Source organism: Diadema antillarum, unplaced genomic scaffold, assembly GCF_040938485.1.
Source record: "Diadema antillarum isolate AM-2024a unplaced genomic scaffold, OU_Dant_1.0 scf00000164, whole genome shotgun sequence".
NCBI lineage: Eukaryota > Metazoa > Echinodermata > Echinoidea > Diadematoida > Diadematidae > Diadema > Diadema antillarum.
This window is the reverse complement of record NW_027271053.1, coordinates 665,321-737,409: the sequence shown is the minus strand read 5'-3', so window position 1 is coordinate 737,409 and position 72,089 is coordinate 665,321. Positions and strand designations below refer to the sequence as shown.

General features: G+C 38.8%; 5 protein-coding genes across 5 annotated transcripts in view; 3 read left to right on the top strand and 2 right to left on the bottom strand.

Annotated features, from left to right (window-relative positions):
• Positions 1 to 4,848, top strand: part of LOC139722389 (RAB7A-interacting MON1-CCZ1 complex subunit 1-like) — a 17,884-nt gene extending 13,036 nt beyond the window's left edge. Inside the window, exons 4-6 of the mRNA XM_071633696.1 lie at positions 2,078 to 2,265; positions 3,388 to 3,505; positions 4,230 to 4,848. Coding sequence (XP_071489797.1) covers positions 2,078 to 2,265; positions 3,388 to 3,505; positions 4,230 to 4,708 — 785 coding nt within the window. The 3' untranslated portion in view covers positions 4,709 to 4,848. The remainder of the gene's footprint in view (positions 1 to 2,077; positions 2,266 to 3,387; positions 3,506 to 4,229) is intronic.
• A 15,940-nt stretch (positions 4,849 to 20,788) lies between these two features.
• On the bottom strand, positions 20,789 to 36,261 carry LOC139722368 (calcium homeostasis endoplasmic reticulum protein-like). Its single transcript, XM_071633675.1, has 16 exons — positions 36,150 to 36,261; positions 34,142 to 34,312; positions 33,326 to 33,510; positions 32,371 to 32,508; positions 31,023 to 31,174; positions 30,005 to 30,116; positions 29,387 to 29,476; positions 28,024 to 28,450; positions 27,658 to 27,714; positions 27,000 to 27,101; positions 25,024 to 25,223; positions 24,408 to 24,541; positions 23,424 to 23,636; positions 22,150 to 22,431; positions 21,707 to 21,783; positions 20,789 to 20,958 (listed from the first exon to the last, which is right to left on the bottom strand). Exons 1-16 carry the CDS (start codon positions 36,175 to 36,177, stop codon positions 20,789 to 20,791), a joined length of 2,538 nt encoding a protein of 845 aa, XP_071489776.1. The 5' UTR covers positions 36,178 to 36,261.
• A 210-nt stretch (positions 36,262 to 36,471) lies between these two features.
• LOC139722387 (mitochondrial import inner membrane translocase subunit Tim29-like) lies at positions 36,472 to 39,845 on the top strand. Its single transcript, XM_071633695.1, has 2 exons — positions 36,472 to 36,571; positions 39,334 to 39,845. The coding sequence occupies exons 1-2, from the start codon at positions 36,472 to 36,474 to the stop codon at positions 39,831 to 39,833; spliced, it is 600 nt and encodes a 199-aa protein (XP_071489796.1). The 3' UTR covers positions 39,834 to 39,845.
• Positions 39,846 to 44,177: 4,332 nt separating this feature from the next.
• Positions 44,178 to 56,980, top strand: LOC139722386 (serine/threonine-protein kinase Nek8-like). The gene is made up of 15 exons (XM_071633694.1): positions 44,178 to 44,224; positions 45,407 to 45,612; positions 46,498 to 46,553; positions 47,184 to 47,410; positions 48,678 to 48,759; positions 49,201 to 49,412; positions 50,003 to 50,094; positions 51,013 to 51,212; positions 52,011 to 52,155; positions 52,918 to 53,112; positions 53,789 to 53,939; positions 54,548 to 54,687; positions 55,234 to 55,395; positions 55,882 to 56,040; positions 56,879 to 56,980. The coding sequence occupies exons 1-15, from the start codon at positions 44,178 to 44,180 to the stop codon at positions 56,896 to 56,898; spliced, it is 2,094 nt and encodes a 697-aa protein (XP_071489795.1). The 3' UTR covers positions 56,899 to 56,980.
• A 4,330-nt stretch (positions 56,981 to 61,310) lies between these two features.
• LOC139722367 (U2 small nuclear ribonucleoprotein A'-like) lies at positions 61,311 to 71,292 on the bottom strand. The gene is made up of 10 exons (XM_071633674.1): positions 71,211 to 71,292; positions 67,849 to 67,889; positions 67,019 to 67,125; positions 66,168 to 66,246; positions 65,447 to 65,493; positions 64,715 to 64,817; positions 64,199 to 64,278; positions 63,343 to 63,415; positions 62,016 to 62,127; positions 61,311 to 61,426 (listed from the first exon to the last, which is right to left on the bottom strand). The coding sequence occupies exons 1-10, from the start codon at positions 71,290 to 71,292 to the stop codon at positions 61,311 to 61,313; spliced, it is 840 nt and encodes a 279-aa protein (XP_071489775.1).
• Positions 71,293 to 72,089: the final 797 nt, after the last annotated feature.

The window sequence follows — 72,089 nt, the reverse complement described above, 5'->3', positions numbered from 1 at the left end:
GGTGGTCATTGCTTAATACATGTACCTTGCATGCCACTGTCATCATGCATTTCTTGAGATGAAGAGATGTCACAAACAGCATTTGTAAAGAAAACTACACTATCTAAAGGAGAAACATTGCTTGGTGGATAGAAGTTTATATGCTTTGACACAGATGTTATATCTTATTTCTGCTTGTAAGAGAAGAATATTTGGTGGCCCATTTTAGAGAAAAAGCAGGAAATTATTGAACCATGACATCATGGACACAGTATTTTTTTGCAAGATCGTGAAGATCTGAATAAAGCTTTATAATTTGTTCTAAATCTGACTAATTAGTCATAAGTCATTACTAGAAACTGTTTCTTAGATAATATCACAACATCACAATTGCTTATGATAATGTAAACTTTATAGTGAGCGATCTATCATGATCAGTGATTACCTCACAAAGTGTCACACATGTTTAACCCAACACCAGATGTGCATCAGTTTATTGGCGAATGTGTCCGTCACAAAATTTGATTTGCATCCATGACTTGTTGTTATCCTGCCATGTAGCATACAACATGAACTGTTCGATCGCACTGATGCAAACACTAATGATGTTCTGAAAGGTTTGCTTTTCGGTTGAAAAATGCTCATCTAATAGGGAGCCAGTGAAGTAAGATTGAAGCAAAAGGGGCCTTAGCTTTTGATCATAGCAGATTCCTTGTCAGAGGATTGTATGTGAAAACTAAGCATATACTTTGATGTATGGATTACAGGTCAAATTAATATAACATGCACTATATGGGACTGGGATATTAGGGGCACAGAGCAATGAAACCAGAAAGGTTAGGTAGGGTGTCATTTTGTAAACATGTGTAGCCAATCTGGTATGGAAGGGGGTTAAAGCAACAGAGTAAGCAAACACAAAGGAGAGGTAAATTATTTTTCATTGCCTTTACACGGAACTCGTCAGGGTGAATGTAAAGGTCAAATGGAGTTCTTGTATTAATGTAGTGTGTTACTGGACTTCTCGTTCATGAAGTTCTCACATGGTTAACGGGGCTCACCTCAACAGAAAGTACCATGTGCCTTCCTCACAATCGTGGTGAATTTGAGTTCACCAGACTGTCAGTACAAATCATGGGAAGTTATTATCAATGCAATTCTAATTCTTGTGCACCCTGCTCTCTGTACATGTACTTTATGTTGCTATACAAGCCTTGCAGTCCTGAAGCCTTCATTTGCATGAGGGAATGAGAGAGAATTTTGAGAGAGAGCTTTGAATAGTATACTGTTGTGTATGGTTGCATTATACAGATTTAATCAAATTCCAACACCATCAGAATTGTGCAGGCAAGCACAACTTTGACAAAGAGGCAATGTAATCAGGAATGCTCAATATCGTGGGTGCAGAAATGGGTACGAGGAACAGAAGGGGTACTTTTGCCTCCCCTTTTGTGTGATTGTCGTGAAATAATGATGTATCGGTCATCAACGCCGCATTCTATCTTGAAATTGTGCGTATCTATTTCAACCTCTAGTGCACGTGTGTTGTTTGATATCCCCTTTGTTTTTCTACATTGAAAGACAAAGATGTGCAACGATTTTTAATAGGACATATCCCCAACTGAAAACTAGATGTGAGCCACTTTGTACAGAGTCCATTCTAATTTTTAAGTGTAGATAATAATAACAATACTGGTATCAATTTATAAAGTGCAGAACCTATTCTTCTGCAGTGAAAGATCTCCTAATATGCATAACAGTAATGCACACTTGAATGAAAAGTGTTTTGAGTCTTGATTTAAAGGCTGCTTTATGTACAAATTTTCTGGTTTTAATGGGAAGTTATTCCACAGTTTGAAAGCTGCACAGACTAATGCTTGGTCTCCTAAAGTTATTTTTGTTTTACATGTTGAGATTTGTAGAAGAGTACATCATGTATTCTTTGGAACTGTGTAGATTATGGGTGTGTTGTGGCATTTAAGTATGAAGGGTTAATTTATGTAACTAGGGGCTTGACCAGTGAGTGATACTGGTACTATACCCAGCTTGTCATATATTTGCATAGATGGGAAGAATTATGTCCTTTTTGTTCTTCCGTCAGATCTCTATGCCAGGCCGGTGGATCTGGTCAAGAGCGTGTACGGAGACTTCTCACTACCCATGGACGTCCTGGGCAAAGACTACGTAGAGTGTCTCCATTGGAGGAAGGGCGCCCTCATGTACATGTATTGCAATACGCTGTACGAGCAGACCGAGCGCTGTGAGCAGGAGCTGACCCACTTTCTAGAGGTGAGGCTTTAACCAAGAGATGTGCAGAGCTGGCAACCACTTTATGTTTTATCATATCAGTTTGTTGTTGATGTGCACGTCTTCTGCGAGCATTAAAGGGATTGTATAGTTTTGGTTCAGACTTAACTTCAGGCTTTTATCATTCTTTGGTAAGATTAGTGAGAAACCTCTAATGAAATATGAAAGAGCATGCCATTCCAAGAGGGATTCAATGTTTATTTGATGAAAGTTGGTTTTGAAATGGCCGAGATATCCAAAACAGAGTGATCCTAATAAAGTGTGGGACCCACATTTTATTACGATTGCTTTGTTTGACTTTGTTTTTGGATGTATCAGCTATTCCAAACCCGATTTTTATCAGATAAACTTTGAATTCCTCTTTAAAATAGTATGCTCTGTACTTTTTCATGAGTGTTTTCTTGGTACAATGTATCTCGCAAAAAAGTAAAAGCCCAGTTTTCATCTCCACCAATACTGTACTATCCCTTTAAATATGTCTAAGAATTAAAAAAAATATGTTAACTTCAGAAACTTGATTCACCATGTTTGATATTCACAATTTTCCACTTGTTTCATCTAAATATGATATTTGTCCTTAAAACTATTACATTTGCTGTGCATCAGTACTTTTGTTGATCTATGGGGTTGGCAGCCCTTGAAAATTGTGAAAATATTAAATTTTTGTGTACCAATCCAATCATGATATTATGTACAGTGAATGTTATATGCCATTTCAAGGATTGAACTGTCAAGCATTTTAGAAATTGCAGCGTGTTTCAGATTCAGAATGTCAGAGAATCAAGGTGTTAGCCACACAGTGTACCTCTGATTATGGTGCCAACTAATACTTAAGGACAAATTGAGTGTAAAAGTGCATTCCATTTCTCCCATGCCAGCTGAAGAAGGTGTTTATGCAGTTCCCACTTTTGACTGCTGTACTAAGGCTGATGTGTGCAGAGTAAATCTGTAACATTTGATATACTGACTATTTGTGTATATCAAGCTAGCTATTTTAAGTAGCGAGTATTAAAACAGATAGTGTATGGATCGTGACTTTTGTCATCACATCTCTGGAGAGACGGAGCAAAATGGTCGTAAAATGTGTTTTCTGACTTGTTGCAGTGTCTAGAGGAAGGTGTGAGGCATCTAGAATCCATGCTGGCTGTCAGATTGCCGACAAACAGAGTGCAGAACGATTCCCCGTCTCTCAGCAGCGACACATTGTCTCTGATTAAACAAGGTGAGTGATCGGCAAAGTAAATGTCAATCATGAAAACAATGTTCCACTCAAATATTCTGGTTTCTGGCTAACCAAGCTCACCCCTCAGCCCCAAATAGATTTATCCACTTGAGATGCAGCATTTCTAACCAATTTAGACACACTTTTACGTGAACACTCTTTATGAGTCTAAGATAAGATGTGGTTAGCACCATGTATCGTACATCAAGTTTTATTAATGTGTGGGACTACGTGTGAAATGTCTTCAGCAGTATTTGCCAAATCTCATTGGTAATTGCATTTCTCTCACCGTGGTTCCTGTGGCAAGATATCAGAGCCACCGTGCTTTTTATCCATGGGGAAAGGGTTGATGAATGTACTTGATATTCAGTAATTATTTTCTTGGCTGAATGACTGAACACAAATGCATCCAGCTATCAATATATCCACCTTTGTGTTGATCACATTGAGTATACATGCTCTGACCGTACAAGGTATTTTATTGTGATCAAATATGCAGCACATCTTGGAAGATTTTAATGTCATGTTATGCTCTTGGAAGAAGAAAAAAGGAGAAAGCCTGAACATTTCCTACTTGTATGTCAGAATTCTTTATTGTTTGATATATATATTGTATTAGTTCTCTCGACTGATATGGATCTGTCAGCAGATCCTGTGTTAAATTGTTGGAAATTAATTGTGGCAAATTTAATGACGCAATGTATTTCTTCTTGCATTTTGCAAGGTCTTTTCTCGGACACGCATGTACTCGCCCTGATGTATGCTGGGGAGATGTGTTACTGGCATTACACCATGCTCACACGGAAGAGACAACAGGGCAACTCCAGCGGTCAACTTTCACCAGCAGAGAGTGCCGTCCCAAACCCGGCCCCAAGGAGTGCATCTGACGCCCTGCGGTCCAGCTCACCGGGCGGGCACGACGTTACGGGGGAGGCAGACCACCGGGCCTTGACAAAGTCGGCGTCAAACATGGAGATCGCCGACGTCGTCCGGCGAGGCATGGACGATGTCTGGCAGGCGAGGCATCCCGGCAACAGGCACTCTATCCACGTCTGTGAGGGCGCCCTTCTTTTTGATGGCAAGAGCGTAGGAAGGAAGATGCTTCAAAGATACGTGGAGGTGGTCAAAGGTCCGCTGAGGTTTGTTGGATGGGATTGCTCACGGGCGGAGCAGCTACTTCAGTTACTAGGCACGCAGGGCTGAGGGTGCTAGGACAACTACCCCCTGGACAATTACCCCAGACCTTTACCCTGACCCTAACTCTAACCCTAATCGTGATCCTAATTCTAACCCTTACCCAAATTCTTATCTTAACCCTAACCCTAATCTTTACTCTAACCCTATCACTGACCCGTATTTTAATAGCTGAGAGGGGAAGGGAGGGGGGTAATTGTCCTCAAGTGGGTTAGGTGTAGGAATCAGAATTCTTTCATTTTCCTCAGTAAAGTAGTAACCCTCGTTGTCTAGACATGCAGCCGGAAATGTCCAGGGAATGTTTCCTCAGTGCAGCTCAAAGTGGGAGTTCTTTCATAGTAATGAGGCGACCTTGTTTGCAGGATGTTATTACTGTCCAGTGTTATCTCAAGGCGACTTGAAGTTGCCCCAAAAGGCATTTCCGGGGATTGATTCATTTCCCACCGCTTAGTGTGTTTGCAGCTATTATTAAAGTGTGCTGCATGCCATGTTGATACCAATAATCATTCTCCAACAAAACTTTGGTAAATTTGGGGGGGGGGGGGGGGGGGGGGTAGGGGTGGAGTTTGCACATGTCTTTGAAAATTATCAAAGCATCCAATATGGTGGGTTAGTATATTGAGAACATTTCTTTATTTATGTGGTTGGAAAGGGTAGTCCATTCATGGGTTGCCTATATATTGAAACTTGTAAGTTTTAAGTGATTATCATCACTTGAAACCTTGGGAGACAAAAAATGGCTTTGTGAAAAGTCCATAATTACATCAACAACTGTGACTGTGGAGTTAGTTTGAACACTTGTCTATTTCATGTCACATTCCCAGTACCATACTTACTCGATTGCAGCTAAACATATGACCTCTTAAAAGTATGCCTTATATACTTTTTGCTTTAAAACTTTGACGACGTCCATGATGAAAGTATGGGTGAGAGAAAATATGCAAAATGCTAATTTGGCAAACCTCTAAAATCTCCATACATTTGTACCTTGTAAGAAAGCTGCCCTCCAAATACTGTAAACGTCAATATTTTCGCGCGATTAATTTTTCGCGCTGAGCGGCTCGAAAACGTATTCGCGGGTTCTTAAATTCGCGCTCCGCAGCAGGTTACTTTACTGTAGTACACATTCACTGCTTTCATCCAAAGCCTCTGCTACATAGCTTGCTATGCCAGCGTACGACAAGCGACGTAGCGAGCGGCTCGACTGCGAGTACAAGCACTCAAATACGTAGTACAGCTGTGACTGTAGTACCGTAGGTGTCACGGTGGAATGTAGCATCGGTGCGTGCGGTGCACACATGCATGCTACAGTACACAGCAATCTATCGTCTCTTCGCACAGTACTAGTAGCGTAAACATGCCTGTACATTGTACTACGTAGCAGTATCATCGATGAAGCGCACACAATTCATCCCGTTCAAAATGTGCATAGAAAATTGTGAAGATATATTCGCGCGTTTTTGAATTCGCGCTAGCCGAACGTAGCGCAAAATCCGCGAAAATTAATGTACCGCGAAAATTTCCACGTTTACAGTATCTATCATAAAAGAAATTTGTGCACATGTATTTTGGACTAGATTTTTCGATAATTTATCAGTAGATTTGGGAATGACGATAAAATCATATTGCAATCAATTTCAGCTGACTCAATAAGCTGTGGATGCGCCCCCCCCCCCCACACACACACACAGAAATAAGTATTGGTAATGTCACAGAAATTTTATGAATTTGTATGTGAAAGAGTGTGAATTGACATTTGAGTCTTTTTACTATTCAGAAACCTTATTATCTGTCAGACAACATGTGAAACGATTAGTGAAAAAATATAACTATGAAATTAGTAATTTCTGTCCATCTTCTACTAGTAGTGTACGTGATAGAAGAAATCCTTATTCCAAATCAGAACTGCCATAAACCTGGAATACTTTTCAATGTGGTCATTTTTGCTCTATGATTCCAGCACGAGTGTGCAAATGCTTTGGTTTTTCACTGAATTTCACCTCACAAGGATATAAACAGTTAGCTGTTAGGAATCAAATACTCATAAAATCTATCATAATCTCTAGAGAGCAAAGACCTTACGGCAGCAATATATCTCACTTTTTACAAGTAAACCCACCCTGCCCTTGAAGATATTCACCTTGCTCAACTTGTTTTGTAAAGAGACTGACATTATGCTCTGATCCAGCCATGTACTGAGAAAACTCAGTACTATATATCTGACTTTGCTTGTAGTGTTGCCATGGGCATGAATGGTTATGCATATCAAACTGCCTCGTGTGCCATTACATTGTTAATCATGATGAGTTTTTACACAATGGCTGGCTTGAAGGTCAATCTTTACTTTACCTGTTTGGCGCTTTTGTAGAATATAGGAGCAAAATGGGAAAAAAAGGAAAGCTTTAAGAGTAAGCTAACTCACCATGGTATTAAAAGCTGTAGCATCGCTTAAGTAATGTGTGCTGTCCTCCTGCTTAAAGCTGCACCTTAAATTCTATGGCGTGTTAATACCTCATTAGTAATTTGCTTTGCCAACCTCAATGCTGATTCTCAAAGAGAAAAGTATTTTCTGTTTTATTTTTTATTGAGGTCTTATGCTCCATTTTGGGGACCCAACTTTCTACAAGTATTTGGTGAAACAACTACTACTAATACATGTTGTAGGAGTAATCCAAGTTTCGTTTACATTCCTAGGGACACTACTGTAGGATACTATCGGCATTCTATGCAATGAAGGTGATAGAGGTAGGACGAAGAGTGTTTTTATAAGCAAATTAACCTTTGATCTTATATGGGTTAGTCTGATAAGGATTAGTGATCGGAAATACATGATCATTTGATTACAGAACATTCTTTGAAATATTCTCCAGTTGGAAAAAAAAAGTGTTGTTGGTAATGACAAGTGACAAACAAGGTAAGCAGGTATGGTATAATTAGGGCATGCAATTTTGGTAATTATGTGCTGCTCACATGAGCTGCAAACAAAAATTGCATGTAAATTATGTAATTAATACCCATGCACAGTCAGCCTGCCATAGGCTTGTTAGCAATACCACCAAAAATGGCTACCATAGAAAATTCCAATTGAAAGTATGCATAACTTGCAAAAAAAAAAAAAAGAGTTGCTACTATTAACCCTGTGTAATATGCTAGATGATAACTTTTGTTGCCGGGAATATACAGTATGATCTGTTAGCCTCAAGGTTTAGAATGTGGGTTTCAGGGGTCTTTTAAAGACCCTAAACTTCTTCTTGAGAGTGTTTAAACTCGTTGAAAGATTCAGTCTGTATGTTCCCTACCATGTCATTAATAATTTGTATAGTGTACTATGCACTGACTTTAAAAGTCGTTTTTTTATTTCCTATTGGGAAGGGGGAATTTGTTGTTGTGATTGCTTTGTGTGTAAAAGGTGCAATAAGAATTATTTACTGAGAGTAATGTTGCTGCCAATATCTTTTGTGCCAGTGTGTTGTGGGAAGTTGAAATCATGTATGCTACTGAACGGGAAAAGCGTTTCTGACTTCTGATTGGTGCACAATACTTGCCAAGTATTTATCTCTCACTTTCAAATACCTGACATTCCTCCCAACGTAGCAGATGAGATGACCATAGAACATCTCTAATGACACACTCTTATATGATATGAAATTCACTGTAACCATACTTCGCACAATGTACTACAAAGCTTTTTTCTTTAATCAACTTGTACAGTGGACTCCCGTTATAACGAAGTAGTCAGGATCGGCAGTTTTCTTTCGTTATATCGAAATTTCTTTATAACCAAACAAATAAACAATAAAAAAAAACAAAGAGCTGATGATGTTACGGCCTTAATTTTTATTTCATTGTGACAGGAATTTCGTTATAACCATGTTCGTTATAATGGGAGCGCACTGTATACATTTATGTTACATTGCATTGTGAACGTAATGAAACATTATACATGGCAGTGATGGTATTCTACATTCAACTTTTTATTTACATCTGTTGTACAGTCACAAAATTTCCTGATCATCAACTGTTTTTCATCGCCAAAACTTGTGTTTGAATGAAAATACTGACATGTAATGATAGAATGGAAAGACTTGGATATGCAAAAACAAAACAGGGCGTAGGATTTGGTTTCTGGTAAGAGGATTGTGTAGAGTTTTTTTTTTTTTCTTCTTCTTCTTCAAGGGTGACAGCATGCATCTATGCAAATTCAGACTCGATACCTGATGGACAGTGTCAGTCTCATTGAACAAGGGAATATTGCATTTGATTGGTTACCATCTGGAATTTGAAGATGGTCTGTGGAATATTTGAAATTTGTCAAAGCATTGGCCAGTGCATTTCATTTGAGTGTCTACCATATCACGATGAGTGTTTCAGAATCAATCAATCAATTTCCGTACTTTGTGTGGCACTATTAATTCATCATTTCTGAAAATATTCTTGTGGCAATTGACGTCCTATGTTAATTACCCTTTGTTTCACATACTCTCATGATATAAACAGATTTGGTTTCATATCCCTTCCAAAAAAAAAAAACACCCCAAAAAACGATATGCCCCAGCATATACTTAGTATGTGAATTGCCATAGGTAGCTTTATTGCATACACTACTGTGAACTTTTGATGGAAATGAATATGTTGTGGGATATTTTGCAATGTGTTGGCATATCTACTGAAACGATGTGCAATGGTTCTTTTAATTTACTCAATAATCTGCATTTATTCCTTAGAATGACTACACAACCCTCCCTTGGCTTTGACAAAGGACGACCCGGTTTATCCGCATTATCTTCATTGACAGAAAAACATATTATCTTTCCACTCCTGTAGTCATATTTAATTTTCAGTGGATGTGGTATGGATGTGAGATTGTAACATTTAAAGGGAAACTGTGAATGTGTGCATCATACATTATGCTATCCTATCTCCTGTGGCAAGATATACAAATTATTTAAAGTCTGGTTTGTAACCCTTGTCTCCCAGTCCATCGTCAGTGTCCGTTTGGTTAGCTCATCATTATAAGGGAGATATGCTTCCTTTATACTCATGCAAACATTCGAGAAGAAGATAAGCAATAGTCCCATTTGGTGTCTGGCAAATTTATTATCATCTATATCCTGTGAGTGTGTGTTACAGTGCAAATCTGCTGCTGTGTTGTGATATGATAAATTTGTGAATATTATTTGTTTCTGTCGTAGATTCACCATTAAAGATGGATGGTGTCTGAATTAAAACTCAGGAGTCAAGAGTCTTTTGTGTGTTATTGATGACCATGAGCTCACACAGTGTGAAATCTATGCACCTTTTTGGTTCTGTTGCTGTGGATGTGGAATATTTTGCAGGGTGGACATTTTTATGAACTTAGCACTGTACTGAACCAGCATGAATATCAAGTAAGAACAGAATATTTTCAGGAGATAGCAAATGAAGCACAAAAATACTCTCCTCTGCGAAATCATAATCGAGTGAAAATCACTGAAATTGACCCAGAGTAAAAAACTGATCACATACTGGTCCACTTTACATCTCAATGTGATCAGGAAATGTCCGCAGTATAGTCAATCCTTCAGCCCAGTACATACTTGCCAACTCTACCGCTTTTTGCAGTAGACTACCGCTTTTGAGAGAGTTTTCATTCATCCATCAATTTTTAGAGAAATCTACTGTTCGTTTGTTGTTGTTTTTTTTTTTGTAATCTGTCACCAGACCGAATGATTACCCAAATTAAGATGAAAATACAAGTCAAAATATACTCCACCCATGCCACTCTCATTCCATGAAAGCAACCTAGCTATAGTGTATATGGCAGCAGCAGCACAAATATTGGCAAGTTTTGAGTTGTTTCAGCAATCAGATGCTTCATACTTCTCCAGATAAACCATATATGCACTGTATCATCAATATGACTGATAAGTAGCAGTCACTTTGAAACTTATCACTCGTGGAAGACAAATCAATTATTAATGGGGTCAAATAATTACTAAGCATTATATTCACTACCACATGTCTACAAGTAGCTATGGACATTTCTACTTGTTCACACAATCATATCTGTGGTGCAAACACTGAAACTCCTAATGTAAATGATCTGTACCACCCCGTCTTCATATCGTCGGTTGAGAACCAGAAGGGCTTTACTATAATTTTTTGGGTATGGAGTTACTAGTATCATGTTGTAGAGCGTGATCTCCTCTACATTGCGGTGTCAATTTTACATTAGTTTCATTTTCAGTAAACTGCTAAGAATTAAAACCACAAGGGCACTCATTCACCTTATATTTGGAAGAATGCTTATAAATCTACCCACTTTTGATTAAATACACTTTATATCTCATGGACATTGATTGTTTCCTTCTTATTTACATCGATGTAGATTTTGATTCATCCAGGTATAGTATGCTAAAAGCATGTAAATTAAATCTGTTCGCCTGGACTTACTTGTGAAAATCACAGAAAGAACAGTTTCGTGACTTCTCCGAGTCACTTCTTCAGCTCTGTCTGGCTGGCGAGCATTCACCCGTGGAGGGTGAATGGGCGATGTTACTTCTTATTTACGCTCAAATCTTTAACATGATAGTGCCCTTCTGCTTCTCAGCTGATGATATACCACTACAGTGTATGTATAGAATTTAGCGACCCTTTGTCATGTGAGCTCTGAAAATCTGTGTGGTGACCTTTGCCCTCTGCAGTATGAGCCGACTGCAGACCATGACGACTTTCACAGACTTGAAGGGTGGTTTTCATGTTAGCACTCCTCCGGAAGAGAAGGGGTTATCTCCCAGGGGTTTTGTGTGTGACTCTTCAAGTGGTAGAAATAAGAGCATGGTCTTTGTACGTGCTTTTAATGTAGTATGTGCATCAGTTGAGGTGAATGACACGTGCTCGTCTGTAAAGTTGGCATAGACAATGCTTCAGCTTCAACAGGTCTGAAATTTGACCCCCCCCCCTAAAAAAAAAAAAAGATTTAAAAAAAGTATAGATCGTGTGTGTGTGTGTGTGTCTGTCTGTCTGTCTGTATTTGCATTATATGTTATAAAACCAAAAATTTTTAGCATACATGAAACTTTCATGAGTCACAATATACATAACACTCGGCAAAAGCAAAAAAATAAAGTACAAATGTAAGCATTTTTTCAAGCTCATATTTCTCATAGGCTAAATACTGATGTTTTATATACCATGTTTAAGGCAATTTGATTGGCTATCAACCTGGAAGGTCAATAAAACGGGAAACTTTACGCTTGAGTGAGCACACTTGTTTTTCTCTTCCAAGGCACAAAAGTAAAAACTGCAGAAATAGACAGTTTCTCATTCATGTGTATGTGCTATTCCATATGACATTGAGAACAAAAGACAAATTCAACACTATAAGAAACACAAGTTAATTTGGAAAAATTACCCATTGATCTCTATAATGCCTTTGTAGTCTGTAATGATAAAGAAAGGCAAAAAAAAAAAATGGAACTAAAACTGAAGAATCTTCTATCAAATCCATATTCAAATGACTTTACAGAAGAGGCAATTACAATATTAACAAGTACGGTAGAAATTTGAAATGTTGTTTCCATTGCAGTTATCCAAATTGAAAATAATGACTCATTCTTGAATTTGTGTCATGAATTCTCAAATTCCTAGGTCAAAAGTGTGAAATAAAAACAAATCTGTTGCATCTTACTCCCTATGACATTTGTATTTGAGTGGATAGAAAATTCTTATTTTCCCCCTTTAGTTTTCCATTTTGTTCTTGTTGTAGGATATAAAGAGGTATGCATACAAGGGAAAGAAAACTTATTTTTGCTATCCATTCATTCATTGTGGTAAATTTGTCTTTTGTGATCATTACTATCTTGAAGGTCATTTGCAAATGAATCACTACATGTTGAATTCTGAAATTTTTATATACTTTTGTCCATAGAAAGACAAAAACAAATATGTTCACTCCTGTGTGAAATTTCCCTTTGTATTAAGCTACCAGGTTGATAACCAATTGAATATCCTTTAATATGGTGTATGACACAAAGATTTTGATCAAAATCTTCTATGAAAAATATGCATGGCAATAAGCGTTTGCTTTCTTTTCTTTTCTTTTATGTTTTGTTGAGTGAATATTTATATCCTGATGTCCTTGTCGTGCCATTCATTGAAAATTTAATGAATACTATAACAGAAATACAGTAAAATCAAGCAAAAAGAATGGCAAATGTTTCATCAGAATTGGACAAGAAAATTGTGAGGTTATACAGTTTAAATGTTTAAATGAAAATGAGATATTAATCAAAACTAGACAGTTGTGGGGTTTTTCAATTTAAATGTTGACATGAGAACACAACAATAGTCACAGCAAGAAAGTTTCAGGTGTTTTTACAATTCAAATGCTTAGGGAAAATGTCAGTTTAGTTTTAATCACAAACACATATTAGATGAGATGGAAATCAACCTCAGAATGACAACTTGAGGTGAGGTAGGGGATGTGGTTACAAGATTATTGACTAACATATGATTTTTATTCATATTTCTGCATACAAACGGATGGGAGTGTTGCGAGCCGATGATGCGATCACTCACTGCATCTAATTTGCATGACATGTGGTCACAACCAATACCAGTTGGCTATCGGTTACACTCTAGAAATATGATTCTATGAATTTCTGAGTAGCACTTTCACTTGTTCTCTGGTGCGAACTAGGTTTATGTTAATCGTCTCCAACAACAAGAAAAGAGTGAAGTATACTGGTAGAAGAGACTTGGATGAGTTTAACTCTTCCACAACCGTAATCTCGAAATGACACTGAAAATATATCAATAAATTGTCATCCTTGGCAGTTGCAGAGTTAAAGGAGACGGAAACCCAAATTTACATACATGTACGTGGATTGAGTGAATGCAGAAATATTAATCGAACACATCGTACAGTGAAGTTTGAGGAAAACTGGATTGGACTATCCATTCGAAAGTTATGCATTATTTCAAAGGTTTTATTAAATCCATATGTGCTCTCATTTCTGGATATAAGAAGACTACAACAACTTGTGAAGTCACCACAATAAGGAAAATATAAAGAGAATTCAATATGTGTGCATTTCTCTAGCATAATGAAAGATCACTTGGCTTATCTCTCTCAGAAGGCAGGAGAAATCACTATTGTCATCAACATCTTGTCGGCTGAGAACCAAAAGGGCGTTATCACAATTTTTTTTTTTTTTTTTTATTGAATTATTGATATAACCAGATGGAGCTTGATCTCCTTTGCATTATGGTGTCAATTCTAAATTATTTTCATTTTCAGTAAAATGCTAACAATCTTAACCACAAGGGTGCTATTTTACCCAATATTTAGAACAATGCTAATAAATCTACCCACTTTTGATTAAATAGGCATATATTTCATGAAAATAGATTGTTTCATTTACACTCACATCTTACAACGCGATAGCACCCATTCTGGGTCTCAGCTGACAAATATGTCAGTAACGTGGAAGGAATGTATGTTTTCATAAGACATACATTTTTTTTTTCATACAAACATATATTTGGGTTTCATTCCCTTATTCTTTGCTCTTGAGGGACCATGGGAGCCCATTTTGACAGGTCTTGTTATTGAGAGTGATGGATGACATGCATCCATGACCAGTCGTTCCACTGGGTCATAAATTCGTCCCCCAGATTGCACCGAATAATTCATCAGCTCGGGTTCCGCAGAGACTGTGAGTGGCCCGGCTCGTGGAGGGTGAGCAGGGCACGTCGATGATTTTTGAATTAGTCATAAGGTGCTGGTAAGAGGAATGAATTTACAATACGCAAAGTCATGTATGTGGGTCTTGGCACTCCCGGGCTTGGCCAAGCGCACACTCTTAGGATAAAGCTGCAGTCTGCATAAATATTTTAAATGAACAATATCTCCAGAGATAAAATGTTTGACACCTAAAAGTTCACCGACACGACTGCCTGTTTGCTGCATTTGCTTTACGCTTGAAGTGTTGCCCATGGCTTGGAACCAATTTTTGGGTGAATAGGCTGTACAAGAGGGATTATAAGCCATGCATAAAAAACAATGTATTTTGTGCTCCATATCTCCTCTATGTATTATATATTTTTGGCCTACCTAAATAGCGAACTACACAAATGGCACTCTCAGGGCAAATCCACCTCCCTCCCCTCCCTCCCCCCCCCCCCCCCGCCACACACACGCAAACACACATCCTTTTTCTCCCTATATGTATATGTATATATTGTACATATACATATACATGGTATATGCTTGTGTGTGTTTGCATTGATATAAAAATATATACATAATTATACATTGTACAAACATACAAATTTGTATGAGATATACTCACCTACATAGATCAGCATCATTAGCATAAATCATCACAATGAATAAGTGTATTAAGAATTCTTTGTACATACAAGGTGTATTGTCATATTTATTGTGCAAGGTATACACATATTGTATTTCCAGGGAGGTAGGCCCATCTCTAATACATATTTCTGTCTCATACATGTATTTTCTTGTTTTATGTACACATACATTGTATTCATTCATTAAAAACAAAGCCTTTATGTAAACATACAATGTATGTCCAGGGAGATGGACCCATCTCCACTATTTCTGCCTCTCATTTATTCATGTTTCAAGGACACGTATAGAAAAAAAAAAGTTGCTGCTCCCCTCCCCACCCTCTCCTTCACCCCCATCTTCCCACAATCATTGGTTTCCTATGGCTCTACTCTCCCTTTCAATCATGGCATCCATTTCTAGACACTCCATTACTGCACTCAAGCATGGAAACAAACTATGGCCATTCCATTACTCCTCATGTAAGGAGGCCATTTCATAAAAGTAGTCAATGGGTCATCTTCCCTGGTAAACTCACTACCACCACACACACACACACACACACACACACTCAAATTCTCGTAAGATGCTTCAACCGGGGATACGATAGTAATTGCTCAAGGTAACTGGGCATATTCCATTATTTGTTTCTGAAAAAATAATTCTCTTTTCTCCAATAAAGTGACTAACTCAAGTTCAAACCATAAAAAAATAATACTTACATTCAGTTTAGTAAGTAAAACACCAGGCTTCATGTAGTTTACAGGTGCATACCGGTACACAACAATTTGAGGATATGTGAAAAAATTTTCATATTTCCATATTTGAATATTGTATTGTGAAAACTTTTTGCCTACATACAGGTCCTAAATACAGTATGAAGAACAGGCAGGTACATTGTACCTCTGGGGTTAAAATAGTGTTCTTTTTCATTTGTTCTAAATACTCTGAATTAACAGGCATATGCCCGGTGTGAAATGTATCCCCAGTTGCCTGGAGTTACAAACTATAATATCCCCGATTGAAGCCATTTGCGAGAACACACACACACACGCGCACGCACGCACGCAAGCACACACACGCACACACACACACACACACACACATATATATACAAAGGCACACATCATTTCACACACAGTGCACATGTTATAAGCAAACACCTTCATGAGCTCAATGTCATTACAGTTCATGTGTTTATTTACACAGATTTCTCTATTCCAAAGTACAATATTACACTTTATGTACACATTCCAGCCATCAATAATAAAAACAAGAGAAGAAAGAGGAAATGACAATTAGGGTGATCGGTCAGAGGAATGAAAATAGGAAATAATCTTCCAGATCACTTCTATAAACCACTAATTATCCACAGAGAAGGGGAACACACCACTGTATTAAAGTACCAATTCAGTTTTTCAAAAATCTGCTGCTGCATACACTGAGTCAGCGATTGCATCTGAAAAATCTCATCTGCAATATCGCGTTCCCCTTTTCAAATGCTTGCGTCTAGGTATTTCCAGACATTCAAGTCAAATATCACATGGTTTCTTATCACATAGGTTACAGGGTTTGAGTTTTTCAAGTGTGTACAATTTCTCACAGAAGTAACACTGCATATGCTGTAATGATAGCCATTAGAATGATCACAACCTCCTGCTTGGGCATCCCATTTCTAAATCAATGCATAACAAGTCATTGTGAATGTCATAAACCCACAATCGAACATTTACACTGCATACAGCCAGCAACAACATTCTCTGTGAATTTCCAACATGAAAGTAAAAATCAGACATTTTCAGTCTTTTAACCATGCCTTATAGTTTGAAGAATCTTTTCAGTGGGAAAAAAAATGCAACATTATGCTGGGCTGTACAGCATAACAACATATTATGACAACATTATGTGAAGTCTCAAATTCAATGAAAGTTGCAAATTGAAATGCAATATTCCAGCATGATCTATGAATGGCAATGTTTGAGTTTACAAAGGAAAAAGAAATTTATGTTATCCTTGATTGGCTCCATGGTATAAACATCTCTGATATTAAATGCAGATTATGGTAAACATACACACATTAACCCTCTCCTTGCCACATCGGTTACTGGTCTATAGGTTTGTGTCTGAAATTTATGCACAATTAAGTCACTGGCACAGAAGGGAATAATAAAACGATACCAACAACAACAAAATCACAGATGAATTGTCTCTGCTGCATTTAATCAGAGAAAGCTGAGCTTCATATTGAGGAATCATCAGTCATCAAGATAGTCATCTCTTGATTAAGTTGGCACAACACGACACATCGCCTTTGTGTTTTCTGCAAACCTTGCTTTGATTTGTTTCTCATTTCAAACCAGGATCCAGTCATCAAATGGTCACTACCCCTCTAAATTTTTGCATACCACAAGTCGCATGGAATAAACGTGGTGTTGGTGAATTTTGTGCCTGAACAAACTGCTGTAAGACAGCAAAGCTGATTTTAATAGTAGAGTTTCCTATTGGCTATCTCCTTCTTTGTAGCGTCAGTTTGTTATGAAGGTCAGTTTGTTTAGGTTCTCAGGCTGTCCCACATTCTCATGGACCTGTACTCGATTTCTTTCTCACCACTCTCATTCCTTTCCCATCCATGTTTACAGTTCTCACCCAAGCTTCTTGTCACATCTGATCCTATTGTTTAACATTCCATGCCTACAGTTCTCATCCCAGCTACTTGTCACATCTGATCCTTTTGTTTAACATTCCATGTTCACAGTTCTCACCCCAGCTTGTTGCCACCTTCATCCGGTTTATTTTCATTGGTAGTCTAAGTGAATTGGGTTCTAACTTTTTAGTTGGTCTCTTCCATTTCACTAGTCCTCTTAGTTCATTTAAATATGTAAATATGTAAATACAGTTTATGCAAAGTATGTTCATTATGTTGAGTTTTGCCAAAGGCAAGTTAGGCTGCAAATAAACCAGGTTGCTCTTCAGGACTTGAAGCATGCAGGACTCATGTTTGTAGCTATCCTACACTGCCATTCACCATCCATATCTCGTAAATATAATTGACCACCTTTTCATGCAGCATTAAGATTCTGCTACACCGGCATGACATGACTCGGTCCATCCCTGTTCGGTTTTGCTTTGTATTTGAATTTGATTTTTTTTTTTTATGATTGGTTTTAAATGGCTGCTCATGAAATGATGAATGCTTGTCGGCAAGCACACATTGGGCAGACAGCTCTACGCCACCTCCAAAGGACTAGGCAATGAGGACAGAGGAATAATTTTGCAAAGGGGCACATAACCACCACAGCCAGGGGACTTGAACCACAGACCTCATGTTTTTTTATCCACTGCACCATGACAGCTCCTCAGCTTTGCCACCTGTAGTTGCTTGGCTTGCTACCATATCCAAGTGACATTTTTGCAATTTTTTTTCTATCTCTTTCTCTTTTTCCTTTCAGTGTTCACCTTGATTCTCCATTATCATTTGATTTCTCTGCAACAGGATACTCTTGAATTGTCATCTTTCAAATATTTTTCCAAAGTCTTATTTACTATTGAAAACTTCCAGATGTTTGGTCTTGATGCTCAACTATCTGGCAGAATGAGTAAAACACATCTTGTTTAAATGAGAGAATTAGAATTGCAAAGACTTCATTCAAACCACAGTGAAGGGTAAATCTCTTATTTCCTTGAATGAAACAAGTGACAAGAGAACAAAATCTTTGCCACTGTTCATAACAACCAATATCAGTTGGCAAGTGCAGTATACATGGATTATTTCCCTGTGTCTTGGAGTCGATGTTGTGGGGTATATGAAACAGAATCTGGATGTATTTGGGTATACTTGGAAACAGCTCTGAGACCAGATATCCAGACAGGCGTGAATTACACATTGAAGGATTATGTACAGCACACCAACCTGGAAAGATAAAAAGGATGGAAGGCATAGGTTGATATACACACCACCCAAATGGCAAAAATAGCACACAACATTGCAGCTCTCAGAATTTCTACCTAAACAAACATTACATAGATGCAATTTTTGTTCTTGTGTCACACAGCAACGCCAAAATGGAATGAAATTAGAGTGCGCTGCAAAGACAAATACCAATCTAAGAAAAAAAAATCAAAACCTCTTCCATTTCACACAAGCGTCAGTAGAACAATCGGAGGTATAGAATATGATGTATCCCATGGTTTCATGGTCTTCGAATGTGTGCCACACATAAGAAGTAGTGCTCTCATCCTTTCATAATATGAAAATTTGAATCATTGCTCAGAGGAGGCAGCAGATTAGTTTCTCTGACACACCAACAGATCTCCCTCTCTGCACAGTACAAAAAGTTGGTCGTGACAAGAATTTAAACTAAAATTACGTAAAAAAAAAAACAATTAAGTAAAAACAATCAACTTCAAGAAAGAACTTTACATAGAAATACAAAGTCCATGTCATTACTGCATTAACAATAATATATTCTTTCACTTCTAAATTGTTACTATTTTATCCACAATGTTGCCAACTTGTATCACTGTATTGTTGGTTGTTTCTTTTTAACCCTAACCAGGCCGGGCTTTTTTTGGGTGTTCTGTGGCTGGGGAAGGGTTGATTCAAACCCCCCCCCCCCCCCCCCCCCCCCCCCCCCCCCCCCCCCCGAGATCTCGGCCATCAATCATGCAATCGCCCTGAAAATTGGCACATACATTACCTGTCCGTAATCTACCAAACTATGAAAGAAAAAATTGAATTTTTCATTTTTTATATTTCATATTAATTAATATGCGTGAAATCATAAATTTTGCTCTAATTCAGAAAGTAAAGCTAAAGGCATCCTAATTTTTGGTGACATTATTCCTTGTAGCATTTCTTACAATGTAATTGGAAAAAAAATCTGGTGTCAAAACTAATTTCTTATGTATTTGAACGTTTTATGAACTTCTGTATTTCGTTGTTTTTCGACCTTTTGTTTCATCATTTTTTTCGCAAAATTTATGACAGAACCTATTTCAAGCATAATCATGCTGAAAATAATTGATTTCAGCCTTTGAAAGTGAAAATAATCAATATCTTTATGAATAAGGTGAGAAAACTCCATTTGCATAGACTTTATACACAAAATCACATTTTTGAGACATTTTTGAGCCATTTTCGGTCTGACAGGCATGTATAAAAGGTCATGCAGCGTTTTTTCACGAAAATGGTGCCAAAAGATGTGCGAGACTTGAAAGTAAAAAGTCAGTGAACGGCGCGGTCAAAAAATTTTGTGCAGCGGAATAGTCGCGAAAAATGTCAAGGGGGGGGGGGGTTGATTCAACCCGCCCCCGGCCCTTTTAGGGTTAATAAAGAGCAAAACAGATAACAAGAAACCTATCACTTTACAGCTGTACACAGAAAAATGCTATACAACAGAGAAAGAATGCCACATGAGGACTCTTAGAAAATGATCTAACAATGACTCAACAGTCATGAAAAGGCGTATCTGAGAGGATCCTGAGAGGTGTGAATTGCATCAGTTGTTGACTGTGTATTACTTTAATATGTGAGTATGCACAGGTATACAATATATATATTTTTTCTTTTTTTTTGTCTCTCTCTCTCTCGCTCTCTTTATATGTTTTTGTGTATTGATTCATATACTCGTATGTTTTGTAACATCGTATCACTCACAGGCCTTCTTAGGTCAGCCGTCTTATGATGGATGTGATTTTAATTAAGTAACTAAAACTAAGTTAAACTATTAACTAAAAGTTTTAATAGAGAACCCACCTCATTTCCTCCTGTTGTAGGTGTAGCTCTTGCTCTTCCTAAAGCTCTCGAAGGGGTCATTGATGTCTACGCCCACCCCCTTGTACTTGTCCATGTTCTGCCTGACGTCGCCGCTCTCGATGGGGTTGACGATGCCCTGCTCCTTGGCACCGAGACCTTGGCCGGACCATCCTGGGGAGAAGGGGGAGGTAATGATGGTCATGTGATGAGGGTGAAAGGTCATATGATGAGATATTGTTGCAATGTCACGGCTACCAAACAGTCACCCATCAAAATCAGGGAGATTTTGCAGAGCAATCAAGAAGATACTTGAGCTACATGGAGCTCAATGGGCAAAACAATGTCCAACTCATTTACGTCGATGTAGGGCAATTTGTCAATCAGTTGCAAACTCAGGGAGCATTTTCTATTCTCTTCTCCAGACATGAGAAATTATTGATGTTTACAGGAAGTCTCCTGCTGGATCAGGGAGATTTGGCAGCTCTATAATCCTTCTCTTCATTTCTCGTTGACATGAAGGAGGATTTGAGATAGCGGTTATGGCAGAGTATCTCTAACCCCTCCCAACAAATACAAATTGCTAGACCCTAACAGCTCACAAGATTGAATGATGACAGATAACCACCTGGAATCATCATACCCATGAGAATGATTTCTCTCTCTTCTGGAACCACGAGGCATGAGGGTCACACTGAAAGCAAGTGGGAACTATAAATTCTTTGACACATAAGATTAATCGAAGACATGCTGTATTTTCTCCACATTTCATGGAATACCTTATGTTACTGCAACTTACGATTCAGCAACAAATCAGCTATAACCGTGCTGCGTGTCAAAGTAGCAGCATTGTAAGTCCTTCCTGAAATGGAGGTGACATATCACTGGAACTTTAGGTCCTCAGTTCAAACCTCTCACTCACCCATTTTCTTCATGAGCTGGTGACCCTTGTTGTCTTCTCCCAGCTTGGTTTCCACATTCATCTGGTAGAAAGGTTGACTGCATGCAGGAAGAAAAAATGCAATGTGGTCAATGTCTATCAAAAGAGAGACACTGCAGTGGTCAAAACAACTATCTTTGTTCCCTCAATTCACAAGGAACTCACAAAATGTGTCACAAAGTAATGATGTGACTAGTTCTGGTTTTCATGCACAAATCTTAGAAACAAGGATTTTAGGGGTGTCTGTCAACTTCTCTAGAATAACAATGTGTTTTTTGAGACTTTTAAACCAATCTAAACCACAAACGGTTGATATACTAAGATTGTGGATGACCTATTATTGCATATCACAATCTTTGGGATGGAATACTTTATACTATGTTTGATCTAATACTGCATATAATGTTCAAAGGTATATAACTCACATTCCATAATCTGGCGTGGGGCTTCGCTTGGGAGACTTCTCCCTCCTGTCTCGGCGGTACGCAGGAGGGCTACGACTACGACTGCGACTGCGACTACGGCTTCGGCTACGGCTACGTGACTTCGATCTGGATCTCGACGACCGGCGGAAGAATCGGCCAGGCGGGGATCTCGACCGCGACCGGGACCTCGACCTTGACCTCGACCGGCGTAACCTCCTTGGTGGTGATCTGGATCGTGACCTCGACCTGGAGCGAGATCTTGACCTTGAGCGTGACCTCGACCTAATGGCACAAGGAGATTATGCACGGCAGCCTTAAAGGGGTGTACCTCATCATTCTGAGCAGCCTCCACAGCAGCGCCATATAAATATTATTACTGTGGCCCCCTCCTAGTCACGACAGGTTGGGGGACAGCCTTTTCTCCCATGCTGCAATGCCATACTATTGCATCCTGCTGATTACTGTCCAATGTTATGACTGCGCAATCAGCAGTCTGTGACCTGGCTTGTCAGGGATGAACCATAAATGGCTGGAAAATTGAAAACCTTGAGATTACCAGTCAGGATTTCGTCACCACTTTTGAGACATTGATGGGGACAGTGCTTTTAGTATTTCAGTCAAAATATGCCTCAATCATGCACATTGCAGTTGCAATTATGAGGTGAAAATCAAAATTTGTTTCACAGGATTTTGTTGTACCTTAGCAGAGTTCACACTGAGGTGATTCCCAGTTACTGAGTGTGCACTGTACCAGAAGGCAGTCTGGCAAGATCACAGAGCCTGTGTTCACATTTACTGGTGGCATCATTACCCCGTTGAGGACAAGCTAATTTTGCTTCAGCACGCATTTCCCATAGACAACTTGCCTGAGTATACTTGGGACTCACTCTCAACGGGTTATGTTGTGAGAATAGTGATGAGCACGTTTGAGTTCTTATTGACCCACTTCTTAATGAAATCAAGAATTTGTAGCTAAATTACATATAGAGGCCAGTGGAAGACATGCTCTCCTGAATGACCTACAAATCATTACAAGCTCCACGGCCAGCACACAGATTGTGCCTGTGGTTTCATTTATCATCCAACTTTACTTAGCTTCTCAACAAAGAAAATGGAATAGAATCCCCCTTATTAGGCTGTAATGTAACCTGCCCTTCAAAACAAGAAAAACAAAACAGTGACAAAAACCAAAGAAACAAAAGTTTCAGTCACAGAGCATGCTCTTCTCTCTTGGAATGTAGTGGAATCTAATCATCAAGTTGCCCCCTACTAACCTGTATCTCCTCCTGGACTCTTGCTTGGGGGGTGGAGTGACTGGTTTGACGGGAGGCGGGGTGAGCTCCTTTTCCACCCTGGATGGCATCCGGAGGGGCGAGAGGGGCTTCTTGGGTTTCTCCCTCCCCTCCTTCTCCCGCTCCTTCTTCTGTTTGGAATACTTCTGCTTGGCCTTGAAGAACTCAAAGAGCCCGTTCTGTTCCCACCCTTCACTGCAAGATAATTCATCAATCAATTAATCAATCCATCCATTCATCAACCAATCAATTAATAAATCCATCCATCCATCTATCAATAAATCCATCAATAAATTAATTAATCAACCAATCAATCACTCAATCTATCCATCCATCCATCTATCCATCCATTCATCCATCCATCCATCCATCCATCCATCCATCCATCCATCCATCCATCCATCCATCCATCCATCCATCCATCCATCTATCTATCTATCTATCTATCCATAATCTATGGGTGCTTGAAATGTCTAAGTCACATTTCTTTTTTGTCACTAGTGTTGAATTGATATAATAGCAAAGGGGTGTTTCATATCTAAATACAAGTGTCAGATCTACACAGCTTTTGCTTCTGATACAGATATCCTTCATAACACTTGCACTAGGAATTTCTCTCTTTGTGACCAAATTTTTCAGGATAAATCAATGCTGCACACTGGCACTGGTCCAACGGTTCCTGACCACTGTCGGTGCAGTAACTTTTTCAAAAATGGACAGGTAAAAAATGGAAAAACTGGGTACCTACTGGTCCGACAGAAAGGTCAGACCCATAAAAATATGGGTTAGTGTGTAGCCCTGGATACATGCAGGATGTCATATGCAAATGCTACATTACAGACCATAAAAGAAACATTCACAAGTGTATTTTGCACTTGACAAAACTAGCAAAAACAATGGAGCCAAAGATTTGAACACAACTCTTTTGTTTGAATTTGTTCTACCACCCCTATGGTTACCACCCACCTATTTCTTGGTGCATCCCTAGAGGGTGGAGCATAGAAAGCCTCCACTGCAGCCAGAAGGCGTTCACTGGGGGCCTGGGGAGGGGGTAACCGGATGTCCTCCGGGTCCAGGGGGTTGTAGTCTGTGTCCTCCAGCTGTGTGTGACATACAAACATTATCAGCAAAACATGTCAGCAATAGCAACGATACCTCTCAAATGCACTAATTTAACACAGTTTGTCATGTTCCTCAACTCTCATTAGCTCTACCACTGGTCGTCCTTCTAAGGAAACTTAAGCATCTAAAACAGCAAGAATACAAAACATGCTGGGCAATTTGGACAAATTCATATCATCAGTGTGGCAAGCCATTAATAATCACACAGCCCTAATGTTTAATCATAGTGCAGTTTGAATAAGGGTGCAAGAGTACAGTGCTTCAAATCTATAACTGACTGAAACTGAAGTCTATCAAACCATGAACATTTCAATGTATTTGAAGTGTCCAAAAGTTCAAGAAGTGAGTTTTGGGCAGAGTAAATGTGAAATCAGATTAAACTCTGAACTTTCGCTGGAGGGGGGGGGGGGGGCATAGGAGGGGGCAAGACCAGTAACAAGTGCCATGTGACCCCACCCACCTTCACAAGGGGTGCCATGAGCCCAGCTGGGAGGTCGTAGTAGGGCACCTTGGGCAGGAGGGAGACTTCGTTGTTGATCTCAGCCGAGGCTATGGGGGGTTGGCTCATGGGAGGGAGCGGCGGGGGAGGGAGTTCGGGGAAGAATCCCGGTGGGGGCTTGGAGAAATCGATGCCCGGTGGGAGCTGGAATGGCGGTATACCTACAGAGAAGAATACAAGATATATAAACATGGTATACAAAAACATGAAAGGATGGTATAGTTTTGGTTGAGATATGGATTCAGCTTTGAACTTTTTGCGAAATAATTATAAATTCCTTTATGAAATATTAAAGAGCATACAACTCTAAGAGGAGTTAAAAGTTTATATGATGAAAATCAATCTTGAAATGGCTGAGATATCCAGAAATAAAGCAAAACAAAGTGCTCCAAATAAAATGTGGGTCCCACCTTTTACTAGGACCATAAGTAGTTTTTAATCATCTCACAAAAAGTTCAAAATCTGAATCTCCATGTCAACCAAAAAGCATCCCATCCCTTTAAAGAATGTATATCACAGACAGCATGGTTTTGATATTTGAGAATCAACAAAGGGTAGAATCTTGTGTGTATCGAAACAAGTGTTTGTTTTCTTTCACAAATATTTCATCTTTAGTTCAGTAAAATGCCGACAGGGTCTCTGGCTGGAAGTCGACCCATTTAATCACCTGTGAAATGGTCATTGGTGAAGGGTTCTCCTGAGAGAGTGGATATGGTGCTTCTGTGATGTTGTCTTGATCGTTATTCATGGAGAGTGTGACATAAAAATCACACATGGTAATAATCCAAGTCACAATACATTACACTCAGAATCATCTGGGCATGCTGTGCCATCATCTCTTGAGAAAACCCAGCATATGTGATTTAAAGGTCCTGTCTACCTTTGGGAACAGTGATTACAAAATTTTCAAGATATCACATTTGATGCATATCTGTAGGTCTGTTGTATCACAAAACATCCTACCATATAAAATTTTCGCAATAAAACCTAAAATATATGGAGATATCAGTATTTTTCTCAATAAACCATAATTGTAGACGGTTTAGTCTGCAAACATTTTAATAGTAACTACTGTTCTCATTTCGTGTATTTAACAATACTTAACATCAATTATACGTACTCAAATTTTTACAGCGATTGTTTCTATCCCTAACTCACATTTTAGAACTATTAATGTTGGGTGTTTGTTTCATCTACAAATGGTAAATTGTGCCTTTAAGGTAGTTTGTGCTGATTCTTCATTATAAAGAGTAATTTGGCACCGAATGGTTTGTTTATTTCACAGTATGCAGGCAGATATTTTGTGCATAGTTCAAGGCTTATTCAGAGAAAATATCAAAATGTGAACAATCGAGACTCAGAAAAACATAAAAACTCATGCATTGTAATCCTCTATATGTACCATGCTCACACACTGGACTCAAAAAGATGTGTGTAAAGTTTTATTTTCTCATTCGTACACAATGGTTCTCACAAGAATAGATTTAGAACGGTGGAGGCTGAAGACTTCTACTTCTTAGCTGAAAGGCTATCCATATTTACAGTGCTTGTAATATAACGTGTTTGCACTTAAGATGTACACAGTGCAGGTACACCTAAAGAAATATCATAAAATTAATGACTTCCACCATCAATTTGTTGCACTTATGTAACAATGAGGGACTGCCACGTCTTTATAACAATAATAATGGCTCTTTCTTCTATAACACTAATCCTCTACACAGCAGTGCTCAATTAAAGCCCTTCATAGCATATTATTACCCCATTCACTGGAATCACACCTATACCTACAGTTCGATACCCTCCCCCACTCCCAGCGGATGGGGGAGAATAATTCTGGCCGGGTCATTGTTCAACGGCAAAGACATGCCGTGGGTCAATGCCACTAACCACATGTTGGCTTAATTGCAAAGTGTTGGCAGGGGTGGGGTACTCACCAGGAGGGAAGGGGAGCGGGGGCCTGAAGCTTGGAGGCAGACCAGGGGGCGGTATCGAGGGGTCAAACCTTGCAAAGAGAGTTGGATCAAGGGGAGGCATACCTGTCGACAAACATCACAGCAAAAACATGATCATGTCAGATATAAACATTTACATATGACGTGACCATTCTCCTAAACCTTGAATTAGCTTCCCCAATCAAATAAACAGAAGGAATTTTACTCTCTTTAAACCATTACACTACAATACCATGTAGTTCGGAGGGCATTATACATACAGTAATGAATGACTAGAAATCCACATCTTCCTGAAGCAAATGTCTGCAATTATGACTTACTTTCAATAGTGCAAACACTTTTAATGAATCCTGAAAAACAAAACGAGTCCAAAACAGATGTCCTCATCCACAGTTGGATATGTTGAAAAAGTTCTCTCTATAGAATAAATACAGCATTGATGTGATTAAATGTAAAGTCTGAATTTTGCAAACTGCTCTTCACTGAAATGGAATCACGTCAGATTAGTTTGATCACTCTTTGGTTTCATGGGGAAGAGGTTGCTTATTTGTTTATTTTCCCTTTGATGGCTGCGATCATGGAACCCTTTGCAAACTGAGCATCTAATTGGCAATGGTCAAATGTTGAGACTGCTGCTCACCCGGCAACTGTGGTGGCAGCTGAGGTTGTTGTGGGTCTCCCAGCTGTGGTGGCAACCCTGCAAGTAGGAAGACCACAGGTGGCAACATCAGAGACAACAGCACACATGCATACAAACATTTGCAAAGATTAGCAGCTTGTAAAGATTACAATCACTCAATGCCCCTCATTCTTGACTCTTATCTCTTTTTTTTTTTAACTGTCAATGGTCAGTATGTGGAAGAAATAAATTCAATACATTTAATGATATCAAGGACAGTATCGGTACGACAAAAGAAGAATATTTGTGTGTTTATATGCATTTTCAATATGAATAACAAAAACATAAAAATCCAAGAGTGAGAGAGAAGCTAATGTTCTTGGTTACCTGGTGGGAGTGTCGGTAATCCAGGTGGCAGACCATCCGCATTCGGTACCACCGCTGCCCCCTGCACGATGCCCTGGGGTACACTGACTGTCTGAGGGGGCAACTGACCCGGTACCAGGGTTCCTGCCGAGGAGGCTGTGGGGAAGGCTGGGACAGAGGGGGCTGGCGTACCCGCAGCAGCCGTCTGCGTCGGGGGCAGGGCGAAAGACGTGGAAGGGGCCTGAGGCAGGGAGACCGCCAGCTGTTGCTGCTGCTGCTGCTGCTGTTGCTGGACGTGTTGCTGCTGTTGCTGCTGCTGCTGCTGCTGGGCGTGTTGCCGCATGTGTATCACGTAGTCATTGTGCTGCTTCTCCAGGCCGGTCACTTGGCTCTGGGTACTAGCCTGGATCTGGCGGATGGCGTCTCCATTCTCTGCGATCTGTGAGGCCTGCAGAGACATATAGAGCATGGAGAATATTAGAATACTGTAAAACATGATATATTCGCGGCATGAGTTTTCCACGAATTGGAGCCGACGGCCTTTTTTGCGGCATGAAATTTTCGCGAACTGTCACTGGCATTCAATGCATATAGTGTAGACAAGAACTTTCGCGTGCATTTTAATTTCCCGAATCTTGGCGCTCGCGAAATTCGCGAAATCAAAATGCACGCGAAAATTCCTCGTTTTACAGTAAGTTTTGCGTATTCTTTCATTCAGCAATGAGCTCCATGCATATCATATTCTAGAAGTCTTTTTCCTTTCATTTTCAAACAGGTCTCAGCAGACAATGGCAACTGACATTCAAATTGCAGTTTATATGCCAGTTTGGATCACACTGTCTCATGGTGTTGCAAAGTGGAGTAAAGATGTACCACATACTTTGCACGACAGATGTTCTTTTTCTTTTCCTTCCACAGCTTATAACATATCTTCAATCATCCATAAAAGGCATGGTCAGAGTTTCTCAATCAAATACAAACAATGACCAGATCTGAATATTTACTAGACGAATCATCATTCCACACAAAAATTACAGTAAAGATCCCAAAAGTCATAGACAGATGGCACCTGAATTCAAAGTCATTCTCTCCAAGTATCCAATCCAGTGGAAAGCAAAGATACAGTATTCAATATCTGCTGTCATACACTGCATTGACATTATTGTAAGTTCATTGCCTTGAAATTATATGCTTCTTTAAGAAAATGAGGGTGAAATAAAAGAGATGGTCCATGCTGATGAAACAAATTTCAATTGTCTCACCCACTATGAAGAAACAACTACTGGTAGTCTACTCTCAGTTATCTACTTGCCATTAACTTCTGCAATTATACACATTTCTGTAGATTAAATATAAAATAAACATAAAAACAGATCTCGCTTACCTGGTACAGTGTCAGTGAATCTCCAGGATTTTTTAACTTCTCCATGACTTCACTGTTGAAGTAATTATTGGTTTCCCACAACTTTAATACCTGGATGGAAAAGATCATTACAAATAAAGGCAAAATTCATTTAAACAAACAAGAAACAAACAAACAAAGAAATGTTATAACATGCAATGAATATATGACCACATTCCTTGCATGAATCACAGCATGAATGAGTTAGACTGACTGAAATTAACATGATTAAATTACATGGTATAGCAATTAAGCCAGCCCTGATAAAGGAAAATCTGATGTTACTCTTTTTACTCATACTTTTTTGGCTGCTGTCACTGCAGATCCAGAAGCATACTGATGACTGATAAAAGTATAATATTCTGATGCCAAAGAGAATAACAGCGAAAATATATTCTGGTTTAAAAATGGGGAAAATGCAGAAATTAAGCATGGTAGTCAAATCCTAGGAAAACATAATCTATATTTCTTTTGGATGAAAAAAAAAAACTACAATTGAAGATGGTTTAAAATAATAATTATGATAATAAATTGGCAGCTATGATTCTCTAATACACCAACAAACCCAAACACTACTCAATACGAAATTGCTTCACATACCTTCTCCAGCTTCCCCTTCTGGTCTTCATCCGCCCCAGAGTGAGTTGTACAGAAGATCGGAAGGACCACGTCCTCAAGGGCGTGCTGGAGTTCTTGTGCGTTTCGCCTCGTACTGGTGTGGGCAAGGCACCACGGGGTATGAATAACAGGGAGAAAGAGAGAGGGTGAATTGAGGGGGGGGGGGGGGGAGTGAGAGAAGAACACAATCAGGAGAATGCTCTACTGAGACAGTTGTAACCCATACTAGGTGCACACATATAGGCTGCCTTCCAAACTACTCATCAAAAATGTGCAAAGCTGCTAAGCAGATAGTGATAATTTGACTATCAATCACTACTTGGGGCATTGGATGTGAATGTTATCATGGACAATATCAATATTCTTATTCTATTCATCTTATTCTGTTCAGTGACAAGTGATTAAAATGGTGAGAATTTCTTCTTCAGAAAGGAAAATGGTACATTCATAAGTGAAATATAATAGCCTAACTTATCGTAAAATAGCCTCGTAATAATGTAGAAAATAGAAAAGCACTCTGAGAGTGCAAACCTCCGCCAAGCAGCTACTTTTCACCAATGATCTTGTTCTTTCATAGCAATCAGTGATTTCCACCCATACATATGTATGCTGAAAAATCGCCGATTTCCCAATATAGAAACTTTTATTACGTTATAAGCCCTCAGCAAGGCGCACTTCGCCCTGGTAGAAACTAGAGCATGCACTTAAGTGCGCATATGAAAACCTCAAAAATTCACAGCTTGAACTCCCAAGTTCATTGACGCTACCTGCCAAAATATCGAAAATCCTTCATTAAATCCATAAAAACTTCCGGATCACTACCAAAATTTAATCATCTATTCCTTGTGTCATTCTCAACCTTTCCTGCAAGTTTCACCCAATCCGTTCACAATTTTTTGAGTTATTTTGGTCACAGACAAACAAACAAACCAATGGTAACGAAAACATAACCTCCTCCCTTGGTGGAGGTAATAACTGCATACAACAGAAACTGTATTACCAGTGATAGAGGACGTCATTGATCAGGTAGATGAGGTGGAGTTTGGCATTGAAGGGTGCAGCCTTGGCTAGAATCTGATGCAGGAGGTACTTGGCTATCAACTCGCAGTGTTTGGGAGACTTTGATGTTGAGAAAATCCACTGCTTTCCACTCTGAAAGACGAAACAAGATAACATATCCACCATTCCAATTCCATGTAAGACTGAGCAGTTAAAAACCAAATCAGCTGATACTAACTGCTACAACCCATCAGATACATATGTTGTAGTTACAGAGAACATGGAGGGTCAAGGAGTCAATCTTTCTTACAAGCATCCACTGCATTTGAAGTCATACCAGGATTTAATCATCCATTATTCACATGGGGTAAAGAAAGAAAAAAAAAGGGGGGAGAAAGCACCTCCCTGAAGCACTTAGCTGTCCAAACAAGATACTAAAAGGAGCTCAGAAATCAAAATACTGTATAAGCTGTTATGTGAGGGTTTAATTTTCGCAAATTTCGCGAATTACAGTTGGATCGCAAATTTTACAACACACGAAAATGTCTCCATGTGCTTGGGTAATAGTGCATTTACGTTAAGCGTTTGCATCAATTCGCAAAAACAACATCTCGCGAAAACGTCTATGGCCTCCTCATTCACGAAAATATCTGTACGCGAAAATAACAGCGTACACAGTATACAGAAACAAGTCTGTCTGAGAAATGGATGTTCAGGTTCACTTCATTCTGATCTCATCCCTTCCTACACATAAACAAGTGAAGAGTTTGTATACCTGGTACACAGTGATGGATGCCTTTTTTGTGTCACAACCATTAAAATAATACACAAATCTTAATCAATGTATTACTTATGTCAGCTCAGTGCCCTCATGCAATAATAGTTTGCCAGCCAGTGAAATCAGAACTTCTTCTCATTTGGCGCAATGTGCCTGATTGATACCATTTGCTGACTACTGCTAGTCACCTGGGGCAAACCGCGAGGGGTTGGCATCATTCAACTGTTTTTCTTGTGTGGGTGGGTAAGCAAACAACTTCAACGAGTTGATACTCTGCACTATGCGATGAATGAATGTACCAAGTTCTTTTACATGCAAGAGTCATAAATAGCTCACACACGGAAACTCCATTTAACATCCTAACCAAGGGACAAAGTGTCTTGCCTGTTACTAGAGGGGACGGCATGATTACAAACAACATTGCTCAGCTAGACTCAGGAATTCACCCCGATCATGTCAACTGTGAGGCAGAGGCGCTACCGACTGAGCCCAGTCTCTGCTCTACTGAAATCAAACTGAACTCAAAGATGACATGGAATGGCATGGAATCATTTTGTCAGGCAATACTTACGGAGATGGCATCCTTGGTGCAGGCATCTACGATGGCCTGAAGTCTGGTGTCCAGCTCACCGAGATTGACGTCCAGGTCTGCTGCCATGGCAACCACCACCTGCTCTCTGTTCTTCACAATGATTTCCTCTATTTGCTTCTGCATGGCGACATGAGAGAAACAAACGCTACACAAGTTAAGGTGGACAGCCAAAAATTGGTTGCCATGTAGAAAGTGGATAAAAACTGGACCATGGCTTATACCAAAATGTAAAATTTTGCTGTGCCTCATATAAGCATTACCCTGAGCATCGATTCCAGCAAGTATTTTCACTTTTATACACGAGGTTGAGACATGCAAGGCTAACTACTGTGAAAAAGGCATTTTTGGAGCTCGGCTGGGTAGGATGAACTCTGTGTGTTTTAAATTCTGTGGAATCTAAATATAACAAAGTATACAGTGTGTTACATATGACAAGCAAAAAATTTCTGTGCTTTTATTTTTATGCTAGTGTCATGCTGTGCAAAGTGCACAAAAATATCCCCACCACAGAAATTTCCACTTTCAAAGTTTCACAGTTGACATTAGCTCCATCAAAACAATGCATTCAAGACAGAAATATTATGAAGTGTGCCATCCCAACTGACTATCTGCACAGTCAAGGCCTGTTGAGCTCAAAAACGACACCACAGTATATGAAGTACTAACCCTGGCAGCAGTTTTGTCAGTTAATTTTGACATTATGTCCTTAATTGGTTCCAGTTTACCATCAAAGTTAAAGCACATTCTTGCTGTGGCACTGTAGTCAAAGCTTTTTGTATAGTGAAATGAATTCCATTTTTTCAGAATTCCTGAATAGCGGCATTCCAGAAAAGAACAACAGACAGACAGAAAGAAAGAAAAAACATTGATGGCCCATCTATCATCTCTGAGGCTACCCAGCATTTCTCAAATGGAAGGGCAAGGTCCGGCTTACATTCTGCTGCTGCATGAGGACCTCCTTCTGCTTGCCCAGGTTCTCCTCGCTTTGGGCGATCTGCTCCTCTATCTGCTGTTGCTGCTGGATTTGTGGTTGCCATGGCGCCGACTGGATCGACTGCTGGGTGATGACGTCCTGGATGATGGCCTGCTGCTGGGCCAGCTTCTCCTTCTGCTGTATGCCTTCATCATGGAAACGAGAAACATCTCATTGAGATGAAGCATTCCTTGTGCACAAGAAGCTTCAAATGAAGGCATTTTTAGCATTTGAAACAAGACTTTGCTCTTTCAGTGATTAATGTAACATTCACATCATAACACTTCCCTTTTTTTTTTGCACTAATAAGAAAAAGAGTCCTTCCTTGATGGCCTTCATTTCTCATTTCAAAATCATGAAGTACTTTGATGACAGAATGGGCAGCTATCAATCTCATATCAATTGTTATCTGAAGAGGAAATCAGCTGAGGATTGCAAGAAAATGCTGCTTTCTCAAAATCATGATGGCATACACTTCATAAAGTGATATTTTTATTGCAACTGATTGACAAATTGCCCTACATCAACATAAATAAACGCTGAATTGATCAGTGTTTTAGTAAAAAGCCATGACAGAAGAAATCATGGGCACACATACTCAGGCAGGATTCGAACCTACGACCTCCTGATCTCCGGACAACTGTCTTATCTACTCGACCGCCGAGCTTCCACCACCCGGCAGCCAGTGCTAGTTCCAATCCTTGAAGTATGCAGCGGGTACTGCATAATTTTTGAAATAAAATCCTAATTGGTATGGATGAATAAAAGTCTACTCACTTTGTTGCTCAGAAGAGACTTTGTACATGTAGTAATTGTAGTACTCTCCTCCAAAGAGAAACTGGAATTTGGGATTGTCCTTCTGTTTCTCTTTGGTCATCTGCTCAAACTCCGATCCATTACGGGCAACAAAGTTGGCCAGCTTATCAATGATGTTTCGCAGATCTACATCTGTGAAGTCAAAGAGGATAGTGTGATCATTAAGAAGCATGTGCACTCTATATACATGTATCTGCCGTAAACCTCTCTTGCACTTTCATGCAAACAGTATACACCCGAGACTAAAGTACCATCACAAATGTGGGGGATATCAAAGTTTCCTATGTGATATTGCACAATAATGAACATTTTTTAAGCACAGGACACACTGTAAAATGCAAAATCTGCAGTCCCCAATCACAACATTTACACAATGGTTAAATTGCAAAATTGCATGATAATCAACCTTACAGCATACCAGGTTACCATTCATCAAAATTTATAGGCAGGGCAAGCGCACGGCGCGGCGCGGTATGTCGCGAATGTCGAAGCACGGACATAAGGGGTCAAACAATGAGCATAGGCGTTCGAACTATGATCGCAGTGCAGGCGTTCGAATCATGCACGCTACTTTGCTTCTGCAGTTTAGTTAGGCTGTCGAACATTGGGTAACTTGCTCTTTATTTTAAATTAAAGTTTTAAACTGTATTGCGCCTTCCTTGACCGAAAGATCGGTCTGTATCTGTCCGTCGGGGAATGTTCCGCGGAGACTGCGTCTGGCTTCACGGATCCCCTCCGTATACAGACCGAAGTCAATGATGCCAGCTCCTGTGTGGCAGTAGCGCACAGATCAAACGTTACGATAAACCAAATTTCAGACAGCGTTTTTACATTCAAACAAGTTTGACATGACATGACACATTATGCAGCAATATTTGGGGTTAATTTCTCACATTTTGCAATCGAAATACTCACAGTAACGCGGTTATAATGCAGAAATGTTATCCATATCGCAACATCGCCGTTCGCTAGCTGTAGGTCGCCATTTTGAATCTGTAAACCAATCACATGCGAGGTACTTTATTTAAGTAAAAAAAACACGTAGAAACTACCTCGCATGTGATTGGCTAATAGATTCATACTGTGTGTTTCTGCAGTTTGAACGTGACGACGCGACGGGCTAGTTGATGTGTGTTTTGCGTTGAAAATTCGACCGAAATATTGGATTATTCATTAATCTGGTGAGTGTACAGGTAGTCTATTCTTGAATAGTTGATTTAACTATTCAAGCTTAAATTTGCCGACCTAGGGCCGTGAATTAGACGCAATCGAGAAGGGTGAGGTACCTCACCCAATTTTCCATAGAGACAGTGGTTAAGAACATCCACACAGCAATGGGTACTACAACCTTCCGTCTGTCTACGGAGGACGGCGTTAAATGGCAAAATACAAAAGAGTCCTCCGGACAGACGGATCTTTCTGTCTAGCGCCTTCCTTGCCTTGGCCCTTGGTCGGATCTAGTATAAAAATACATTGGTTCAATTTCCGGAATCTACAACATACACATACACACACACAAACAAACAAAACAAGCATGACAAACTGAACTTTTGAACTGTATTATTCTTAGGTCATGATCATGAATGAAATAACTGTCACACCAGACGGAGTGCAAGCCCTGGCTGCCCTCGCTTGGCCGCGGCCTCTCGTATGGTAAGTTTACATGGGCGTGGCCGTAGTAAGTTGGTGTAGATTTCTAGTCGGTTCGTATGTTACATACACTGTGTAGACTATGCAGATCTAGGCCCTAGTCTAGTGTAGTGGGAAGAAGCCTAGCTACGTCTAAATTTACAGTATCATGCCACGTAAATTGCAAAACACATAGATGAGTATGTGGGACTGTGTTCTCCCGTGACGAGCGTCTCTCGTCGGCATGAGCTATCGAGCTATAAATTAGCTATATTCAGACGTTGAAACGTTCCTGAAACGAGATAAATGGCGATAAAACAATTTAGTAATTTCAAATTACCTGCTGGAGGTTGTGGTATACCATCCATGTCTCATCAGACCGGATTAAAAACCACAAAGTGTACAATCCTTTTGACTGTTTTCTCGTGGAGAGTGTCTCCGATTGAAGCGCGTAGGCTGCAGAGAGCAGTACTTTTTTATAGTAACGATATCAAAGTGAAAATCATAAATATAGAAACTCTAGAAATATATTTTTCACTGGAATAAATTTAGTTAAAAATATTTTGTCAATACTTGAACAGAAGAAATATAGATCTACCCAGAATAGTTTATGTAAATACTCTTAAAAATAAAGTACTTGACAGAGGCAGTTCAGATGCAAAATGGCAGCTTCCATGCGTGGAATGTGGAGTCGACTTTCTCAGCTGAAGCAACGAATAGTTGTGCCAGAAAGGCTGCAGAGAGGCTTACCAAAAAAGATTAGTATGTATAATTTTCTTAAGCTAAAATTTCAAGTATTTCTCATGCTCTGTATGGCAAATTCTGATACATAATCACGCATGTATAGACCTCTGCTGCTAGCGACTAAGTAACGATAACGTTAGTCTAAATTTACTTCGTAGGGGCAAGCATGGTATTACCTACCTGGTAGACAGAAAGATCCGTCTGTCCGGAGGACTCTTTTTATATTTTGCCATTAACGCTGTCCTCCGTAGACAGACGGAAGGTTGCAGTACCCATTGCTGTGTGGATGTTCTTAACCACTGTCTCTATGGAAAATTGGGTGAGGTACCTCACCCTTCTCGATTGCGTCTAATTCACGGCATTAGGTCGGCAAATTTAAGCTTGTATAGTGAAATTTGCTTTTTAAGAATACATTACACTCACCAGATATATGAATAATCCAACACTTTAGTAGAATTTTCAACGTAAAACACAGCCTGTCGCGTCGTCACGTTCAAACTGCAGAAACATACACTATGAATCTATTAGCTAATCACATGTGAGGTAGTTTCTACGTGTTTGTTTTACTAAAACACGTACCTCGCATGTGATTGGCTTACAGATTCAAAATGGCGACTTACAGCATGCGAACGGCGATGTTGCGATATCGATAAAATTTCTGCGTTATAACCGAGTTTATGTGAGTATTTCGATTGCACAATGTGAGAAATTTATCCCAAATATTGCTGCATAATGTGTCATGTCATGTCAAACTTGTTTGAATGTAAAAAAGCAGTCTGAAATTTGGTTTATCGTAACGTTTGATCTGTGCGCGACTGCTCCACACAGGAGCCGCAATCATTGACTTCGGTCTGTATACGGAGGGGATCCGTGAAGCCAGACGTAGTCTCCGCTGAACATTCCCCGACGGACAGATACAGACCGATCTTTCGGTCAAGGTATTACCGGACGCATGGTATTACCGGACACGCACATTTTTGCGTACTAATGACATTCTGTACGCGCGAGACTTCGTAGATTAGCCTCACAGAACTTTGTGTGGACCGAAATCGCAAAAACGCCATGTAAAAATGTAAAAACACGAAAAAAATTCACATTTTACCTCAAATTTATAGTTGAGTGACCCGCACCTCTTCGTAGTTAATTTTATGCATGTTTGAATCACATTTCACGACTGAAATTCTATGAAATTCCACTCATATAGAACCTACAGGAAAAATGCTGAAGATTCCAATAGAACCAAAAGTTCACTGATCAATATCGGAAATTTGTAGCTATCGTCCTCAAACGCGAACGATGCGGAATAGTTGTGCGCTAAGGGGCCCGCAACTCATCACCCGCGCGTGCAGCTCCCATAGACAAAGCACGTAAACTAGAAGTATAGAGTCTAACCAGTTGTCGATTTCTCACAAGGTTTTATCGCGTGAACTGATCGAAATGTGCAAGACAGACATTTTACCGTAAAATACGAAATTTGAGCCTCGTTTGCCGATTTTTTTCTTAGTTAGTCATCTGCTCGGTGAGAATGTGTACGGTGATTTGTGGGATGAATTGTGATTCTGGTGCAAGGACTAGGTGCGAAAGGCCTCGATTATTCGATTACGAAAATCGCGTCCGGTAATACAATGCGATCCCTAGAATAGTAGGTCTGTAACGTCATTAAAACTGCACATGCACTGCACTGACGCTGACCACTGCTACTACATGTACAAGTGCTGTGCTACGCATGCATTGCCATTGATTTCATTTTCAGAAGACGTGATCATGGTGATGAGCAATGCTAACGCAATGGTGCCAGTGCAATAGTGGTACATTTCTGTATATGCATGGTGAGCATGGCATGGTAAGCAGGAGGCGATAGAGTAAAAGCCCCAATTTTCGGACACTTAAGCTTTCAAGAGCAGATGTACAAAATGTGAAGAAATTTTCAAAAGAAAATAAAAACGCATTTTCTCCGGGTCCAAACATCATGTACCTGTACAGCAGGGCCGGCAGAGCGTTTTCAAAAGTGGGGGAGGGGGGCCCACTTCCGGGTTTCATGAGCTAACAGGTAAATAATACAAAAAAAAAAAAAGGTCCTCACCTCATCTCTCCCCTTCCACTTCCGGGTTTCTTTGGCTGACAAGCAAAAAAACAAAAACAAAACAAAAAAACCCACCAAAAAGGGTCTTACCATCTCTATTACTCTTTCTTTTTGGTGCCACTTACATACTTCCGGGTTTAAAAAGGTGGGGGGGGGGGGGGGGGCCAAAGTAATGACACCTTATGTATTCCTTTGTATGGTGCACAAAAAGTGGGAGGGGGGGGCGCCCCATGTACATGCGAAGAGATTTTCGGAAGAAAAATAAGAACCCATTTAAACCCCTACTTTTTTTTTGTCTTCTTTTTTTGCATCAATTCACAAATGATTCCTTTTTATTCTGTATCAATAATAACGATCCATACTTTAGTAATAACAATGCAAAGACTGCTCTTATGCTTGATTGATTGATATATGACTTTATGCTGATGTTTTTCTTTGTTTTTAATGTGTACAGTTATAACGAGGTAATATCAGCGGTCCCACAGACCTCGTTATAACGGGGTTTCACTGTATATAAATTTTGTAGTAGAAGAGTTCTATGTACGATTTATCATCATACAAATAGAGAACATGTTTAGGTGATATTTCTCCTACCTGATGTGATTGAATCTGGAAATCCATATTATTCTGGGTGATTTCTCTTTTCCCAAGTTGAAAACTTACACCTTTATTTAATTTCTATCTTGTATCCATTTAGGTGATTATGTCCAAAACATGTATCGTGACTACAAATCGGCTACATTGGACATCTTTAGCGATATGAAAGAGCGCCCAATTAAGGCAGGGTTTTACATCACCTCTCTTGGGCTGATTGGATACACATGGAGGCAGAACCCCAGTGAAGAGGGCTTTGACCAAGAACTTGTGGAAGCCAGCAATGACCTCTTGTTGCTAAGCAACTTTACGAGGAACCCAGATTCAGACAGACACGTCCAGAAACTGCTGCTGCTTCGAAATAATGGGGTGCTGAGATACATGAACTTGGGAGTGTGTTCCATTGTCTGGGAGGACAATTTTGACAAGAGGGTGTCGTCTTTTGACGCCACATGCAAACATCTGAAAGTGTCGTGGAGGGAGTTCCCAGACAGGATAAGAGACGTCGGTTTCATGGGAAGATGGTTCTACCTGTCTAAGGCAATGGAGGACTATGATGTTAATTACTTGGAGTTTCAGACTCGGCCTGCTACATCATCATGATGCTAAATCTGCCTGAAGGAAAACGACAGTACATTCTGACTTATGAAAACTATTGAATGGAATAAACTGCATTTGATGACAGAGATCTTTCAGAGTCAGACGGCAGAGTGATATGAAGGTTTTTGCCCCACATAGAATGACAGGGAAACCTTATTTCATACCTGTTAAAGCTCAGATTTTGGTTAGGCCCTGTGTCATCATACGTTTGTCAAAAGAGATTAGATTCAATTAAGTACTATGATAAAAGCTCTATTAGAATTTCACAATGTTTACATCTGCCTATCCAGCTTACAATGCTGCTATTATGCATGATTTGAGCATTCTGAATATATGCTCTGGAGAGAAGATAATTTGCACCATGAATCTTGCATGCCATTTTATTTCAACATGCTAAAGCCCACTATGATAGCATTGTAATAGCACATCTGGGTTGCACATCGATACACAGCCTCACACTGCATTACAGTGTCTAGTTTCAGGAGATATTGAGGTTTATATGCATTTTGTTGTGTTGTTTTGTAATACAATTTCCTGCTATGCTCTTATAAGTGCAGGCCAGGTTCATATTAAGACTTTCTCATGTCCTTAATATTTTGACATTTATGAAGACTTCATAGTGGTGCTACATGTACTCTGCATGTGACATACTAACAAGTTCCTTTTTCAAAAATTCATCTGTTGAGTAATTTACATTTAGATTGTGTGTATTTTGTGGAGGAAACTACTGCATATTAAATGGAAAAAGCAACATCTCCATCAACGCTATTATTATGGACTCCTCTATTTTCATATGAAGAGCATATTTCAAACATTCAGCACAGAGTAGGTGAGGCAACATACATCTGGTCCTGACAGTCAATCTGAGAGCTGCACTGTTGTTTTTTGAGAGACTCGGTGTAAGCTGTGTAATCCAGAACATTGAACTGAATTGCTACAGTTGAAAAATACAGTAGACCTTGTACAGATTGACTTTGCATTGCTTTGACAATCTCTTGAGTCAGCATAAGAAGTCCCAAGATTTCCCCCTTATGTGCAGTCAACCATGCTTAATTCAACCTTGCGTATGTCCAATAATCACCTAAGTTGAAGATCTTTTCAAGTCCCTTTCTCGTTATATTCTATTCATTTTAATCCCTCATAAGTTGAATTTTCTCTAAGTCGAAGCTATTTCTTCACTCCAAATAATAGATTTGACTTAGGCAAGGTTGACTTTGTATGAAATATTCTGTGTCGTAGTCAACAATCACAAATGGGCAAATTACATACAATGTCTGCTTAACTATTTGTCCCAACTGAGGAACTCTTGTATTAATTAGCTATATGTTCTCAGATGTGTGTGCTTTAATGAAAAAAGAAAAGAAATGAATGTTGGAAATGTGGTTCAGCAGTTTAGTAAAATCCTGTGGTGCCAAATTTGTATATCCACAAAGTACACTGTAAGATGATGCATTTAGGGACGCTGTATTAAGTGTGTGTGGGTACGATATTATGCATTGTATGTGAGAATGTAATGCTCTTTGACGTGTGTTACATTTACAGGTGACTGCTCAAATCACATGCTTGGGAAATCCCCCTGGTTCTTCTTAAACTTTGTCTTGTTTTGATACCAGCAAGTAATGATGATGCTTTATATCACTGACTAGAAGAGAGTACTTGATTGACAACTTGGGTTGTTTGGGGTGTTTTTCAACCTAAGTAATAATTTACATTGTATATATATTGTACGTTTATTCACTTCTGAGACTCATGGATAAATTTGCCATTCATTGTATTCCAGTTCTCCCCAACATAACATATATGGTTCATATATGGTTAAAAGCTAAAAAAATTAATAACCTCCACAGTGTCAGTGGTCTAATTCATATCATTCTTCTGCAGTGCTTGTGTTCAGGTGAACCAAGATCCTGCTAACACCATGTACAATGTACCGGTAAATAGAATACATTATGTACATACATGTACATGTATTTTGTTTTCTTGCTGATTTACGTGAAGGTTGTCATTCACATAAGTCAATGCATTTTTTCCAATCCCAAATATGTTAAATTCAGCAAAGTCAAGGAAATATCTGGTTATCCCCTTTGAAATGATGATGGCTCTTCTAAAAAAATTTCAACATATTAGTGTACTTGTAGTACAATGTTGGCATAAAGGATGAATACAAAATCCTTGTGGGGGAAAAAGCTGTATGAAAAAAAAACAAAATATATATATATATTTCAATACTTGGTACATGTACTGTGTAGAAATATGGAAATTCACATTGGTGTTCATTTTTACATGGATGGTGGAAATAAAGGAATTTCAAGTCGGATACGATGAGAGTTATTCCATTTAACACACACATGCATTTTCAAAAACATTTTAAATGTTCTAATGTTCACTTTGTGTATTCCATGTTGAAAACACGATTAATGGGTTCAAAAGTGAATTAAAGATATCAAATCCATAAAGGCAAGTACACTGTCATTTATTGAAGCTTTATTTTGTGTCTGCTCTCCTATTTCCATTATCGAATACATTATAAACTTAAAAAAACAAGTACATGAACATTGTACATGTACCAGTACGCTGAGTACATGTAAAGATCGATAGACAAATACATTGTACATATACAACTGTACTGTAGATACATCTGTACATACATTGTTTATAGGCCTACACATGGCAGTATCATACACAAATGAAGAGTTGAAGTGTTTTTTCGCAAAAACTGATAAGTCCGTTTTTGAAGATTTTGAAGTACCGTCTCTGTCAAAGTACAAATTAATACCTTTTAAATAATATATTGGTCACTACATGTAAAGGTACATTTTTAAAGTTATGGTCAAAAGAAGCACAAATTTTCTTATTATTCTCTTTATTTTTCGTGACCTTTAATCGCAAATATCTCCATTTGGCAAACTTGGGCTTATCAGTTTTTGCGAAGAAACTCTTCAGTTTGTTCGCAAAAACCGATAAGTCCATTTTTGAAGATTTTGAAGTACGGTCTCTGTCATAAAGTACAAAATAATACCTTTTAAATGATATATTGGTCACTACATGTAAAGGTACATTTTTAAAGTTATGGTCAAAAGAAGCACAAATTTTCTTATTATTCTCTTTATTTTTCTTGACCTTTAATCAAAAATATCTCCATTTGGTAAACTTGGACTTATCGGATTTTGCGAAGAAACTCTTCAGTTTGTTCGCAAAAACCGATAAGTCCATTTTTGAAGATTTTGAAGTACGGTCTCTGTAATAAAGTACAAAATAATACCTTTTAAATGATATATTGGTCACTACATGTAAAGGTATAATTTTAAAGTTATGGTCAAAAGAAGCACAAATTTTCTTATTATTCTCTTTATATTTCTTGACCTTTAATCGCAAATATCTCCATTTGGCAAATATGGACTTATCAGTTTTGCGAACAAACTCTTTCAATTAAGTTGACAGGATGGAAAAAAGACTGATACATGTATAACATACTCAACACTCGTGTATAGTAATTTTGTGATTCCTGTAACAACTAATAATTATTGCTTAGCACTAAATAGGAGAAATTGCTTGGAATTTGTCAATTCAGCAAATCAAAAATGATTACACTGTATCAAACAGTCAATGAAAGTTTGACAATTGAGCAATCAATCAAAAAGTGATGAATTGTATTGGAGTTTGTTTCAAGGCAGATAAAATATGAATTGTCTCATATAGTACATGTATATACATATTATATAGATTTTTTTGTTGGCTTATCTTCCATATAACTTGTATGAACATTATCCAACAGACATTTTATACCGGTATAAAAATAATCAAAATCTCGCGTATATTGGGATTTCGGAAACAAACTATCAGTATCCTCTAAAGGGGATGTTGTTTTTCTGGATTATTAGGACATCTGAAAGGAACTGAAACTCCCAAATCCGACAAGTTTTATTGGACTAAAGTGAAATACCAGTGTGCTTATTGTGCTTATTTACACATAAAAAGAACATGACAAACAATCTTTTTTTCTTTTTTTTAAATTAATTTATTTTTTATTTAATTTATATGTTTTATAACTTTGTTGTTACACTTGCGTCTAATGAGGATTACAATGTATTTTCAGGGCCCCATGTCAAAAAATATGTTACAGTTGCAATAAATGCTGGAAAAGCAACTTGTAGCAATTTTATATAACAGCCAAAGAAGAAGCAGGTCCATCATGAATGACCCATGGAAAACTCGGCAAGAATTTTTTGCATAACGCCCTCTGCTGTTCTTCGGGAGTTGCATACTTTGTTTACAAAGTTTGTGCAGCAGTGTGTTTCTCTACGAAATTTGACGAAATGCCCGAATCGGAACGCGATAGATCTAGAGATGGAAAACTTTGAGAAAATCAAAGTGGTTGGAAGAGGAGCATACGGGTGAGTAGTTAAATCAGGAAAACTGATGATCACTGTCAATCATTAAAAGCAAACTTTCTGAGATTATTGTCGTGCTTTCTTACACGTTCCTTCGTTACGTGTAGTCCCATACGTTTGTTTTCGTGTTATCGTGTTGGGTTCTCTTTCTATAATACAATGTAGATATGTTCTAGAATCTAGATAAAGTTGACCGACAAGTATAGATCTATCTAAGGCGAAAAACTTCTCATTTATAATACTCTTATGACATTTGCTGGGTCAGTTGTGACAACGGTGTAGCATAAACCGCACCGCCGGATATATCTTTGACCGAAAGATCGGTCTGTATCTGGTCGTCGGGGATATTCCGCGGAGACTGCGTCTGGCTTCACGGATCCCCTCTCCGGAGGATCTTTCTGTCTAGAGATATCTAAGAATTTATGCTTTTGACAATTGTGCGTGGTCGAATTTTGGCATGAGAGGTAGAACCTTTGTGTGTGTGTGTGTGTGTGTGTGTGCACGTGTGTTTTTTTTTTTTACCTACCTACCTATGGATACCTATGGAAGATTCTGAACGCAGGCTGAGCCTCTGTATTCAGATCCAGGTTCAGTCCTTAAGATGAGCTGGATAGTGACCAGGTGGCGTGGCGTCAAACTTAAATTTTATGGGTTCATTTTCCCAGAGTTTATCCAAACCAATTTCAAAGCTGAAGACACTGGGTGCATCTATTAAATTTCTAGGTAAACTATTCCATGGTTTCCTGATGCGCATATAAAATGAATTTCTTCTTGTAGTGGTTTGTGATCGAAAAATGTATAATTTTTTACTATGTCCTCTTGTGCATTTTTTTTATTAAACCCAAGTCAGGCACTACTTCCTGATCATATTTATGAAATAATTTAAAAGCTTCAATCATGTCACCTCTCGCCCTGCGGTATGCTAGAGTTGAAAGTCCGAGGTGCCTCAATCTTTGTTCATAAGATAAAGATCTTATTTCAGAAACTAATTTTGTGGCCCTTCGTTGGACATTTTCTAAAATTTCTATATGTTTTTTCAAATAAGGACTCCATACCGCATGGGCGGTATGGTTTTTTTGAATGATTATATGTAAATTTTATTAGTAGATCTATATTACTTGCTGTCATTCAGGAGCATCATTCACGTTGACATTTGTTTTTCCTGTGGTTTCTTATTTCTCTCAGTACTGTATACCTCTGCCGCCGACTCCACGATAAAAAGCTAATCATCATCAAACAGATCCCAGTGGAGCAGATGACCAAAGATGAGCGGCAGGCAGCCCTGAATGAGGTCAAGGTCCTGTCTATGCTTGACCATCCCAACATCATCGAGTACTATGAGAACTTCCTGGAGGATAAAGCTCTCATGATCGTCATGGAATATGCAGAAGGTATCAAGTGGTTGGGAAATTAGTACGGCCATCTTCGCCAATGCTTCCTTTGTAGTAATATCCCCAGCCATCACAGCTAATATGCCATACTGGTAGTAGTAGTAGTAGTGGCACGATTTAAGCTAGCATACTAACTGAATTAGGAAAAAACAAAATAATGATAGTGAAATAAGAGCTTAAAATTCAATTCAATTCACTGTATTGATCATCATAAAAATAGAAATATATACAGTGTTAAATGTGTCGGTAGTTCACAAAGAAAGCCAAAGGCTTGAGACAAAGTGATCCCCTTTGTAGAGTTGAATACATAAGAATATATCACATGCAGATTCAGAGTTACATTCAAGTACCAATACATTGATGACAGTTACAAAAAACAAAAACCAAAAAAACTTAAAGAAATGAATGTAATGTAAGCATCCTTTTACAAGATTCTGCCATACTGAATCGGTAAGAAATGTGAAAAAGAATTTATCCTCCTGAATAAACTACAGCCTTGCTATTTTGCATCAAGACAATATTAATGTAAGAATTCATAATTAAATGTCCCATGGTGCGGGGCATTTGACAGTCATGCCAAAGAAATATAACACAAATCACAATTGTGCGGTACAGATGTAACCACAAGAGTAATGATTTGCCTCATGGAATCTTTGATGGAACTGCTTGTTTTTTGTTCAGATGAGAAATGAGCTGGATAATGAATGGTCATCTTCTGGAGGTAACTGACCTGTTTTATGACCTATTTCAGATGAAGACAGGTTGGCACGCATAATCATATCACATTACATTACTGAATATGTTCTGTGTTCATCTAGCCTACTTTAGCTCTATATTTTGTGTGACACTTACTCAACTTATTAATATTCTCTCATTATTGGAAAGGTGGAACCCTTTTTGAATACCTGCAACAGAGGGGAAATGCCCTTATTGAAGAAGATGTAAGTTGACATGACACTGTTTGATAGTACCATTTATTCTCTCTCTGCCATATTTGTGCTTTTTGACAGCTTTTCTCATGTGATGTATTTTTTATGTCATAAATGTGTACACTATTCAATTCCATTTTGTGCAACAGTGACATTCCATGAATTAGACTTGAAGAAACTATAAAGCCAAAAAAGCATGTTACCAGTTCTGTCTTGGCTGATGACATTGATGTGTTGAGGACATATCACAAATACCTGTTTGAATTTGATGCTCCTATATGCTCTGGTATCAGACATGTGTTGCATGCATTATAAACATATTTCACATTTGTTGTGAAAAGTCTATGATTTGAAAATATGGTATAGTTTGGTTGACTTGCAGTAGAAGCAGTGAACGCAACCTATGATATTTAATTTACAAAAAAAAAAAAAGTTGATAGGGTGATGGTCCAACTGTTTGACTTTTATTTCTTCAAAGCAAAATTTCAACTATAATCATGGAATCTTATTTAATCAAGCTTCTTTGCTGTTACGTGTTTCTTTCATAATTGTGTGTAGATTTGACATGAACTCAAAGATAAGCAGTTTTAGATAGGTCTGATGGAATGTAATTTTGAATATTTTCTTACATTTCTTGCACAGGAGGTCTTGAGACTGTTTGCCCAGATTCTTCTCTCCCTCAAGCACGTCCACTCCAAGCAGATCCTCCATCGCGACCTTAAGACTCAGAACATTCTCCTGAACAGGGCCAGGGATGTCATCAAGGTCGGGGACTTTGGCATCTCCAAGATCCTGAGCAGCAAGAGCAAGGCCTTCACCGTCGTCGGCACGCCTTGCTACATCTCACCGGAGCTTTGCGAGGGCAAACCGTATCCTTACCTTGATACCTTGATGTAGTAATCCCTTGAAGCAGCTTGTACATGAAGCTATACTGGGATGAACTCGAACTGTGTGTCGTGAGGGGGTGTCATTCAGTGTATGTACAGATGTCTCACTATCATACAATAAAATGTGAGTATAGGTGCTCAGTGCGAGTAAAAACAGCGTCGATCCTCTTACACAGTGGCAGATCCAGCAGGAGGCTGCATTGCCCTGAGGATGGGCAAAGCAGCTCCTTGGAATAATGTTGGGTTGGCAGTGCTTACTACGGGTCCCGGCAGGCAATTCAATAGTCTTATGGAGTCCTATGGCTCTTGGGTAGAATCAATACTTGTGGAAATCAATGGTGGATCTAGGGATTGTGTATTTGAGTTGGTGATCTTGTCTTCCAATGTAGTTAGCTGGGGTGATATCGGGTGGGAAGGGCATGGCAACCAGGTGATATTGGATTTTGTGAAAAAGTGTGCATTGTGCAAGAAGGCGGCGAGAGTGAAGGCTATCCCATCCGAGTGCTGTTACTAGGGCTGTGGAAGATGATGAAACCAAGTAGAAACCAATTGTGCAATTATGACAATGCTACCCAATTAGCTGTATGATGTCATTGGTTTTATTAGAATCTCACGAGTAATCATGACATTATTGAATATCATGTCACCTTGTTCTTTTTACTTTTGTAGATGACAGCCTGTAAACTTATGCCGGAAAAGTTTATGAAAAAAAAAAATATAATGGAGTACTACCATGATTTTATAAAATTGCTGATATGAATATCATGCAGAAAAGAAATTTTTTATGAGATATATCATACCTTGTTAACAAGTTCATTTTCATAGTGGTAATCTTCAGTATTCATCGGTTTTCAGCTGGGTCTAGTAATTTTGTTATAGTATTTCCTGCTCATCAACTCAAATTTGGGTTTAGAATTATTCAGAGCTAAATCAAATTGTATATGTTGAGAAACTCTTACTTGCACATCACCAGACAAATGTGACTGGATTTGCCAATGTTTCCTTCATCACAAACAGGCTGTACGGCAAATCTCTCTCTTTTTCTTTGTTATTGTTTGCAAATTATTTTGATTTGGCACCAAGGAAATCGTGCTCATTTCTGTGACATTGTGGTATGATAAAGGTGATGAAGGAAATGAAGTTCCAACAACAAGTGGATAAATCACAACAGTCATATAACATATGATCATATCTGATTTCCACTGTATTTATGCCCTCACTGTTGAATCCCTAACTTTGATTTTATCAGATACAACCAGAAGAGTGACATGTGGGCGGTTGGGTGTGTTCTGTATGAACTTCTAACCCTCAAGAGGGCATTTGAAGCCAATGTAAGTTTGGTTTTAGCTCCTGTCCTTAGAGATGCAACTGTTTTTCTGATATGATACACATTTCTCTTTCGTGTATCACATAATGATGTTGAGAAGCTTTTGTCAAGGAGGCCCAAGGTATTACAAAAACACACATTTAAAAGTGTGTGTAGTGTGTTTTTGAGAAGTCTCAAAAGAGCTGATGTAAATTTTGAATCACTTTTCTACTCACAAGTTGCTGCATATTAGATTTGTGAAGATACTGAAAGCATCACATCTTGTTCCTTTGAAGTCATTGGTGTGTATGCTCTGATTCATTCCAAGATCTTGGAAAAAGCATTTCCCAATGTAAACCAAAACCTTCACAATTGTCATCAATTTCAAAGGTGAAGTTTTTTAGTAGAAAATGTTACATGTAGTCATGACGATGACAACTGTTTTTTAATTTTTTGCTCTTGTTAGAATCTACCAGCGCTGGTGATGAAGATAATGCGAGGCTCAGTGGCCCCCATCTCGGACCGCTACAGCGACCAGCTCAAGCGGCTTCTCCTCCGCATGCTTCACCTGGACCCGGACAAGAGGCCCACCATCAACCAGGTCATGGCCGAGCCCATCATCTTCAAGGCCGTCATCGAGGTCTGCATGACCATGGGAGCTGTCAAGTGTCCACCCAAGTGAGTCCAAAGTTTCTTCCGAGTCTCGCAAGGAATGGATTGATCTGCTCAATAGTTTGCATGCTTCAAGACCAGTGAAATTGTCAATTACATTTGCTCTCAATTTGAAATGTAAATGTATTGTTTGCCTTGGTGTCATCAGATGGAAAGCTGCAATATGATTAGGAAGCCCCAAATCTGACTTAATTTCGATTTAATGCTTGCTTATCTCCTTATCTTTCCGAAGGAAAAGAAAGGCACATTCAGGGTACCATATGTCATTTGTCAATGAAATTCAGCCAACACTCAAGTATACAAGCTTTACTAGGATTCCTATCATTTGACCCTTTGTGATTTCATTTATTCTCATCAGGAATTTCGACTTCATGTGAAGACCACTATCTCGAATTAGATTTCATAACAATTAAGGCAGCATTGTATAAATTCCATACAGGCTGTATCATGATGTATCCATACTCACTTCTGAATTACATGTCATCTGATGCTTAATGTGCACATTTCTTTTTAAAAGTTTGAAAGAATCTATTGGACTGGATTTTTTCCTGACAATTCCTGACGATATTCTTCTCATTATGTTACTGTATGGATAGGATCCATCCGGGGCTTACAGCCAGACCTCCAGTGGGTAACATCCGCAAACCTGGTTCCAGGGCAAGCAGTGCCAGGTCTTCTTCTCATAGATGTGAGTCCAAATTCAAGCATTCAAACATTGGCTGCTATTCCATGCAGGTGAAATACCGGCATGCACACACTGTAGGTACCATTATGCACATTTTCAATGCTAGCAGACATGAAATTTGGCAGTACAGTTATTTCTTTCATTTTTCGTTGTGTTTGTTTATGTTTAGTAATAGTATGCCTAATTTATGCTCATTGAATTTGTATTGTTCATCTTTCATGTGTATTTTACCTGTTTTGTTTCCTTTAGAAGTTGTGTCTGTTTCAGAGCATTAGAATACTGAAGTTTCACCTGCAATTTAATGTTGACTTTGTGGCTCTTCTTCTTGAACATCTGTTTGATTTGCTTTCATCAAAGAATTTTCCAGATCAAGGATTCTAGTGATCTTTTTCTTGGAAATGAAGGCATTTATGTATCAATCGGAGTAAGCTGCTGTTTGAAGGCCAAGGGGTAGATATTCTGTAGAAGAGGGGAGATCTGCATAAAACTTCTGATTCCCCACTTTATTTTATGTTTGAAACATCTCTCCCTCTCTGTCCTGTATGTCTCTCTATTTATTTTTATCCACCTTCCATCCATATAGCTGTCTATCTATGTATATACTATATAACCTCTTATTTTCATGAGGGTTTAATTTTTCATGAATTTTATGAATCACTGTTGAACTGCAAAAGTAACAAAATGCGAAAATGTCGCCTTGCGCTGGGGTGATAGTGCACTTACAGTAGCCTCGGTGTCAATTCGCGATAACATCTTGGGTAAATGTCTGTAAACTCCTCATACGCGAAATTATCTGTACACGAAAATAACGGCTTATACAGTATATCTATTCACCAATCTATCAAGCAATTTGTTGAAATTAATTTACATAATCACAACATACATCCCCAATTTTATGTTGTTTTTTTCCTGTTTTTGCAGCCAACATTCTGCTGGACAGCAGTGGCAGTGGTGGTCTCCCCAAGCCCCGCCCACTCTCCATGATCTACTGCTGGGGGAATGGTATCCCATCCCCTCTCAGGCTCCCACTCCCACACACAGACACTAAGGTCATGCAGGTTTCTGTTGGGAGATCGCAGAAGACTGGTGTAACCCACAATGGCAGGCTGATAATCTGGGAGGTACGTACAATGGGCTTCATGCTGGTAACTAGCATTGAGACCAAATTAGGGTAAAGGTGATATTCATGAATTTTCTTAATTTCATATTTAGTTCTGTTTATGAAAATTTTTTCAGTGTGAAGCTTGATATCTGATACTCATGAGATTATGAGAGGTTACTTTTTAACTTTATTATAATATCAGTAGTAGTAGTAGTAGTAGTAGTAGTAGTAGTAGTAGCAACAATAGTAGTAGTAGTTGCAATCGCAGTATAAGCAGTGGTGGTGAATTTCAGTGATGTTGCCATGAGGCATGAAAGGTAATCAATGGAAATGATACAGAGCCTACCCACAGGGCAAATGATAAATACTGATTTCTGGCTATAAATGTAAAAAACATGACACGTGAAAAGCAGCCACAGTTAGAAGGTATATTATCCAAACAAACATTTGTTATGGACTTGGAACCATATTTTTAAATCTAGTGATACTTGTAAAATGCAATAGACAGAGTATGTTTCATATAAACAAACAAAAATGGTGAGTTCATGCTTATCACCTGATCCAATAATGCTCCCTCTACAACCACTTATGTGTGTGTCAAGATTTAACCATCACAGACATACCTTACACATAATACATGACCCATTTGTGTGGCATGTTGAGATAAGAACATCATGCTGTTTCTCTCAAAAAGTTTCTTGAGGCTTTGAACAGAGCTCACACCCTTTCATCTCTTAAATGAGAATATGGCAGCTTGCTTGCAGACAAGGGATCAGGTGATATTGACTTGAGTCAACACAATCTCTCCATGTTACAGGCCCCTTCCATCGGCACAGACTCCACCCTGCCTGGAGCTGTGGAGCAGGCCGTGCCCCTCTACGTACCCAGGTACCTGGAAGGACAGTCTGCAGTCACTATCCAGAAAGTGTCATGCGGAGATCTCTTTGTGGCCTGCCTTACAGGTGAGGAGATGGGCTTGACATGCTGTCACATGACACATTGTCACATGACAATAGGGACTATTGATTGTGTGGACGCCGCCTTTCTCGTACAAGAGCACTTCCAAATTTGCTGCAGTCCACTCATTACATCTGCGGTGTTATCACCCATTTCGATTTTCAATGCACACCATCCACGAGGTACTGTTATGACGTCATGGCCCCGTCCCCTCCAGCGGGCTGGCGATTTGTTGTGCCAAGCCGTGATGTCACTCACGTCCTGAATCTAGGGGGACATGAAATCCTTGGAAGACGCATTTGCGATTCTGGCTTTGGACATGCTGGAGAACTAGGAGCATGCGCAGTTCCTTTAGATGATGTCATTACCTCGATGTCCACGTCCAGGGGGTGAAATTGAAAAGTCCCCATTACCCTCGTGTGTAACAGAGTGAGGAGATTGATGTAAGGGCAACTGAGACTGCTGTAGACTGTTGGTGCTACATACATGTATGAATCTACACGCAGTCATATTCAATTGCATGCAATGTAATCTTTAGATAAGATGTTTAGTAGCTACTTTACACAGGTTGCCAATATGATACCTGTCAAGTAAATATGATTATACCCAGGTACTTCAGGCATGTTAGAGTGTTTTGTGCTTATTTTTTTCTCACCCTTTAAGCTTTTTACAGTATCTTTTCCTGCTATCAACAAGTTGGGAGCAGTCATTTTTCCTTGTGTCACCTATTTTAATTCTAACTTTTGATATCATCCCTTCTTCGGCAGATCGTGGCATACTGATGACCTTTGGGAATGGGGCCCACGGCTGCCTGGGGCACGGCAACTACCACGACCTCTCCCAGGCCAAGATTGTGGAGGCGCTGCTGGGGTACGAGGTGGCTCTGGTGTCATGCGGAGCGTCACACGTTATGGCCGTGACCAACGAGCACGAGGTGTTCTCTTGGGGGCGGGGCAACAATGGTGAGACTTTCAGCAACCTACAGTGTATATCCATCACAGCTCTAAATCTTTACTTGGCAGTCAGATGTACAATGTATAATAAAGGATAATACCCTGGTAGATTGCACTGTTACCAATTTTGGTGGTTAAAAATCTAGAGCATTTTCTGGATAATTTACTGTTATTGTTGCTTTTGTTCAGAATGTGCAGTTATTTCTAACTGCCATTAAACTAGATATGATGTAATTAAGATACCAGCACCACTAATGGTCATAAATGTGGTATGACATGTCAAATTTATTCCTTACTAACAGCGACACAAGCATTCTAACCTCTATTCAAATATCATATTAAATTCCTGTGTTCAGATTTGATGCACAAGTTTTCATTAAACACGCTAATTCAACCTTTGATATTCTTACAGCCATTACTGTAGAATACAACTGACACATTTTGAGGAATTTTTCCAAGATGTATCATATATGAGGTTGTTATGCTAATGTTGAGGTCAATGGTGATGCATTGTGGGTATTTGCAGGTCGCCTAGGTCTGGACAGTCAGAAGTCGTTACAATACTCTCACAACCATTACTGTAGAATGCAACTGACATGTTTTGAAGAATTTTTTCCAAGATGTAACATTCTAGGAATTTGTGCTAATGTTGAGGTTGACGGTGATGCATTGTGGGTATTTGCAGGTCGCCTTGGTCTGGACAGTCAGGAGTCGTTCTCCTCTCCCCAGGCAGTCATGATTCCTCCGCAACATCAGGCCAAGTCCGTCTGCTGTGGAGTTGACTGCTCCATCATCCTGACTACAGAGGGCGCCCTTATAGGTTGTGGCAGTAATAGGTGTGTGTTTGAGAAATCATCACCTTTTTTCTTTTTTCTTTTTTTCTGAGCCTTGCTGTATCATGACTTTGTTGATATTTTCCTTCCCGGGATATTCCTCTGCTAACTGCACAAAATATTAAAACTCTATCAGCTATTTATGCCAACTTTTCTGTGATCTTGATTTCAGCAGGTGCATGAATAACTTCTAGCTGTACTTCTTGAGTATAATAAAGACAGATTTTGTCGCAGAAGCATGCTGGATAATTGGATGTAAAACATAAGTATCCAATCTTAATAGCTCCATTTATCTTGCCAAAACAGCAACCATTGAGAGGGATAGTTTAATGGACACTAGGCACATTGATGGCTTCCATGTCAATAGAAAATTAACATACAGCATAACGGACACTGAATAATCTCTTCTAGTTTCACAATTTCAGGTTCTCTATATCCTCCTGATTCAGATTGAAAGTGATAATCACTGTATAAAACAACTGTGAAGGTGAATTTCAGTGAATTCTTTGAAAAGAAGCTGAAAAGAATTCTTATTACTCTGTAAGCTTGTCCATTAGTATACCTATACAAGACTGTCTGAGGTACACTTTCCTACCTCTCTCCCAACCCAGATCCAACAAGCTAGGCCTGGACCAGTCTGACCACCATGTGGAGGAGGTTTTTACCTTCACCCCTGTCTCCACCCAGCCCCTCCCACAGCTCAGGATCGCATCGGCAGCCATCGGCACATCCCACTCAGCTTTTATCACAGGTTAGCTTGATAAGGAACATTGTTCTTTAAGGCCTCCATCCCTTTGAAATGTATGCATACGAAATGCTGTTTCCTGTCTGTGCTCTTTTATTGGGCTATGATGTCATAATTTCACTGCATCGCAGTTAGAAGAATACCGTAAAAATTCAGGGATATGATGCATTTCAAGCATTAATACATTCATCTGTGATACGTAATCAGGTTTATTGCAACTTTTGATACTCATGCTGCTACCAGTGGTACATGTAGTTCACTACAGTATTAGTCCTTTTGTATGAATTTCAAATAATGAATTTCTGAATTGCAGAAACCAAAGATTTATTTTTCTGTAATGCAGCGGTTCATAATGTGCTGTTGATCTTGCATTACTCTGATCATTTACATTCTCTGTTTGTTTGGGGTTTTTGTTTTGTCTCCTTTTTCTTGTTTCCAACATTCTTCATTATTTTTTCCTTTCTTCTCCCTTTCATTCGCTGTCTGCCTGTCTGTCTGTCTGTCTGTCTGTCTTTCTTTCTTTCTTTCTGTCAATGCTTTTGATGCGCACAGAAGATGGGCAGTGCCACACACTAGGATCCAACCAATTCGGCCAACTTGGATGCGGGGCGGAGACCACCACTCCCAGAATGCCATGTAGACCCAACGTACCAGAAGACGCCATCATCAGTCAGGTGGCATGTGGAGATATGTTCACTGTCGCCATAGCAACAGGTAAAACAATTGATGTACATGTATTGTTATTCCATAACTAAACATACTACAATACAATCAGGGAATAATTTTTCTGGTATTGCATAGTAATTCCTATGCATTTTGGTACAACTGCTTTACAAAAAGTAAATTGTGTAGCAATATTATTACATAGATTTTCACACCATTTTGTTCAAAATGTGCAGAATTGTTTGTCCTTTGACTAAATTTGCTATTCAATTTCAAGAAGGGAAATTATTCCCTGACAATACTTCTGTATCCAAAATTTCTTTATGAAGGACTAAAAATTAGTGTTGCCTCAGTTGAACTTGTTCTGTATACTTCATTGATATGAGAGAAAGTACATGTCATTTGCAGTCTTACCCATTTCAAGGTTGTGTACTTTCCATATGTTGAAATTACTTTAATAGGACATGTAGTTGCATAGATAGCTGTACAAGCTTGTGTTTATCTATTGATGGCGCATCATTCATTTTTGTCTTGCAGACAACAGGATCTTCACGTGGGGAAAAGGTGACAGGGGTCGTCTGGGGCGCCCTCTACAGGATTCAAACATCCCACGCCCCGTTTGTTTCCAGGAGAGCGAGGAGTGTGACATCATCTCTGTCTCCTGTAGCCATAGCAACACCATCATCACCTCCAAACGTGAGTGGTTACATTGCTCTCAATGTTTCATTATTCCTTTGTGCACATAACTCATAACACAAAACATGAGATGTTCTGACTTTATTATCAAATCAAAGAGAAACTGTGACTGGAAATATCCTCACTACTCTGAAGCACAATGCCTTCCAAGGATGAGTGTACCAAAAGTTGATTTGATTGGATTATTTTGCTTTATTTGTGCTCACAAAGGGTCTTGACTACTCTGAGAATCAGTTTCTGGCTGATATTTTAATTAAGTCTCACTGACTAAAAGTGAAGCTTATTCTTCCATCCAAGTAGTTTTGACTAGAAGTTGATCCCCCTAATCCAACCAAGGAAACTAACAACTGGAGCTGTCATTGTGTCAATTGAAAATGTTCTTCAACATCGTATCTAACAATATCTGATTTTTTTTTTTAATTGCACACACAACCTAGACAGTTTATCTGATAACAAAATTGTGCAGGATGTAGTTATTTGTCATCAACCTGTGCTTTCTTTTCCTCTAATTCTGCAGACTGTGATCCCCCCTTGTAAGCTTCCTTATGTACAAATGTGTAGTTTAATTCTATGCGTACAGTAAAGGTATGACAATGCTTGCCCCTGACAGCCAAAAGGCTTGCTGGAGGCGTGCCCCACATAACAATAACTGTTGCTGCAAGCTGGATTCCAGTTATGGAAATGCTGCAAGTATTAACAGATAGATGGAATATCTAGTTCATAGTTCCTTACAGGAGAATAATCATACATTTGAAAACAGCAGTAAAAACCAGCCTATTCATTCTAGCTTCCTCTTACAAATTTCTGCTGTTTCTTTTTCTCCTCTGTCACCCTGCAGCCATTGAGGATGACCTGTAGAGTTACAGACAGTCTTTGTGTTCATTGGACCAACTTCTCATGGAAACTACAAGGGAGTGATGGAGTGTAATGCAACATTTCAAGACCATGGACAGATATAATTGATATAAAAGTAATATGATACCATGTCTTTGATCTTGACGGTAAATTCATCCAGTTTTCACTAGTCAGTACTATTTTCATATACCACTTCCATCATCCATGGATTTTATAGAGCTCTCTGTAACTGCAATGTTGAATATTGTTACAAATGTTTTATGGCAAGTGATGTACAATCAAAGACATGTTATTAACACTTGAGTGCTACTGCCATTTTGTAGGCTTACCCAGTTTTGTGGCCACTTATCATTACATGTAGGATTGTCACTAACAGTTACATGTATTGCTGAAAAGCTCTCACCTTGACTAAGTTATTGTAATTACTGTAAAGCAAGATATTTTCGTGGCATGAAATTTTTGTGATATGGAGCCAAGGGCCTTTTTCGCATGGAATTTTTGCGAATTGCCTGTGGTATTCAATGCATAGTGGAGACAAGAACTTTTGTTTGCATTTTAATCTCGCAAATCTTTGCTCTTCCTAAATTTGGGCAATTAATATGCACGCAGACATTCCTGGTTTTACTGTAGTATGTATAGCAAGCTTCACATGTAGCAATGGATTCAGCTTTGCAAAAGTCAAATTCTTGCAAACCAAAGGAAAAGCCTATACTTGACACAGTATTTGATTTATGAGCACCTAAAACTCTTTTAGGACAGCAAGGGCCCATTCCCTTTCTCTGTAGTACTCTATGTACAATTCCAAATACATTGATATTAGTTCACCCAGAAGTTAGTCCTAAAAGTTACACATTCAACACATCCTTGAAACTGAAGTTCATTATGCTTTGAATAATTACTGTTGGAAAAGAAGTGTATTCTTGAACTAGAGTGTTTGACCAAGTGGCTGAAAGACATTTCAGGAACAGCAAGTACTTTTATCAAAGCATGTATTTCTACATATGTATGCAATTTTTATATTTAATATATTTTTAGTGCATGTTATTTGTAAGACACCATAGCTTATTTGTAAAGTACATGCATTGATGGCAAATGCATCATTCAATTTTGGCAATGCATTTTTACTTGTATGTTTTAGATCACTGAATTTTGTGGTTGTAGTAAGAGAAATAATAACTACTACATTATTTGTAACCCTGGGCCGCACACTAACCCATTTTTTCTACTGGTCCGACCTGTCCGTCGGACCAGTAGGTACCCAGTTTTCCCATTTTTTACTGGTCCATTCCTGAAAATGTTACTGGTCAGACAGTGATTTTTACTGGTCAGGGACCATCGGACCAGTGCCAGTGTGCAGCCTTGTGTAACCCTAGGATTGTAGGGTGTATAGGATGCCACTTCAGTACCATGTTCTATGTAACAGTTCTAACGATTGCTTAAAGCAGCAAATAGCTTCTTCACCACAAATTATTGTACTACCAAAGATTTTGTTTCTATTTCTATGCAAGATGAGGATCTTTCTTTCTCCCATTCCCTTTTTATGTGTGCTGAGATTTGCAGGGTCTTTGTAACAGACATGTTTGCAAACAAGATCTTCCTAAATACCTGAAAAAACAACAACTTTGTACTACAAAACTTTGTACAAATTGGACTTCCTTTGCAAGCATTGGATTGTGCAATAGAGTTATGTATTTTTGTATTCAACTCTCAACCACTGATGGTTGGAAGCTATTTTCTAATAAAACAAGCCTCTGTAGGCAACAACTTGATACTGCCTAGGTTTGTGAAATCATTAATGTTTCCATCCTGCAATATTCTGTCCTGGTATAGATGTCTGCTCTGATACACAGTGTACTGGGGTTAGTGTATATGCCATAGATTTAGCAAGTCTATTTTTTTTGGAAATCAGGACTTCCCAGCAGTTTCACGAGTGGTTAAATTTGTGATCATTGGAGTATAGTAATGAATGGAGAGATGTATGCCTGTATGTCAAAATCATGTCGGGATCAGAGTTAATAATTTTGCATGTTGCTAATTTCGTGAATAGCATCCAACTTGCAAAATTCACGACATTAAAGTCTCGCAAAATTTATGGCATATACAGTATACAAAAGTACATTGTATTATCATGTGCTTTCATAGGCAAAAAACTGTGTCATTTACACATTACATACAGTGCACTCCCGTTATAACTAACACAGTTACAACGAAGATCTCATTACAAAGAAATCAAAATTGAGGTCCAAAAATTATTATCTCTATATATCTTTGTACACTATACTGTTCGGCTGTAATGAAATTTTGATATAACGAAGGAAAACTGCTGGTCCCAAGGACTTCGTTATAACAGGAGTCCACTGTAGTATAGATGGTTTACACAGTGTCTATGTGTGGAAAACCATAGCCATGCAGATATTTTGAAAAGAACATTTATTTCTCTCCCTCTCTTCCTCCATTCCCAGCTCAGAGCATTTTCATACAAATATATATTCCTGCTTGTCCCAAAAAAAAAAAAAAAATCTTTAGAAAGTTTACAAATGTATGGCAGAGTATGCAGATAGCACCCTCACTTTCAGTGACCCACATTTCATCATACTGATACATTCTTCACAGATCTATCACACAAAAAGACATGAAGACATGTTTTTACTTGTTGTTTATTTTGAAAAGTATCTTACACAAAAGAAACATACCTCCTTGTGGTATGTGATATATACAAAGACGAATATAAAGGCAAACCCCTCATTTCGCTTGCCACATGAACATGATGCTGGACAATGCCACAAGTACTACATGAAGTGTTCTCAATTTCTTCACAAACAAGCTCTTGCTAATAATGATACTTTTTTTTAATTGGGGGGGGGGGGGGGGGGGGGGGTCCAAATGATTCAGACATTATTTCATGTTCCTGAACACTACTGGTATGATAGATTATTCTATATCAAATCAAATGAAATGATCCAAATATAACTTCATAAAAATTATTCACTTTAAAACAAATGAATACCTTCAATTCACATCCTTCACTCCCTGCTCTTCTCCACTTGAAATGAGGTGGATGTGGCTACATGTTTTCATGCCAACCATATAAATGGTGTACCATAAACTTCAACTTACTCAGTGCTTGACTGACATGAATGGAAACAGCATGACCTTTCAGAATCTCACTGTGGTGTTTCTGATTTAAAAAAAAATTAGTGATAATTTTTTTTTAAGGACAAAAAATTAAGAGGCAAGTCTTCCCTTAGGACAAGACACAAAATACCCTAGTTTTCTGAAAAAAAAAAGAGAAAATTTAACCTGAAGCCAACTTTGCTGATCTCTTTACCAGTCACCTGCTTGTCAGATTAGGAAATGGGCATTGCCCACCTGAAATGATAAGCAAGCGCATTCAAACAAGAAAGAAGTACTCTATTAGTGTAGAGAAATAGACATAGAATAAATAAAGTATGAAATAAACTGGATACTGCTCAGTATCTACGATTATGGATTCTATACAGATCTCTAACAAATCGGCAGTAACTAACAACAGTCAAGTCATGTTTTAGAGGAGTGGGGAATTGCATTATGCACACAATGTACAATCACAAGCAATGCATTTTGATTGCCCATGGTTATTAGTTTCAAAGTATTGTTCATTCTTTTCCTCCTCTATGATCATTTCACGTATTAAACGTCTTTACAAACTTGAACTCGGGGGTCACAGATTTTACCTTTCAGTCTACATTGATAAAGTGTGTCCCTTGACATAGATCGAATTCATTAACAAAGAATTCATCTAAAGTATCAATAAGAATTTTTATGTACTGTGATGGAAACCATAAAAGGTAAAATATCAGTGATTCTCGTTCTAATGAGCAGAAATTAGGCTTAGAATGAAAAGAAATGTGTCCTAAACTGAAATAGCATTCTTCCCATCAGTAATATTCATGTCGCACGAGAAATGTACATCTTATCTGTCAAGTTCATCCAACAATCTGCACAGATGTCATACATAATATTGATAATGGCAAAGGATATGCCTCCATGACTCATTCATACAAGAGGGCTCTGGCTTCTAAACATCCACAGCGCTTTTCACATCTTGGTGTCCCTTTATAAATATTTTATTTTTGGCCAAAAAAAAAAAAAAGAGAGAAAAAAAAAAACCATAATGAAAATACGAAAGAAAGAGCAAGAGCGAAGAACTTGGAATGTCCCATCCACTAACTGAAAACTGTCCTCAAATACATCACCATGGCTGAAACAAACTCGAGGACAGTATGACTCATACACTTGTATCTCACATTCAAGTCAATCCTGGGCAATGTCTAGAGAGCAACAGTCAAAGTTCTGTCAAGAGCGTCCTCCAAATGATAACTCCAAATACACCATCACAGTTCCCGATCTCTGAACACGCTGTGGTCATCTGCTGGTCAGTGAACTGCGATCGGTGGCTGCCCGTTGGTCAGTTGCTGCTGCTGAGGCTGACCCTCATCCATTGGTTCCCCTGCATCCTCTTCCTCTTCCTCCTCCTCCTCTCCTCCTTCAGCTAGACAAGAGAGAAAGAGAAATAGTAGTAAAGCAAGCCTCTTTGAGCCAAACACACATCTTTTCCCAAAATTTTCAAAATTCTCTGGCAGACAGATCATCTCCTGTATGGATGTACTATGCATAAACCAAATACTGAAGTTAGGGTTGGACACAATATTCATGTTTAAATCTGAAAACATCCATTGAAACTTGAATGCCATTATTTCCTTGCTCAGTGTATCTGGGGAGAGCTAACAAGTGGCTTTTCTCAAGCTGTTTGAGTAATCCTTATGTTGACTTTGGACAGCAAAGATGAGATGTTAGACTCGGGCTGCCTTACTTGGCACGGGTTAGGCAAACAGAAGCAACGTACATCATTATGCACACATATACACTATGCCACCAATTCCGGCAAACCCTAAATATGTTCTCTAATCCAAAGAACAGTAATGTGGTGAATTTCTCGCAGAGGATGAAGCTGTATCTCTGCAAAACCACGCTTATGGCAAGACCGCAGAGGTAATTGGTAACAAGGTGTATATCATTCACCCAGGGACCTTCTTGTTTGGGATTTTGACCGCAGATAAGGGCCCTTGCAGCCAACATACCTTGTGCTTTCTTCTTGCCGGCAGCGTCGTCCTTCCCCGGCACCTGGCCCGACTGCAGCAGCTGCTTCAACCTCTCGACCTCCTCAAAGCTCTCTGCCTTGGCAATGGCAGCCTATGCAGGGTAGGACACAGCAAATAGATGCGATTGTTAGCACACTTTCCCTATCATGTCTGCATTTTTTCTCACATTTCCTCTCAGCACTTGCAGCTCACTGGATGAGACTACGGACTCTCCGTTGTAAGGTCTCTAGTTTTGAGTCTGCTAGCAGCAGTGATGCTGCCCTTAGGCAAGGTACTTTATCATCACTGTCTAGTTCTTCTGAGGGAACTTACAGCTGTAGGTCAAATGGTAGCTTGCCCATAACCATTTGAGTGCTTCTTTAGTGGCAACATTAAATCAAATAAAATAGCACTATGTCTGTACATAAAATTGTTTCAAAGTCATCATCCCTGATAAAATGAAAGCTTCACAAGATTTTATCAAATCTTATGAGAAATCAAAGTTTTAGCTAAAAGAGAAAAACACACCTGCATTCGGCTGCATAACTAAAAATTTATTCCATTATGGAAAATCTGGCATGGTCTCCAGAAACCTAACATGTATGAACTACATCACAAAGTCACAGAAATATTGAAGATGTATTTTCTATATGGTGGAGCCTCATCACTGCCGGCAATACTTTTTCCTGACGAACCTGCCATATCTACTACCAACTCGTTGCCTTAACCCTTTGTAGATGGGGACGGAAAGGAGTTTAGTGAGTAAAGCCAGTGTCCAAAGACAAATGCATTTGCAGGAACTGCACCCTGAACCACATAACTGACGGTGAAGAATACCCCTCACTCTGTCGCATTGATCCCTCCCATAAGGTATCAAGAACCAATGTTCAAAAATGTTAGCTGATGCTCATATCCTCAACAATACAAAGCATGTGGCAATGATTCATTAGCTTAAAGTCAATGCATCAACATCCATCTAAAGGATATATGACTGATGTTTTCAACTACCGCATATATCACTCCTGTTTCCATCTACCGGACATATCACAGATGTACCCACCTACCAAATACACGTATATTACAGATGTATCTTTCTACCATATATCCATTACTGACACATACATCTACCTGATATATTACTGATGTATATATCTAGTGGATATATTATGCATGTATCCATCTACATGATAGATTGTATTGCTGATGCATCCATCTACTTGATATATCACTGCCCCCCCCCCCCCAAAAAAAAAAAAAAAAAAAGAGAGAACAAAAAAAAGGGGGGATGTATTTACCTTGCCCAGGTGAGAAAGGAAGCATCACTCACCTTGATGGCAGCAATGTCTTCTGGAGATGGACCTGTTTTCTGTTCAGTAGGAAGACCAGCCCCTGGTACAAATCTGTCATAATGGAGAGCACAAACATTTCACAAATTGACAAACTGGAGCACTTAAAAGTTCTACTCACATTTTCACCAGGCATTCAATTACTAACTCTCTTGGAGGAGTCTGCGCCTTTGAATGTTTCTACAACAGATGTATGGGGCTATACAAATGATGTGAATCATCATCATCATCATCACCATCATCATCATCATCATCATCATCATCATCATTTTATTTAATGTTGGGATACACAAAATGAGTAATCAACCAATCAGGTCTGTTTTGGCTGTGAGACAGTGACAAATCTACAACATACACATTTTTAGCACAATTCAACAGAATCAACAGAATGATGAGTGCGCACATTTGATTTAATAACAAGACATAGACTGAGTAATCGACCTATCAGGTCTGTTTTTACTGTGAAACAGTGACAAATCTGAATGTGCAAATTCTTCAGCATAATTTTGCAGAACAAAAACATTTGATTTAATAAGACTTATAGACCGAGTAATCAACCAATCAAGTTTGCTTTTGCTGTGAAAATGACAAATCTTGAACATACACCTTTTCAGCTTAATTCAGAATGATACAGAAGATTCATGTTATGAAGCCGACATGTCCAGCAAAACCATGATCATAAAACAATACATATCTACAGGTCACTCTGTCCAGTTAACATTCACAGTATGAGCCACAACCTTCTACACAAGAATGACACAAAAATGACTTTCAGTGTGCAGTTTATGAGAAATTATTCCCTTAGCCTCAATTCTAGCTCCTTCTCATTCTACTCACGTCCTTGATCTCCTGCCCAGATCCTTGGCCAGCTTTTCTCCCTTCTTGCCCTTGAATAGCTGTGCTGCTGCTTCCCTCTCCTGTAATGGCAAAAAAAAAATGACATAATCAAAACATGCAATCACCTCCCCCCTATTTAATACCACCCTTCAAATTGATAATTGTACTCACATGAATTTCATGGTACTACAAATATCACCTCTGATAGCTGGTAAAAAAGAAGAAGAAAATGACAACTGACTGTAAGGGGTCAGGTGCACATTGTCAAGCAGAAAATTAGTTCAACATGACCCAACTGAAATCTACAGAAATTCGATGCCTGTGGCATTGCTCACTACAAACTAATGCCAAATTTGTGGGCAAGGACCTAGATGTCTATTAGACATGTGCAGTAATGCAATTTGGGGAAAAAAATGTTTCCCAGGAACCTGTAGTATTTTAGGAAACAAAACAGAACAAAATACTAAAGAAAGTAACAACTGACATATCTGCATCGGACAGAGCTTAGGACCTTACCCTGAGCCTGATTTTCCTGAAGTCCAGTATCCTGAGGTTGGGAAGTTTGTGGATGACATACAGTCTGTAGTGCTTCTTCCCCATCACTGGGTTTCTGAGGAGGCTGGACATAATGAGGATAAGACCAAATAAAAAGATTGATGACTGCGACTTCCGACTCAACAGGGACAGAAATAGATTGGAGCTAAGAACCTATCCGCTGAAGCTCATATGTACTACTGCAGACAAAAAGATTTCCATTTCTACTGAACAGAGTCAGAGACCCCAAAACACAAAATATGCAGAGAAATATGTGGTCAATAATGTCAGGGCTCAACATTAGCAGAGGCCAGGGACCAGCAAAAGTTGATGTCGGGCCACCAATATTTCAAAGAGCATATCTTTCAGTGGCCAATTTGGGCAACTAATATTAAACATAGACCGCTTATGTTTCCATTAACTTAATACCACTGCACTTGTCGGGCCACTAGCATATCAAATTCAATGATTTCAGTGGCCCAAATGGACCATCCGAGAAATATGTTAATGTCGAGCCCTGATGATTTGCACGTTCTGCAGTATTTGTTACCAGTAATGAATTAAAACACTATCAAATTATGAATCATTATTGGCAGATACGGAGCCAGGAGTGTAGAACAAATGCACATAGTGTGTAGATGCTGTAAGTATGGCTCTGTCTGTGTATCACATATGCACTAGGAATGGTGTATGGAAAAAAAAAAAAGTACTCACCTTAATGTTGTTAGTTGTGTGATGGATGCAAGGTTATCAAGATCACCCTGTGGTATGCAATATAGATGTGGATATGAATGTAAAACATGAACGGTATCATCAAAATATTCATAATACTAAATAGACATTGTTTGTAATCACTTGTCATGAATAAGTTTGTGCAAACACAGACTGCCTTCAATAGGAAGTTCCCACAGTACAACTGTGTTGTTAAAAACATATGCATCTAAGCTCTCTGAAAATTCTTTTGAATTTTGTGTAATTTATAACATGAGAAAGGCTACCTTTTTAGCTGAAGTCTTCCTTGAAGTTCAATCTTATTTATTCTACTTCATTGCTAAAACTTTGAAATGAATAAACAAACTAGTGAAAGTAGGGGGGAAACAAAGGCAGCAGGCTACCCTAAATAGGATTCTTTACATTAATGACATCAAAATAATGGATTTGAAAAAATTACAGAAAACTTAGTACAGCATGACTTGTCATTTGTATTTGCGATTCTATCCTTAGCCAATTAAGTCTGTAAGAACTCACTTGGCCTATTCATTAAAGATGACCACACATTCACAAAAATCAATGTATTTTAAAAACAGAACTTTTGTGTGTGCTTTTGTTTTGTTTTTCCAAAGGGAAAATGTATATCATCTTGAAGAAAGCAGGTTAATCAACTGGATTCACAGTTGAGAAGACGACAAAGAAAGATACCATCATAATTACATACCAGTTCTGCAATGCTGTTATTTGTGAGGATTATGGATTCCAGGCGTGGCAGGTTTTCCTGTAGATTCTCTCCAATCCGACTGAAATGAAGAGCAAAATGAAAATACAGAACTGTTAACAAGACCATGAGAAGAAATACACAGAATGGGTATGTGCACAATATGAACGAGAAGTGACTTCCAGCAAACTAATGAGACAAAAGGTGCCGGCTTCTATCCTAAATGAGCAGCTCCTGTCCCATCATTCATCTACCTTTTCTTTTCAACTTTATTTATGTTACTACTTTATCTTGCTGCAACATTAATACACAATAATAGATGATGGATGGAATTATATTTCTAAGGTCTGTAGTCCACTACAATACAAATGTCATAGGTGTTAATCATGAAACCACTTATAACTGTGATGTTTTCTAACTTAATGTATTCTACACTTCAATAAGACAGATTCCCCCAACAATTTTTAACTTGCAGACCCCCCCCCCCCCCCCCCCCCGACTGACTAACATTTAGGTTTCTTACAAAAAAAAAAAGATTTTCAAGGATTCCATCCTCACATTCTTTTCATCGAAAAAGGGGTGGGGGGATTGAACCTACACCCAACCAACTACATTGTACAACCCGGCCGGAGCTCATCAAAACAGCAGTACATACATGTACAGTGTGTAATTACAATAACATGCATGATTTTTACACTGACATTGTCAAGTCAACACATGCACTCATTTGATACAAGGGGAAAAAAAGCTCTACAAAAGGATGTAGAAAAAAAAACCATGCAAATCAAACAGACAACAATTGATGGCAATACACATAGTTGACTGTTATCTTTTCATCATAAGGTACTGCTCACCATATTCTATTGTTGTTAAGCAGCAGGCATTTAAGCCTCTTGAGTAGGGGGAACCCATCCAGTTTCCTGAGTTCATTGTCCGATAGGTCGATGGTGTCAAACTGGTCCTGCAGAATTTTCAAAAGACAGCTCTTGAGTGACATGAACTTGAGCGTGTCCGGCAGGAAACATTTCACTTTGTAGTTTGGAGGCAGCTTATGCATCCCTGTGCTGGTCTACCACAATAAAATACCAATTACACTCCATACAAATCAGATGAGCTGATGAAGCGTACAGGATCGGACGTGAAACCTTTCTCAGAAAATTTGTACCTTTATCATACTCCATACAATAATACATGAGTTATTGATGGCAATGACAGACTGAAAACAAACATTTCTCTGATTCTCTCTCACATTAAAAGAATTAACATACAAAAATAGAACTATACACTGAGAATAACTTAACACTGAATCTCCTCCAAGTCTGTTAACCCCTTGAGGACGAGTCCCGGGTAGACTCGTTCAAGTGTCTATGAGAATGCGTGTTGTAGCAAAATCAGACTGTCCTCAACGGGTTAAAGCAGAATCGTTTAAATCGCTAAAAGTCTATCAATACTACTAGTACCGGTACTTCAGACTTTCTAGCAATCTACACATTACTAACACACACCCTTGTCATACTATACACACAAACACATTTTTATCTTTGTCTCAATAAATTATGGGCACTAAACTGTTCACAATATGCATACTGCTTTAGATTTTGTCGTTTATATTAAGCTTTGTGCAATTCATCGATGATGAATTTGATGTGTTTGTTTGGTGCTTGTCCTGCCACAATGCACTTACCACAGTTGCTCCAAGATTCTCAATTACTGGTATCTTGTATCCTACAAGCAAAAACAAGTAACAGAAAACATTAATACATACATATTCTTATAAATGAACTGGAGAGTTAAAGCTTTTGGAAGTTCACACATTGCATTTCACGAGCTTCTTCTCATACATAAAAAAGAGAATATCGTCTGTTGAGAATGAGAAGGGCATTAAGTGGTCTTGAACACTATGGGTTTTGTGGCAACTTAACGCCCTTATCATTCTCAACCGACGATATTGCACAGAAATGATCACTGCTGAATTATCAACTTTGTTTAGACATTAAAGTGAATCCACAGATTTATGGTAGAGTCATCTTTCTTGCGCATGTGCACTAGAAACCCAAACTTCTCGATCCAAAGACCAAGAGTTTGGCTGCCAGTGTGAATGGACGACCACAGATCACGAAGACTTTGCTATATTAAACTTCTTGATCTTTTGCAATCTTTTGAATGAAGCCGGCACAGAAGAAACGCAACCAAAAAAAGGTAAAGCACAACCTTTGACTCTGCAAATGGTTCAAAGTCGTGACTCAATGGATAGCGCAGCTGTTTCTACAATGCCTGGTCCTAGTAAAGGCTCAGACTTAGAGTTAGATCTAGACCTGGATCTACCGGCAGATCTGACACGTCGCGCACCAACATCAGTTTCGTTGTCGCAAGAAGAACATCTGCATCAAGATTTCTCGAGCAAACAACAAATATTCAATTTCCATGGATGCAATGTGAACATCTATAACAAGACCTAGACTATTTAGGTCCTACGTTAGACTACATGTAAATAGCGTTTTGGATTTTTCATTCAACCTTTTCAAGTTTAACTGTTGCCGGCGTTTTGCTTTCGAGGCTGAGGAGGGACATGATCAACGCCCCTGGGTGAGTAGACTACCATTTTTACCATTACCAAATCACGGGGTTCTAGATCTATGCATGTACCTACAATACATACCGTAATGTAGGCTAGAGTCTGTTCATAATTGTGATTGTGAATGTGAAGCAGGTTTTGTTGTTGATCTACATGTAATGTTAAGCCTCACTTTTACTAGATCTAGACTAACGTTAAAGGGGAAGGCTAGTAACTGATCAGTGGGAATCAGTGGAAATGCTGAGAGATGATTGTTCCAATCCTTATGGGATTCATTCAAGAGTTCATTGTATATCTATTGTTTTGTGAAAATGATTTGCTTCAGAATGGTCTCATATTCAAGTAATGTGCAGTTTAATGCTTCCAGGTTAGCGTCCCTGGTCAGTGACGGAGCATTAATCTGCACATTACTTGAATACGAGACCGTTCTGAAGCAAATCATTTTCACACAACAATAGATATACAATGAACTCTTGAATGAATCCCATAAGGATTGGAACAATCATCTCCCAGCATTTCCACTGATTCCCACTGATCAGTTACTAGCCTTCCCCTTTAAGACATTTAGATTTCACTTGATTTATCAAATGACAAGGATCCATATATTTCATTTTATAAAACAAATAACACGCGACTCTCGTTCGTGCATCGGTTCAAATTAGCGCATTTGATAACTTCAGAATTGTCCAAAGCCGCTTCAGACAATTACTAAAGTTATCGCATGCGCTAATTTGAACCGATGCACTCAGAGCCGCGCGTTATTTGTATATTACTTGCATCTGAGTCTCCAAAGTTGAATAGAAGTTAAAATTTAACACTTTTAGTATCTACAAGTGTCAGAAAATTGTTGGAAAATCTTGATTGCTTGAAATGCTGCTCTGTACACAAACACAGTACGAATACGTTCAGCGCACACGCTAAGGGTCGATCATTTGGTCTGAATGTAGCGACACAGCGGCTTTTTTTATGCTGTCGTCAAAAAGCTTAAAATTTTTTTTCTTTTCCTCGGCCAAGTCTTGCGCTAGCGGTTGTCTAGCTTCACAGCGATTAAACATGTGCGCAAGTGTGTGCTGCCACTTATATCTTTCTCTTTCTTTTCAATCTTTGTTTCTTTCATTTTCAGGTAGAATATATACCTTAATTTCCCTTTCCTTCCTATCAATCATTTCCTTGTGGATTTCCTCTAACTTTCTCAATTTCCTATTTAAATTGTACTTTCTGCCTAATTGTTCTTTGTTTCCTTCATGGGTTGTTTTTCCCTCCAAATACAACTTTTACAAGGGTCTTTCCTTTCCATCCTCTCCAATATCTTTTTATGTGTCGTTCTAATGAATCCTTTTCTCTATTTCCTTTTTAACCTGTATAATTCTTTCTTTCCTATTCATCTTTGCTTTCACCCAGTTTTGATTCATCTTTCATTCTATTAAATTTCACCTACATGTAGGGCTTTTCTGTTTTCAATCTATATTTTTCTCTTCAAACTTAACATATCCATTTCTCCCTTGCTTTCCTTTAAAATGCAAGTTTATCTCCTTCCTTTCCCTCCATTATCTTTTACTTTTAGTTTATTCTCTGTAAACCTTGTTTCATTTTTCCCAGTTTTCTTTATCTTTTCTTTCATTTCCTTTTCTCCCTTTTCCTAGCCTATTCAAAGGCTTCATATTCTTTCACCCTTGCCTTGTTGTCTTATAACCACATTTTTCACAATCTTCTTTTATTCACACACACACACACACACACAACACGAACAACCCCAATCCTCAATGAATTGTTACCGCGACGCTACAAGCTGAGAAAGGCAGAAAAATTATCTTTTTAAAGATACCATACAATGTAGAAGAACGTTGCTCTGATCGCTAGGAGATAGATATTACTAACCTGTTAATGTTAGTACAGTCAGTAGCTACATTCAGATCAATCGCGGCACTCGCTGAACGTGTTTTGTAAACTGTCCTGTGCTATCTCAAGTAACTTTATCTGATCCTGTCCTGTGCAATGCAGTTTTGCATTGCATGCCATTGCCCATTTATTGGAGATCATTGTTGTCTGATAAACTGGCACTTGTATGTAACTGGTGCGAAAGTAAAAGACAGACATTTATTAGACCTATTTTTTCTATTTACTAGCACCCTTGTGTTTAGATGAATTAGCATGATTAGAGATGGACATTGACTCTGTCATCAATCAAACTGTGGTATGACAGGCAAGATGCGCCAGACGATCGTAACATTAAAGTCTAACGTTACAAAACAGAAGCATCATTGCCATCAAGATTGGCTGTCATTGCACTAGTTAGCTCCTGACCGGACCCTAGCCCTCGGATTAGCGGGGGAGATATGTACGCGGATGCAGCATTGCATTGCCAGTGCGTGTAAATTACTGCTGTGTATGCACGGCCACTACACTACGGGACGGGAGATGTCGATGTTGTTCTCAGACACAACGAAAAAACTGGGCCAGAATTTACTTACCCCGAAGATCTAATTCTCTGTCTCTGACGGGATTCAAGTACTGCGCAGCCTGCTCTATCAATTCTGGTGTTAATTTGACCATCTTGTCTTTAGAACGTATGAAAAACAGATTTACAGCGAGAGTTGTTTGACGTTCACAACGCACGTTTTGTAAACGCGCTCCAGATTTCTACGTGTGTTATGAGGAAGTGTTAATACAGCATTGTATGTTACTTTGTCAATGCTCAAATATTCCAAGACGAGCGCAATTGTAAAAATTAAAAGAAATTGCCAACTTTGTATTACTCAGTACATTGTACAAGACACTATTTATGTTATCATTTGTCAGTGTTGTTTTACCACATCGTAGTTCTCATTCTACCAGTGATTTACTGATTGAAAAAGAAATAATATGTGTAGTGTCAACTATCCTATTAAAGGACAAGTTCACCTTCATAGACATGTGGGTTGAGACTGAGTGAATGCAGCAATATTACCAGAACACATCAGTGAGAGTTTGACTTTGAGGAAAATCGGACAATCCATACAAAGTCAAAAGTTGTAAATTTGAAGTTTCTGCTCAGTTAAGGCTGGATGAAAAGACTACTATAGTTTGTCATGTCACATGTGTACAATGATATAAAGAAAGAATAAAGAAAATTCAATATATTTCCATTTTTCTCGCATAACAAAAGAACACTGTTTGACTTCTCTCTTTCAGAAGGCAGGGGAAATAATTACCCTTAACATAATATCAGTAACAAGTCAAAGAAATGTGTACTTTATTTAAAAAGTAAAGTTTTGTGAAGTTCTCTTTTTATTTTCCTTGTATCGTTTTACGGATGTCATATTTTTGCCCATATTGTCATATGCTTGAGGCAATAGAATAATGTTTGAGCA

Excerpts from the sequence above, each read along its gene's own strand:
- LOC139722368 (XM_071633675.1), bottom strand. The coding sequence starts at position 36,177 with ATGGATGGTATACCACAACCTCCAGCAG. Across the intron at positions 32,509-33,325 it reads TCCTCATGCAGCAGCAGAAT|AAGCAAATAGAGGAAATCAT; the intron begins GTAAGCCGGACC and ends GTCGCCATGCAG. Across the intron at positions 21,784-22,149 it reads CCCACGCCAGATTATGGAAT|TCAACCTTTCTACCAGATGA; the intron begins GTGAGTTATATA and ends TCCTGCATGCAG.
- LOC139722367 (XM_071633674.1), bottom strand. The coding sequence starts at position 71,292 with ATGGTCAAATTAACACCAGAATTGATAGAGCAGGCTGCGCAGTACTTG. Across the intron at positions 65,494-66,167 it reads ATAACAGCATTGCAGAACTG|GGTGATCTTGATAACCTTGC; the intron begins GTATGTAATTAT and ends TGCATACCACAG. Across the intron at positions 64,279-64,714 it reads TCAGGAAAATCAGGCTCAGG|GAGAGGGAAGCAGCAGCACA; the intron begins GTAAGGTCCTAA and ends TTGCCATTACAG.
- LOC139722386 (XM_071633694.1), top strand. The coding sequence starts at position 44,178 with ATGGAAAACTTTGAGAAAATCAAAGTGGTTGGAAGAGGAGCATACGG. Across the intron at positions 49,413-50,002 it reads GCTGTCAAGTGTCCACCCAA|GATCCATCCGGGGCTTACAG; the intron begins GTGAGTCCAAAG and ends CTGTATGGATAG. Across the intron at positions 53,113-53,788 it reads TTGGGGGCGGGGCAACAATG|GTCGCCTTGGTCTGGACAGT; the intron begins GTGAGACTTTCA and ends GGGTATTTGCAG.
- LOC139722387 (XM_071633695.1), top strand. The coding sequence starts at position 36,472 with ATGGCAGCTTCCATGCGTGGAATGTGGAGTCGACTTTCTCAGCTGAAG. Across the intron at positions 36,572-39,333 it reads AGGCTTACCAAAAAAGATTA|GTGATTATGTCCAAAACATG; the intron begins GTATGTATAATT and ends GTATCCATTTAG.